The 72,089-nt window shown below is 42.1% G+C and overlaps 1 protein-coding gene across 1 annotated transcript; it reads right to left on the minus strand.

The window, feature by feature from the left end:
- Positions 1-4,584: 4,584 nt before the first annotated feature.
- On the minus strand, positions 4,585-45,200 carry ATP6V1C1 (ATPase H+ transporting V1 subunit C1). The gene is made up of 13 exons (XM_054018924.1): positions 45,039-45,200; positions 34,960-35,136; positions 30,707-30,774; positions 25,656-25,741; positions 23,856-23,950; positions 16,015-16,106; positions 14,896-14,994; positions 12,759-12,827; positions 10,498-10,590; positions 10,318-10,411; positions 8,613-8,710; positions 7,141-7,267; positions 4,585-5,200 (listed from the first exon to the last, which is right to left on the minus strand). Exons 2-13 carry the CDS (start codon positions 35,089-35,091, stop codon positions 5,105-5,107), a joined length of 1,149 nt encoding a protein of 382 aa, XP_053874899.1. The 5' UTR covers positions 35,092-35,136; positions 45,039-45,200; the 3' UTR covers positions 4,585-5,104.
- Between the last annotated feature and the right edge of the window lie 26,889 nt (positions 45,201-72,089).

Genomic DNA, 72,089 nt, shown 5'->3' on the forward strand with positions numbered 1-72,089 from the left:
TCTTTATCACCATTTTACTTAAGTCCTTGGATTCTTTATTGTATGGATTTTTAAATACTTTTGCTGTGCAGTGTCACGAACTATTCTTGCCTTTCCCTAAAATTTTGCCCATTGATATGAAAGTCATCCCATGTTTCAGTTTTCCCCATTAGCTCAGTCACCCATTAGGCTGTTACTAGTTCTTCTTTCTAGAATTCCCATGCAGTTTACAAGCCAGTATATATACTTGGGTCATTAATATGCTGTTTACTTCAAAAAAATTCTGCCTTACTTTGCAGGATGCATGCCAAATGTGCGTTAGGCAATAACTTTCCCCTTCTTACATGTTTTAAACCCAGTTTAAAAGAAGGCCTGCCCATTTTGAACTCAAGGTTGGCTTCCCTAACCTTTCCATGTACAGAAGAGGCCATCTAATTCAACCTCTCTTCTCAACGCAAAAAGCATTCCACTTCTTCGTGTATCCAAAAATCTTCCTCTGCACTATTGGCACATTCATCTGTTGGTCTCCCATACTGGTCTTTTCCTTTCTTTGTTTGTGGTTGAAACTAGAAGTATCCAAGATTGCTTGCATTGACTCTGGAGATCTAGGAGAACAGAACTTAAGACCTTTAGTATTACACAAAAAGAACAGGAGTACTTGTGGCACCCAGAGGCCAACAAATTTATTGCAGCATAAGCTTTCGTGGGCTAAAACCCACTTCATTGGATTCATGCAGTGGAAAATACAGTAGGTATATACACACACACACACACAAAAACCCAGGAACCTATCCTTGCAACAAAGCCCGTTGCCAACTCTGTCCACATATCAATTCAAGGGACACCATCATAGGACCTAACTACATCAGCCACACCATCCCAGGCTCATTCACATGCACATCTACCAATGTGATATATGCCATCATGTGCCAGCAATGCCCCTCTGCCATGTACATTGGCCAAACCAGGCAGACTCTATGTAAAAGAATAAATGGACACAAATCAGACGTCAAGAATTATAACATTCAAAAACCAGTTGGAGAACACTTCAATCTCCCTAGTCACTTGATTACAGACCTAAAAGTCGCAATATTACAACAAAAAAAACTTCAAAAACAGACTCCGAGAGATTGCTGAATTGGAATTCATTTGCAAACTTGACACCATTAAATTAGGCTTGAATAAAGACTGGGAGTGGATGGGTCATTACACAAAGTAAAACTATTTCCCCATGTTTATTCCCCTCCCCCTCCCCCCCCACACACACTGTTCCTCTCACCTTCTTGTCAACTGCTGGAAATGGGCCATTTTGATTACCACTACAAAAAGCCATACCCCTCCCCTTCTCTCCTGCTGGTAATAGCTCACCTTAATTGATCATTTTCCTTACGGTGTGTATGGTAACACCCATTGTTTCATGTTCTCTGTGTGTATTATATACATCTTCCTACTGTATTTTCCACTGCATGAATCCGACGAAGTGTGTTTTAGCCCATGAAAGCTTATGCTCAAATAAATTTGTTAGTCTCTAAGGTGCCACAAGTACTCCTGTTCTTTTTGCGGATACAGACTAACACGGCTGCTACTCTGAAACTTAGTATTACACAGTAATCAACCCACGTTATTTGTTCCCAATATTATTTGGGTAATGATTAGAAGATATTAGCATTTAACATATGCTGCCTATGCAGGATGCTAGGGCAAAGCATAGCACCTGAGATGTCTCAGAGTAGGTTCTTTAACAGTAAAGTTAGTTTACATTAAGATATTACACAGTAAAATTAATTTTGCCTGGACATTCCATACTTAATATATCTTGGGTTCATATGCTACTTATATATTAGCATTCCCGAATTCAAGACCTATGCAATAGTAGGTACAGTACAATAGGGATTTACAAGTTACAAGCCTTAACTTTAAACTACATTGCTTTTGCCAGTTTCTCAACTGTAAAGATTTTTTTAAAAATTGAAAACAGTTTTAAGATAGTAAAAAACTTAGCACTTCAAACACTTTTTATTCTCAATGCCTTCCTAAAATTAAGTTAGTTCTGTTACCAGATATTTGAAGTCTACTTGTTCTGTATGTTGTGGATGTATTTAAGATATGTAACATGGATCTTTAAAGACTGATCTTTTGCTTATCTTTGTGGTCAAGTTCAGAACTCCACATTTCTCCCTGTAACACTTGATGACAAGTATCTAATACAGTGCCCTGCACCAGCCTGTGCAAGTTTCTTTGTAAGCAATACATTTAATTTAATAATCTTTGTTTTCCTTAGCATTACACAGATTTTGAGAAAGAAACAAAATTTGACTAACTTGGATTACCTGCTGTTTAACCTTTCTTTGTTCAAGTGGATAGTAGAGTCTGTATGTTCAAATAAGATTCAATTTTTACTGGAATGCTCTTAATTCCAGGGAATAGAGTTGGAGGCAAGGAAGTCTTTGAGTTCCATAGTCTCTTATCAGGAAAGTCCCAACCCCCTTTGTTCTAACAATGCCAGGCCAGTATACTAATCCTTACTGCTAAACATCTTCATGCCTTTTCCCATGCTACCCCTACGCTCAGAATAGCCCACAAATTCTAAGCTGCAAAGCCACTCTCCTCTCCCCTCCACCCACTGCAATCTTTCCATAAGGATTCACTTCTTCCATACTGCCAGTGAGACAATAGCTATTTAACAGAATTCCTTCCCTTTCCTGCTGATTTGTTACCACCACTTGTTGCATCTTATCTAAAATTAGACTGCAAGCTCTTCAGGGCAGGGATAATCTCTTTACTGGTACTGTAAAGTGCCAAACACTTGTGTGCAATAATATATGAAAGTAGTAATCAAGCCCTGCTCTAGATGTGAGAGGTAGGGCAGGAGATGAGGCAGAAGTCTCCATTTTAACAAGAAACCCTCTGCTTTCCCCTCCACTGCAATACAAATATCTCCTCTCTCATTGCCTTATCTATTCCAAACCTTCAAGTCGCATCTTAACACCTTTCCCCTTTGCCAGTGCATGTTAAGATCAACATGAGAAATAATCACAAAGTCTTCACATCACTAAATGTATATCACATGCTGCCCACTGTCTTGTATTTTATTCATTCTGTAAAGAGTTCAGGGATACAGTACATAACAGGACTATACAAAATGAACTTGTAATCCCAGAACCAGGAGTTAACAGATTTCTTATTTGTGTCCAGCTTGGGTGCCCATAATTCAAGAAGGACATTGATAAACTGAAGTGAGCTCAGAGAAGAGCCAGGAGAATGATTAAAGGATTAGAAAAAATATGCCTTTTAGTGATTGAGCTCTTTGAGTCTATCTGTTCAATTTAACAAAGGGAAGGCTCAGGGATGACTTGATTCCGGTCTACAAGTACCTACATGAAGAACAAATATTTAATAATATGCTTTTCAATCTATCTAGAAAGGTCTAACATGATCCAGTAGCTGAAAGTTGAAGCTAGACAAATTCACACTGGAAATAAGCCATAGGTTTTTAAATGGCAAGAGTAATTAGTCATTGGAACAATTTACCAAGTGATGGATTCTCTATCACTGGCAATTTTTATATCAAGATTGCATGTTTTTCTAAAAGCTCTGCTCTAGGAATTATTTTGGGGGAAGTTCTCTGGTTTGTGCCATACAGGAGTTCAAGGTAGACCACAATAGTCCCTTCCGGGCTTAGAATCTATGAATGATCTTGTTTTGGAGTTTTGCTACTTTAGCTCAGAACTCCTTGGAAGTTCTTATACACAAGCAAGTCATTCCTTTAAATGGGCCAAGAGTTTCAATGAAAGCTGCTGCCATGTCTGCCAGACATATGCCTGCAAAAGTGTTTATACTAAGCAACTAGAGGCCACACAAATGATCTTCCTTGAGCCTTTCAACATTGCTTAGATCCTGATTATATTAAAGGCTGACTGGGGAAAACAATTTCAAAAGACTGCAACACTCCAGAGAGGAATTGATTTACCAAACATTATTTCAAAGCTCAGGACTTGTCCAGATGACTACAATAAGCTTTAGTGTTCTAAATCCAGTACTTGGAATCCATCAGTGTTGAAGCAGTGAGTGGAAGATACAGTTTCAAATACAAATGTCTTGAGAACAGTTACTGGAAATGTTAATAAACTCTTTCCGACAAGTATTAAAAGAATGCTGTCTTTGTGATGGGGATATAGGGTAAGTAGCAGTTCTTTCTCTAGAAGTTTGGGTGCTACATTGTAAGAGTAGCCACCATTGCAAATAAGTGAAAACAGAGTAATACATATACATAAAAGAGTAGAAATACTGAGTAGGCCCAGGGTGTAAGAAGCCTATGTCTCTCTCACTCCTCCAGAGAGTTAGGCCATGTGACTGTCACCTTACGAGTAGTTGTGGCTATATATTCACACATGGAACTTTAAATTATAGGAATAAAATCTGCTCCAGTATTTCTCACAACAATGCAGGTGTTTATTTTAGTTTACCTCGCATCAAATATTTGTGTTAAACTGAAAACTGCATTTCTATACTGTCAGATACAGCATATATCACATCTTTACATTAGCTGTATTAATGTTTGGCAGGAGACTTTTACAGTTCTATGCATCACAAGAAGACAGACCATACATTTGCACAGGTATTTTTATTTTCTCCGACAGTGCTTATGGATTGTAATTTAAAATATTCTGAAAGCACAGACTGTATCAATATCACATACTTTACATCACAATTCAATAACAATGTTAATATCTGTGTATCTACTAAATACAGAGAACAAAATGGCATAAATGTTTACACTATCTTCCTTTGTAAACAAGATCTTTATGAACAATGGTAAATGAAATTAATGCAATCATCTTATGAAAGAGGAATGACCCTTTTCTTTAAATAAATGACTCTGTTTATAAATACTCTCATTCTCTCAATATACATTTACAGACTTGATTGATTAAAAGCAGTAATACCTACACTCTTCTTTAAAAGAAAATGTCAAGAGATGGACCACCATGGGGAAAATTCACCTAAGTAAAGGGAGTAAGAAGCAAGCATAGGATTAACAGAGTTAAAAGTATCATTGTACTTCAACCTCACTTCTGTTTGTTTACACGAACACTATCAGAGGATTGTCAGGATAAGGAAAGGTTTACTTGAAGTCCAGCAAATTGCAATCAATCTTGTAGTACACATATGGGTAGTACTCCTGTTGACTGAGGTTTAAGCCTGGAATATCCATAGTTGCCTGTGAAACAAGGTTTGTATGTTTTGTTTTGTTTTTAAATTACTATACATTTTACAATATAATTGGTCAGTGTCCCATTCAGGAGATTACATGACATAGTCAAACATTAGTCATGCCAGACCTCAAAAACTTTAAAAAAAAATATCAAAAAACTATTTGAATTTTAAACTTTGGGTTATGTTTTGTCTGGTAATGTAAACGTAAGGGAAGAAAAGGATAATGTGCCATCAGGCTTCCCAAAATGGATTAAGGTGGATAGAGAAAAACATCAGAGGGGTAGCTGTGTTAGTCTGAATCTGTAAAAAGCAACAGAGGGTCCTGTGGCACCTTTAAGACTAACAGAAGTATTAGGAGCATAAGCTTTCGTGGGTAAGAACCTCACTTCTTCAGATGCATCTTACCACCGAAAGCTTATGCTCCCAATACTTCCGTTAGTCTTAAAGGTGCCACCCTCTGTTGCTTTTTAGAGAAAAACCATGTTCCTTTAAAAAATATTGGTAGGTTAGCATAAGCAATACATGCCATATTTCATATGAAATGACATTTGGCTTTGTTACCATAGCATCACTATATGGAGCAAAAATGTAGTTATTTGTTTCTTTTTCCCAATTTCATACAATCTTCAGCAAAATCACATGCATTGCTGCTACTCCTCTACAATACTTTGTATTAAAGGATTTTCCTTAACATAGAAACATTTAAGTAATGCAGTATTGTCTGACTATTTTCAAGTGTAGAAATCTAAAGAAGAAACTGAAAAATCAGTGTAAATGAAATTTAGATTTGTTTATTTACATCCCTATTTCATTCAACTTTTGTATTTAATATTTCTGCAAATTTAAAAATTGTACTGACGGAAAGTTTAGCTGATCCAAAAGTCTGAAAATTAGTCTGCAGGATTAAATATAATTTTCCATTCCCTATTAATGATCAACGTTGACTTCTTACATTAAAAGAATTTTTGAAACATTTTCATGACTATTTGGCTGGACTCTACATTTCACCTGCATTTTGCTCTCAAGACATTGGTTTGTTTTAATGTCAACTGCTCATGAACGGTAACGGCTATGGACACTGAAGTTTTATCTAGACACAGAACAAATACAGTATTGGCAGCAGCAGTGCAAGCTTCCCTTGCACTGAGGGCTTCTAGAGGTGGAAAGGATAATTCCGACTTCATGTCCATTTACTCTTTCGCATCTCTACTGAAACGGCCACGTAAAGTATGCTTTGCTTGTTTTTAACAAACAGAAGCAATCCCTCAGACTGGAGATGGCAAATACTATCGCCTGTATTATTTGTGCTTAAAAGTTATGAAATGCCTAGAGATTAATTCTAAACTAAGTTTAAACTTGACTGAAGGCATTTGTTCTCAACCCATTTGACTTAAAGTTCTATTTTCTTCTTACTCTGTGCCCACCATGGTACATTGGCCATGGAAAGGTGCTTTAAAAATTGTACAGTGTATGTTGGACCCCCGGCAGTCCCCAAGAACATAGAAACAGCTCTTCAGGTGACTTGGTTGTAAATGGAGTACTTCCTCCTTTGCAAAAATCCATGCAGAAGGCATCTTGAGAACTTCACTGAATTAATGCCAGTAAGATTAAATGGCCTCTGCACTGGAGGAGAGCAATGAGTTGTACTTAATGGAAAGGGCGAGCTTTAAAAAAAATAAAAATAAAAAAGAGCTCCTGAAACATGTTTTGTGACCTGCCCCAAAGACAATCCATGGAGCATATTTCTTGTTAAACAGCATCCAGAAAAGCCTAGAAGCCTGCATCTCTTTCTCATGGAGCAATTCCTTTTAGAGGATTAACACTGTACAGTGAGGCAGACCATTCCCACTGGGTTTTAAGAAAAGACTAATCAATGTAGGGTTGAATATGGGTGGCATCTGGACACCATAAATACTAGTTATAAAAATTACACAAGTTACTTACATCAATGATAGATGCTGCACTGCTATCAAGGTGTTTGTATAAATCATTCAAAACCTCTCTCAGTTTCTTCATTGTTTTCTTATTGGGTTGAAGGAGCATTGCCTGGAAATTAACTGGCAAACCATACCTGAGGGAGCAAGCAGAAAGCTGTGACAGATGCTAATGAGATTTTTTTAAAGTGGCATCAGAGTTTATTCATTCTTACCTCAGACAGTGCTACACCACTTTTTAGAGAGAAGAGACCTTGCTAAAGGTTTCTGGTTCCTGAGAACCAAACATCTGCTTATTTTTTAATTTAGGGATGACCATATTGTTATTACTGTTTCATGATATTGAGAACCTTGGAAAAGAATTTTATTTCATGTTAAATAAGAAGAGAAATTAATATTTAGACACCTGTTTTTTTATTCCTTCCATGGTCAATACTGAACTCCCATATTCTTCTTACCAAGCTTCATCCCCCACTTTATTTTATTTTTTTTAAGTTTGAAGACTTCAATTAGCTTACTTCTAATTCTTGGGGTAGTAACAAAGTAAATTTCAACATAGGTTGAAAGATCTCATCTGTCTGATTGTGTGGAAAGGCTAGCCCCCCTTCTTGTCAATCCCTTCTCAAAGCCACCTTTTAACTTCTCTAGGTGAATATTCATTTTCATTCTAGTGTCTCATCTTACTTTCCTTACCCACATTGTCTCCCAAAGTAACAAGTCTGCATAGTTGTGGGATGGGCTAGCTGTGGAAGAGACATATAAAATTAACTTATGATTCTATTACCAATCCCTGCCATCCTTTCAACACTGCTCCTTCATTTACCTCATTTTATTCTTTACATTGTTTTGTGACTACAAATGTAGTATCAAGAAGCTTTCAGTAACTATCCAATTTAGAAAGCTGCAAACTTCAATTGAGAACCAGATGTTCCTACGCTAACAATCCACTTTCTTTGCAGAATTCATCCAGTTATTTTAATCAACTTATTAGCTATACTTCTTGTTCACTTATGAACAAGAGAAAAGCAGAGTATGAGAAAATAGTAAAGCCCCATGCTGGGGAAAAAATAAATCTAGTGGTTACTACTATGAGGAGTCTTGGGTTGCTTTGTATGCCTCAAAGTCTGAACAATTTTGAATTAAACTGTGTTTACCTAATAATATGACTGAGTGGTTTGTCTTCTCTGTGTATCCTGAATAGATCACTTTATTTATTGCTGGCATTTCTAAGTCTAGAAAGTTTTCTTCTACAAGCCATTCAATTAAAGCAAACCATTAACAGCCAGTGAGCACCTCTTGTTCGAATATACAGAGAGCCCAAGATGCTTAAAGGAGTAGGGCAAGAGCACCTCCAAGAACACTACAGAATGAGTTGAGCCAGATGGTGCATGGATTAAGATCCTCAGTTATCTATATGTAGTTCCAGATAGGTTTTTTTAAAACCTAGGAAAAACAGTGCAACTCAGCTCCAAATCGGTTTACCTTAGAACAGATTCAACAAAAACTCGTAATGCCTTCACATGAATCCATGCAATGAATGCTTCACTGAAATTCACTTTCAGCCATCGAACCAGAGGTCCCTGTTAGGTATTGAGGGGGGAGGAAAGAGGGGAGAAGAGACAGGAAGTTATTCACAAGCCTCAATAAAGATTCAGCCTTATTAAAAATTGTTTAAACAGATACTCAGGGTTAAAGTGGTATTACCACATACACAGAAAATGTATGGATGGAGGAGTAGGCGCTGGACAGGTAACTCCAAAATGTTTTAGTATAGAGAAAGTACAGTAGGGATCTCATATGAAAACTGCACTTGGGTTGACTGAGACTACACTGAACTTTAAGAACAGCCAAATAACTATTAATGAAGTTCATAATCACTCTGCTACTGTGCTTTTAGCCCATAGAAATCTATTAACTCTGAAAATTAGAACAACAATCCTGGGACATGCCTCATCTGCTTTGCTCCACTCCAACGGTATGAAGCAGCCCTAAACACAGCAAACCATACCGTTAAAATCTTTTGCATAGGGAGATCCCTGGATAGGATAGAGTCCCCACAGAGAATCAATGTCATTCCGCTTAGCTGCTGGTATAGGGGATATGGACAGGGCTCTCTTGTGCACTGGGAATGCCTAGGGCCATAATGGCCCCTTAAGTCTGCTGGCAGCAGGCACAGGTTAGATCGGGGATACTGAGACCTCAGTGGTTCAGGAGCCAAATTAGCAATCAACATTACTCAAAAGAGAAACAGTAGTATGCGTTCAGTGTTTAATTTACTATAGCACTATATATTCATATTTAAAGAGTAATATATATATTATTCGCACAGCAAAATAATTGACCACGTATTATCATTTTATCAACTACAATTGATTAACAGTAAAAGCATCCTGACTGGTTAATATCTTAGATCAAGTAAAAATTAAATCATACAGTGTTTTAATATGTGCTGCAAAGATCCACAGGAGACACATTAAAGAGCCACTTGTGGCTCTCAAGCCTCAGTCTGCGTATCACTGGGTTAGACTGACCCATTACAGAGCAGCCCCAAGATCAGGGGATCACAGAGAGCACCACTTCAACCCCCAGCCTCATTTACTTTAGCCAGAGCTAAGGATCTGGCTGGGTATATTGTACCACTGAAGGAGGACAACTTAATGTGTGGGTTTTTTTTTTTTTTTTCCTCCTCTACTTAAAAGGAGAGAATTGAGTTTTAGCTTTTTGCTTGGACACCACAGTTTTTCTAAATGAATGTTTTTGGACTAGAGACAGTTGTATATTTTATAAAAAAAGACTCTGTAATGCTATGAGCTACCATCTGTAATGTTTTCAGGCAGGCTACAATGCCTTCAACTGGTGTTCAGGACCCACCATATTTCAAGCATGAGTGTAATGGAAACAACTTACATATTATCAAAATCCTTTTGGGACTAAGTTACCATTTGGGTGAGTTTATTCAACATCAAAAAGACATTCAACAGTTTACATGCAAATGAAGCATACCCTTACCTCAAGGATTTGCATCTCTGAGCATTATGTCTCAAACCAAAAGCAGATGTAACAGAGAAAAAACTCTTGTTGTGAGCTTCGTGGTCTGAGGATGATTGCAGCAGTGACCATTTCATACTTAAAATGCTCAGCTATAGTAATTTCTGTCCAAAATAATATTTAGTTTATACCAACTTACAAACTGTTTCTTTTTGTCAGTAGATAGCCTGTTCATTTCTTCTTTGTCTGCTTTCATCTCTTCTTCATTATACTGGAAATCACGGACCATAAACCTACATTTGGAGAGGAACAAAAACCACTGCAAGTGGCTGTGTAGAGTACTCTTAAATAGGAAATCAATCTGAAGAAGTGACCTTACTTGTATTCCCTGGCTTTGTGTCTGAAGTCATCCACTGCCTTCCTGAACAAGGTGACATTACACAGATAACTATCTTGGTCCTCAGAAAGAACACTGTGTAAAGGGGGGATTAAAAAAAAAAAGTGTTACAATTTTCAGGTTAAGAACCTTTACGGGGCTGAAGCATCACAATCAAAATTCTAGTCTGTGGTCACTCAGAACTGGTAAAATCAATTTAGTTGCTTATGAATGGTTCTAGAACAACCCTACCACACCCAGAATACTTAATTTCCAGAGTTTAACTACATTAGAGAAGAGTAATTGAAGCTCACACACTTGCCTTTGTCATCCTTGAGCAAGAGAGGAACTGTTTACATTTCACATTCACATGTTTTCTGGAGTAAAACTGTTAGCTGTGCTAAACCGGATATTTCTCCAATTTAAAGCCATATTTTATTGGAAGTGAACTTGAGCTGATTTCATTTTGATGTTTGCAGTGATGAGAGTTTTCAGCAGTTGCATTTATTTTGGCATCTTTCAGGTGAAAGGAAATAGGTGCAAGTACAGAGGGACAAGAGTTGAGGAGGTAGCAGTGAACGAAGAGTAGGTGATTGGGTGGCATGGAGCTGTGTCAGCCATCTTGGAAAGGGTGCTCTAAAGGAGTCCAGCTAGCATCCCAATACAATGTGGCTTTCTTCACAAAAGTTAATCTTTCTAAAATCCCAAATGCTAAAATGTCTGGAGCGAACAGCTAGAGGGATCTAGCCTGTTCCCCACTGCCAAGAAATCTGTCACTCAACCCACCTGATTTACACCACCCACCCATCCCCAACTCTAAGAGCAAAGTGTGCAAGAATATACCTAATTATCGAAATAATGGACTAGGAAACTACTGGAAAATGATGCCTCAAATAGGAAATGGGGAATTTTACCTCAGTAATTATAATGCACTTGGAACACACGATTTGCCTAGCCATCTCCCTTGCCACATTCAAATCCCTCTAAAAAAATCCTCACTTCCATCTACAAGTAATAAGGGGCAGAAATAGTAACAAAACTGAAAGGACTGGAAGTTAGGAATCAAGACTGCATGCACTCGAGTTATCACATTATATTATTGTTGCCCTTGTTCTCTCCCCCACCACTTCTCTCACATTTGTCTTTGCAAACATTCGTTGTGTTAAATTTACATCACAAGCTCTTGAAGGAAAGGATCATGTTTTTTAAAAAGTATTTACCAGATATCTAGGCACGCTTAAAAAAATCCAGTGTTGCTTAATATGGCTTGCAGACAAAGGAAAATGCATTTGCCATGCCTCCTTCCTGCAGAAATTTTTTTTAAAGTAGTAAAGATCACTGGATTTCCCCCAGCCAATCCTCCAGCATGTTCCCAAATATTCTCCCCAACAACAAACAACAAACACAACAAACAACATCAACAAAATCAACCCAACACCCACACACTCCACTCACATCCAGGATTTGCACTCAAGGATCCATCCTGTTTCTCTGCACCACCCCCAAAACACTACACAATAGTCACCTCCACACCATCACATAGAGTACCCTCTGCCTCCTCTCACACATTTTTTCTAGGTAACGTGCTGACCTCCATGGTTATAGAGTGCCAAAACACACATTACTCATCTCCACACAATACTACACATCTCCATCCTATCTCCTGCCCAGAACCATCTGCATCCCCAATTCTTCATCCTGCATCAGGTTTCTAATGATCTAGCCCTTCTAGTAAGGGCAACACAGTCACCCTGTGGTAGGTTTGTTTTTTTTAAAATAAGACACTGGGGCCCAGGACTAACACAGCACATCTGGCCAAGTTTAATTTTCCTGCTTCAATTCTTCAGTCCATGCCTTATAAACACTGGGACTGACTGACACCTTTGTGAACTATAGAATTTAGAGAGAATCTTAAAGTTTAGAATATTGTATTTGGAGTTAAATTCAGATGAACTTTTTAAGAAGAACGTAGGTAATGACTTTATAATCAATTACTAATCAGCAATTAAAACCCAATTAAAAATAAAAGGTCAGAAAGATTTAGGGTTAAGAGGTACTCTATGAGAGGGATAGCCGTGTTAGTCTGGATCTGTAAAAAGCGACAAACAGTCCTGTGGTACCTTATAGACTAACAGAAGTACTGGAGCATAAGCTTTCGCGGGGGGAAGACACATGACAGAGGTACTCTTGTGCATGACTAAAACCCAATTCAAGCAAATCAAAGATTTACTTCTGAAAAGCTGAATCATAAAAAAGTCACTTACTTGCTGGATCGTGGAACTACCATCTCCGATAACGTTTCATATTGCTTAACCCAGTCATTGTAATTTGACCTACAGAATAAATAGGTTATAATTCAAGTTTAGCGCTACAATAATAAAACCATGGTAAAAATCCAATGGGTCACAAGAGGCATGCAGAGAACACCTAAATATTAAGATACCCACAGGAGTATTTGAAAATTGTTTCTTCCTCTTGCTAGTCAAGTTTCCCTCCTATTGTTGGAGGCAGGGCCGGCTCTAGGAATTTTGCCGCCCCAAGCAAAAACAATTTTGGACGCCCCCCCCTCGTTTTTTCTTACCCCACCCCTGGCCCCGCCTCAACCCCACCCCTTCCCCAAATCCACAGCCCTGCCTCCTCCCCCCAGGCTCTCAAACCTGGGAGGGAGGGTGAGCAGCGGCACGCGAATCAGCTGTTTCGCGCGGCATGGTGCGCAGCGGCAGCAGCAGAGGTGAGCTAGGGCAGCCGGGGCACATTTTTAGGGGCGGCATTCTGGCGCCGGCCATGCTGCCCCTAAAAGTGTGCCGCCCCAAGCACCAGCTTGTTTTGCTGGTGCCTAGAGCCGGCCCTGGTTGGAGGACATCAGAAAGTATATGAAATAGGGAATTTGGTTCGCTGTCCTATTTTTCAGGGCACCAAATATTGCAAAGAAAACACTCTTAAATGAGAACTCAGAGAAATTAAGGAGAAATAGTATCTGATCTTAAAACATATTTTTAAGTTCACATGTATTGTATGAGGTGGGCTTTTTTTTTTTTTTTTTTTTTTTTAAGTGAAAGGCAAAGTTTTTCTTAAATCAGGCACAGCTACACAATGAAGTTAATAATTACATTTTTAACACCTCTCAGAGGATCTCCAAATGTTTGACAGACATTGATCAATGAAGTCTCTGAACACTCCCATGAGATATTTAAACCCCTTTTAGGAGTTGGATAAAAGTAAGTACAGAGATAAAGAACCAGCTTTTCAGAGACATTATGCACCCCAGTAATCAAAATTAATATGATGGATTTGTGAGTATTTTACTCCTGTTTACAGGAATGGAACCCATCCCTACACAACCTGCCTAAAATCAAAACAAGTCAAATGCAGAAGGAAAAGTACAATCCATGAGTCTTTACTTTCACTCCCTTGCTACTGCCACTAGAATAGATCATATTGCCTTTCCTATGGTGTTACGCTTAATTCTTACTGAATAGTGAACTACTGTTTAGTAATGTTGTGCATATATATTGTAAATCAGAAGCCCACCATCTACTCGCCGCCCCAAATGGATAGCCTGGTGACGTAAAGGCAGCCCAACAAAATGCCTGGAGTTTACTCAGTTTTTGATTCAAGAAATATTCAGTCTGCTATTTTCCACCCTGTTCGCTCTAAAAAAAAGATTATTTGGGTTTCTAGGTTAGCACTTTTTGGCAGAGGGGCAGATTTTCAATTTGAAGCTAATACTTCAAAAGTTACCTGACAATTCCTCTTGATCCTCATGCCAGTCAGAGAATTCATTTAGAAGACTTAGTGAGATTACAAGACTACTGAAAGGAATATTCTTTAAATTGCTAGAGGTTGTACATGATTCTAAAGGCAATGCTCAAGCTCTTTGAAAAGGTGGGATAAAGAAGCTAAATAGAACCATAATGTAATGTATTAAAAAAAAGTTTAAGTTAAGTGGTACGAGTGAATACTGAAATTACCAGGCAAATCAGTGACTAGTTCTTTTAGGAAAATTAGGAAAGAAATCCTGGCTTTCATCCAGTATTTTGCTTGGATTTTATTATTTTATATGGACAACTTTTGTAACATTAACAAGGGGCATCACCTTTCCATACAAAACATTAAGGGCATAATTCCAAATTTTCTCCAATGGGATTTGTGGATAGTGCGCACGCCCTATGATAAAGCCATAAGATAGCAACAGTGAGAAAATATCCACACACAGGCTTGTTATGCCATGGGTGAGCATCTAAAAGTTTGGGCTACATTGTTTTCAGTCTCAAAATTGTCTAAAAGCCATACTATAAACAGTCCTTTCCTACCTCTAACAAAACATATTGTATAACTTACATTTTTGCTTGCATTTTGATTATATTTTTATTCTGTATTTGGTACCAGGAGATTACTTACTTTGGTACAACCACCACCAATGTAATTAAGTATTCTGAATCAAGTACAAAGTCCTCTTTCTTTACGATATCAGCCAGACTTCTAGTTAGCAAGCTTCCCCTGTAGAGGAACAAAAACTGCTATAGTAAGTGTACAGTTCAAATCTTAAACTTGGTCTGGATAACTTCTAGTGTTTGGTTAATAACATTTTAGAAAGTACTTCACTTGAGAACTAATTACTAGTATAAAGAGTGCATTTACAAAAACGTCAGTTACAGAAAGAGTAGTAAGACAAGAGTTATCAGTGGTTCCACTGTCACTACTATAGCCTATGTGGCATGGCAGCAGCTGAGGCTTCTGACCCATCCATGTGTGGGGTGTGGGGGTTTGCAATAAAAGTTGCTAAGTCAATCATGGGTTTTTTTAAGTCCCATTTTAAAAAATGACTTAAGAGGCAAAAGTAGAATTGACTTTCAGTGAAACTTAGGAGCCTAAATCACTTCTGAAAAATGTATCCTTAAGGCTTGTATGTAGCCCATAGCCACTGGGCATACCCTCCCATAGTGCATGCCTCCACACTGGAAACACCATAGTCTGGTTATGTTAAGTACCTTTCACACACACAGGCAAAGGACAGAATGTTACCCTCAGTTATTTAAAGTTATTCCAACTCCTTATTTTCATTAAGTTTCATCTTTACCCATCTAAGACATTGGGTCTACACTGCTTAACTAATCTGGGTTTTTGGGGACAAGTCACCTGTACCGTTTGTACTTGAGGAATATATCAAGTTCAATATTAATTGGTTTCTTCAGATAGTAATAATAAAAGGAGAAACTTCCTCAAGAGAAGTTTAGGTAGATATTTAAATTATAAGGAAACCAACAGCAACAGAATCACGTTATTAGTAGCGTTACTCAAGTAGAATACTGTTTGCGTATAACTATCATGAAGTAAAAATCGCTATTTTAGGCCTGTTCACCCCAGTAAACAAGCTAAGTGTTATGACACACCAGAATTCTGAAACATAGGCACCTCTAAAATCTACCAAGCCAAAATGTAGTATATTCACATTACCAACACTTTGCAGTTAAACTGCCATTTTTTTGTGCTCCATTAGCAAGGTCTAAGATCACTTACGCATTCTTTCTTTCCAAGTTCTGAAGGTTGCCTTTCAGATTGTTATATGCTGATGCTCTTGATTTTAAGTCATTGTCAATCTGGGTTACTCCCTTTAAAAAAAACAAGATTCAAAAATCAAATTGTTCACTTTAAGTCTCATAAAAGGGTAAATTTAGCAAACAAATTATTGTTTAAATTGCCTCTAAGAAGAAGTTAGAGATTATTTGTAAGCAGAAATTTGACAAAACTGGAAAAACAAAGCACTGAACAAGTCGTATTGCTACACAATTCTAAAACTGGGAACAAACACATTGCAAACACCTTTAAGAAAATCCAGTGAGTAATGTAGACTGGAACTTGCTGTTTATGAACCACAAGTTCTATGCTGACATGCTGTTTGTTTTCAGAAGTGTCATGAAGAGATGCATATTTTACTCACCTCCCCTTACCAAATAATATTTCATCTGTATTTTCATGTCAACTATCTTTACAAGATATTTAAATTTATTCCAGAAACTTTCAAAGACCCCACAATCTAAACTGTTCATCCATTTTGCTTTGTGCTTCTATAGTGCATTACATGTTTAAAAACACTATACAAAATATAGTCGCAGAAACAGTTTAACACAACTCTTCTGCCATAACACTCATCCATTTAAGTGAAACTGACCAACTGCCAGTAGTGAATAGACTACTTTCTAACACATGATCTTCACTTGTATCATAAAAAAGTGAATTGTGACCACATTTCATCCCCTTCCCAATACATCCCTGTATACTCTTCTATCCACTAATGGCAGTTCAAACATGTTGCCCTGTATTAATATTAGATCCTCCAAGTTTAGTTTCTAGACTTCAAAAGGAGTAGATTTTGAATCTTTAAAGCAGGCTCTCTCTTCACTACTACACATCAAGCTATTTACTAAGTACACTTTTAACTTCCTCCCTCTTGACCTCGATTTCTAAACATATTATTCCTTCTATCAAGCCATTTCTTGGCCAAAGGATGTCACTGAGACCAAGAATTTAGTATGATTCAAAAAGGGAATGGACATTTACATGGATATCCAGACTTACACTAGTTAACAACAGTATTTTAGGAAGCAATATAGAACTTCATGCTTCAGGGTTTAAGCTAGTGTGTGTCAAGAAGAGACATGAATGTGGGCAGATTACACGACTTCTGCCTACTGCATGGTTTCTTATACCTTCCTCTGAAGTATATGGCACTGGACACTGACAAGATACAAGACTAGATGCACTGGGTCTAAATCCAGTATGAAAATTCCTATGTTCCAATTCTAAATATTGTCGTGTTTATACTACACCAGTGTTTTAAACTAAGCAATTTCCTACTTGTACATTTTGAAGGGAAAATGTAGCAAAGTTTGCATCAGAAAGTCACTTGCCAATTTCATTTAGGAAGTTTCAGTCCTGTTTTATATCTTGGCATAGCTTGTTGTTATCTCTGCTGCAGGTCTGTAGCAGTTTGTTATAACTAAAAAGGGGGGAGGGGAGGAAGGCCTGTTTCAGCATGTTTTATGAGAGTTTTCTTCGTTTAGTAAAGAGTGCCATGGGATATTTTGGCTTGTGCTGAAATTGCACTGGGCCACGTCCAATGTAATTATTGCTGGTTAAAAATCAAAGCATTTCAAAATTAAAAATCATACAGCCTGACTTATTTCATTAGCTACAGATAATTGGGTATGTCTTAACTCCTCTTTCTTTCCTCCATGACTATTTTGTCCCCTTATTCGTTCACTGTTTTGGGTCTGATTATTCCCAATTACATTAGCCTAGGTGCTAGTTTCAAATATAAGGCATCTTTGGCATTACAGACAGATTCTCTGCCCAACTCAGAGCCATCTTGTTATAAAGGTTCTATTAAGGATTTATGTCTGTAACTAGAAGTCTAGTCTCTCAGAATTGCCAACTTCCTCCATGGCTACTCAAGCCAAGTATACCTTGTACCTCACCTTTAAGATTTAGAAAGTCATCGTGGACCTTTAATGATCTTTTGAGCTTTTTGTCAAAGAGATGGTAAAATAGATATTCCTTTATCACATGGAATTTAGGAAGGCTCTACATGTTGGCTGCCTGTTAAGCATATGGATTTAAAAATGTTTAGTTCTACAAGTGCCTAAAAAGACTCAGTACAGTGTACCTCTCTAGTCTTATAATTAAACCCAAAACCTTCCTGTACTGCTTCTATCTCAAGTATCTAGGTACATATACATTACACAATAATATATGAATGCCTCATTAATAGGTAGTGCCTTTATTTGGGCCTGTGTTGTTGCCGGAGGGTTTTTCTGTTCTGATCCAAGGCACTGGAACATGCTACCAGCAGCCAAGAGAACAAATAAAAAAAATCACCGATTCTATATACATTTTAAAAACACAATGGAATAACTCTTAAGTGCTATGTCTTTATTTGCATGGTGGTTAAAACAGTACATAGCATAAAAAAAATCTGCTTGTGGTCTTAATCCAACAACTTTCTCTTAAGGTCTGAGACTGAAAACTGAAACCCCAGAAGCCTTTCATTTAATATGGTATGGTTACCAACTTGATTTTAAGAGGACAGCATTACATAAGCCATAAAAATCTGAAAAAGTAGAGGTGGGAAGTTGGTTTGCTTTTTAACAGCTCATGAGAAGTGGTATCTGCAGTTACTAGTGACCTTTGAGCAACATGGCCTTTAAACATAGACCTGCTAAAAACATTCCAAAAACACTTCACTTGGCAGAGCTAATACATACCAGCCAGGGCTTTGTCAAGCCGGGCCTTAAAAACCTCCAAGGAAGGAGATTCCACCACCTCCCTAGGTAACGCATTCCAGTGCTTCACCACCTTCCTAGTGAAATAGTGTTTCCTAATATCCAACCTAGACCTCCCCCACTGCAACTTGAGACCATTGCTCCTTGTTCTGTCATTTGCCACCACTGAGAACAGCTGAGCTCCATCCTCTTTGGAACCCCCCTTCAGATAGTTGAAAGCCGCTATCAACCCCCCACACCCCCCAATCATTCTTCTCTTCTGGAGACTAAACAATCCCAGTTCCCTCAGCTTCTCCTCATAAGTCATGTGCTCCAGACCTTTAATCATTTTTGTTGCCCTCTGCTGGACTCTTTCCAATTTTTCCACATCCTTCTTGTCGTGTGGGGCCCAAAACTGGACACAATACTCCAGCTGAGGCCTCACCAATGTCGAATAAAGGGGAATGATCACGTTCCTCGATCTGCTGGCAATGCCCCTACTTATATAGCCCAAAATGCCATTAGCCTTCTTGGCAACAAGAGCACACTGTTGACTCATATCCAGCTTCTCATCCACTGTGACCCCTAGGTCCTTTTCTGCAGAACTGCTACCTAGCCATTCGGTCCCTAGTCTGTAGCAGTGCATAGGATTCTTCCGTCCTAAGTGCAGGACTCTGCACTTGTCCTTGTTGAACCTCATCAGGTTTTTTTTTTTGGCCCAATCCTCTAATTTGTCTATGTCCCTCTGTATCCGATCCCTACCCTCCAGTATATCTACCATGCCTCCCAGTTTAGTGTCATCTGCAAACTTGCTGAGAGTGCAGTCCACACCATCCTCCAGATCATTAATAAAGATATTAAACAAAACCGGCCCCAGGACAGACCCTTGGGGCACTCCGCTTGAAACCGGCTGCCAACTAGACATGGAGCCATTGATCACTACCCGTTGAGCCCGATGATCTAGCCAGCTTTCTATCCACCTTACAGTCCATTCATCCAGCCCATACTTTGTTAGCTTGGCGGCAAGAATACTGTGGGAGACCTTTGCTAAAGTCAAGGAATAACACATCCACTGCTTTCCCCTCATCCACAGAGCCAGTTATCTCATCATAGAAGGCAATTAGGTTAGTCAGGCATGACTTCCCCTTGGTGAATCCATGCTGACTATTCCTGATCACTTTCCTCTCCTCTAAGTGTTTCATAATTGATTCCTTGAGGACCTGCTCCATGATTTTTCCAGGGACTGAGGTGCAGCTGACTGGCCTGTAGTTCCCCGGATCCTCCTCCTTCCCTTTTTTAAAGATGGGAACTAAATTAGCCTTTTTCCAGTCATCCGGGACCTCCCCCGATCGCCATGAGTTTTCAAAGATGATGGCCAATGGCTCCGCAATCACATTTGCCAACTCCTTTAGCACCCTTGGATGCAGCGCATCCGGCCCCATGGATTTGTGCCCATCCAGTTTTTCTAAATAGTCCCGAATCACTTCTTTCTCCACGGAGGGCTGGTCACCTCCTCCCCATACTGTGCTGCCCAGTCCAGCAGTCTGGGAGCTGACCTTGTTTGTGAAGACAGAGGCAAAAAAAGCATTGAGTACATTAGCTGATTTCACTCTTGCATGCCTGAGCAATATGTTTATACTCTTCCCTGGTCATTTGTCCAATCTTCTACTTCTTGTAAGCTTCTTTTTTGCGTTTAAGGTCAACAAGGATTTCACTGTTAAGCCAAGCTGGTTGCCTGCTATATTTACTATTCTTTCTACACATCGGGATGGTTTCTTCCTGCAACCGTAATAAGGATTCTTTAAAATACAGCCAGGTCTCCTGGACCCCTTTGCCCTTCATGTTATTCTCCCAGGGGATCCTGCCCATCTGTTCCCTGAGGGAATCAAAGTCTGCTTTTCTGAAGTCCAGTGTCCGTATTATATCCAGGCCCCTCCCCTGACTCCTAACCTACCCTGAGATAACAGAACTGAATCCCACAGCAAAATTAATGATTCTTCTGCCATAAAATATCCTTCATTCCCATTCCTCTCTCCCCATTAAAAAAAAATAGAGGTATGCCTCAGAGTCGTACTCACTGATATAAACTTTGTAGATTTTTTTTTTACCTTGACAGCTTCCAAGGTTAGGTTTTATAGTTACTGGCAACAGGTGCGCCGGACCCAGTCCCAGCTCCCAGGATTATGTCTGGGGGACTCAGCTCAGACCCTTTTTCTCCCTACGTGCCAGAGAACGTGAGAGCTTGTAGCCAGCTTCAGTTGCTTATCTCACTGGCTCCCCAGGCCTCGGCTGCTGAGCTGGTCTTCAAGGTGCCTAGTTTACCAGCCTACACTTCTGTTTCCTTTGCTCCCTGGCTGTGGGCTGGACTTGGACTCTTTCTCAAGTCCCTGCTCCATGACTCCATGGGACAGTGAAGGAAACATGCACTGTGATCAAATTAATTCCCTCTTGTGGGGAAAGCTTCAGAGTTTTTTAGGACATTAATATGGTAAACGAGAACAACCAGAGTTATATTTAATGCAAAAGGTATTTTGGAAGTGATATAAAAGCCTCATGCCTCAGAGTTTAAGCTAATCTTTAACTATTAGGAATCAGCAAGAGACTTTCATGTGGTGCAGATGACACCACAACTGCCTACAGTGAGGTTTCATGCATCTGGCGCTGGCCATTCTCAGACAGGAGACTGGCTAGATCAGGGGTGGGCAAACTTTTTGGCCCAAAGGCCACATTGGGGTTGCAAAACTGTATGGAGGGCCGGGTAGAGAAGTCTGTGCCTCCCCAAACAGCCTGGCCCCTGCCCCCTGATTGCCCCCCTCACAACCCCCGACCCATCCAACCCCGCCCCCCGCTCCTTGTTCCATGACCACACCCTTCCAGGACCCCCTGCCCCACCCCCTAGCCAACCCCCCTGCTCCCAGTCTCCTGATTCCCACGCCCCCTATCCACACCCCTGCTCCCTGTCCCCTAACTGCCCCCTGGAATCCCCCGCTCCCCGCCCCCTTACCATGCTGGAGCCAGCCACGCCGCCGCACTGCCCGGTAGGAGCGGTGGGCCAGAGCGCTGGCGGCGCGGCATGCTGAGGCTGCAGGGGTGGGGGGACAGCAGGGGAGGGGCCAGGGGCTAGCCTCCCCGGCTGGGAGCTCAGGGACCAGGGAGGAGATGGTCCCGCGAGCCGTAGTTTGCCCACTTCTGGGCTAGATGTACCATGTTGTGATCTAGTATGGCAATTCATGTGCAGCAAGAGGCAGCTGTAGGCAGGTCCTGGAAGGGTAAGGCAACAGACAGAAAAAAGATGTCTGGCCCTAGGTGCAGCAAAATGGCAAGATTTCATGCCATCTTGACAATTCCCGGGTATGCAGTTGCAGAATTGCAAAGTGCATGGAGCCTGGATTGAGATCAATGTGGCTGGTCACCCCTCAGGGCTATTGTTTCAGGTTCTCTACAGACTCAAACAGATGCCGCTATCAGTTTACATTGTTCATTTCAGGTTCTCCACAACTCTCAACGGCTAGAAACAGGTGGCTTTAAAAAATAAAAATAATCAAAAGTAAGGTTCTAGTACAGAGTTTTTTGGCAAGTAGACAAGAGCTTTAGCAACTTTCAAGGCTGGGAGGGTGGGGGAGAGAAATCACAGAGTACACTACCTTGCTTAGGTCTGCGCTATCTGAAATGCAATTAAATTACACTTATGTTTGTGTAGTTCTCTAAGTGATTTCCATCCTCCCCCTCGGGACAGATAAATTACTATAACTATGATTGTTTCTATAGCTAATTTCCATTGCAGGACCAATGAGGAGAGAAGGTATAGTGGCAAAATCTTGTTACTTGTCCAAGTACTCCATACTCTCTTACTTATTAAACAAAACCAGATTTCAGACAGCGTTCATTTCCTCAAGTATCAGGTCAATAAGACACTCACAAATCTACCAGTGAAGTTACTGTAAAGCTTTTTCCAGAGAGTTTAAATTCTACGAGTGGATGAACATTTTACAGCTACAATTGCCAAAAAAATAAATCTCTTCATTTCTTCTGCTTTCTTCAAGCTGACAAAGAACTCATGACCTTACATAGTTTCACATTTTAACACAAACACACTGCACATATGAAATATTAAGGTCATGCATTTTTTATCAAAGCCAGAAGTCAGCCTTCATTCCTCCAGTAGGACTAAAGTACTGCAGACACAAAATACATGAAAGTTTAATTACCACACCTAGGAACATACATGATTATTGATAAAGAAGTGTTCTTAAGCTATTTATCTAATTTAAGAAATGACAGTTACTACTACATCTTGAACTTAGTCTTCCATAATAATGCATCAAACTAAGTGTCAGTTACAATCTGGATCAGCTACATGATGTATACTGGTATAACAAACTTAGCAAGAAGTTCAAATCAGAGGTTCTTAGAATGCAATCTGTAAATAGCTGGGGCATGCACCATAATTGCAGAGCACATGTCAACCTTCTGGCACTGATCCGTCCTTTTACCTGCAACCTACTTCCAGAGAGTTTTGACCAACTGAACTAAAGAAGGTACTTTTATGTGCCCTTGTGCAGCTGCTTCATGGTTTTCTGGATTTTCTTTTGTGCAAATTCCACCATTAGCCAGTTCAGACACCACACAGGAGAACAGAAACAAACTGTAAAGTACCCTGCAGCTATTACGCAGTGGAAGAAGATACTGAAATCTCTTGTTGCTTTAACACAAGAAACAACAACTAGAGGGGTCATATCTGCCCTGACCTGTGTAATACCACTGAAATCCATGAGATTATACATGGTGAGAGAACAGATTTTGGTTTAGGAAGAAGAAGAGCACAGATACCAAATGAGACATAACCAACCTGCCAAACCCATAGCATAGAAGCAAATTTTGTTTACATATGGTATTAATATTGTATGTTTTGCTGTACCCAAATACTACAGTTGTCACAGAACTGGTGATAGGTGGAGGTGAGGTGACCCTTGAGAAAAATCTCTCGTTTCATAGGTAGTCCAGAGAGGAAACAATTGAGAATCATTGTCAAACTAAGTTCTTGTATCAAGGATGAAAGTAACACAGTATATATGTAGTTTGAATTACATGTCATCTTACCTTTGCAATTATTTCTGAAATATTCTTCAGGGACTGTTTGATTGGATACTTGGCCATATCCCACTGGAACCTTGTTATATAGGTAACCAAGTCAACTAAAAATGTGAAGGAATGAATGTGTTAAGTTTGGTAATAAAGATAATAGATTTTAATACTTTAATTGTTTGCTAAAGTATTGTTTATGATGCCATGGAAGGTACTGAGAAAGACTGTAGACTTTCAAATATATTGGCCCTGTTACTAAGGCTGTGTCTACACTGCCACTTTCAGCGCTAAAACTTTAGTTGTTCAGGGGTGTGAAAAAACACCTCTGAGCGACAAAAAATTTAGTGCTGAAAAGTACCAGCATGCTCCTGGCAATAAAGCTCATTTGGGGTGAGGTTCTGTTTTTTTTAAATCACCAGGAGAGCTCTCCCCCGGCGATAAAGCATGACTACATTGCCCATGTCACAGCGCTGCCATGGCCACGCTGTAACATGGGCAGTGTAGACATTAACCCTTAGACTTATGGTATTAGAATTTCTGAAGCTAAAAAGTTATAGGTGCATTAGTTAGGATTCTTGCCTTCAGATACTGACTTCTGTAGACCCTTAAAATTGAAGAAATGTTAACCTGGAGAACATGCCAGTCATGTCTCTTGAGAAGCAACAAAGTGATGAAGACAAAAATACTATGTCTGCGTACCACCTATAGCAGGGGTGGCCCATCTGCAGCTCACGACCCACATGCAGCTCTTTTACAGTTAGTGTGGCTCACTGAGCCCCTCACACCCCTCCCCCATTCTCCGTCTGCCAGACTGGGGTGGGGGGCTTGGGGCTTCCGCCCAGTGGCAAGGTGGTGGGACTAGGGGCTTCTGCCCTGCTGGGAAGGTACCTGCTGGGGCTCCAGAAGGAGCAGGGCTGAAGCCCTGAGCCCCGGCAGGCACGCCCAGCTCTCAAACCTCTGAAGATTATTGTATGCGGCTTGGAAGGTCAGTACGTTTGGCCACCCCAACCTATGGCATTCAAGTCTTGATTTGCACAAAGCTGTTTTTGAATTTCAAAGTTAATTTGGCTCTCAGACAGAACAGCAGCTTCATGCATAGGTGCTGGGCGCAGTTTATATATAGATATGTATGTATTAGATTTCTTTTTTTGTTGAACACTACTTCAACAGTTATTTTAACTGAATTTTTGTCTCTCTCTTTTATATCAATACCAAGCAATAGTAAACTGAGTTTGAATTTGTCAGCATTCTGTCGCCAAGTAATCTGACATGAGGGATCAGTGCTGCGTTCCACCATAGCCAATCTTCTGTTTCTAAGAGACAACTAGCTTGATAAAATGTCACTTGACAACTTGGGGGTAGGCAGAGATTCTCAGCTAGCTTATTTGAAGAACTTAGTAGGTAAAATTTGGACACCCTTTTATATGAACATAATTTATTGATGGAGTATTGGATCCCAAACAAAATCTTAAAAAAAAAAAAAAAAAAGTATAAAAGTAAAGAAAAAAATTGGACTTTAAACTGGTGGAGGTATAAAACCACAGTGCCCAAAAGGAACCCAAGGCTTTTCTTGGACGTGGACATTTACCATACAGATCTGTACCTATATTTTCTACCCACAATTGGAGGTATCATCCCCTCCAATATAAGTGATTTATGCAAGATCAATATAAGCGACTTAAGCAAGAGACAGATAAAAGCATTTTCATGTTTAAACTAAGTTCTCAGTCTGATTCTTTATATGATCTGTTAAGTCGGTAGGAAAACAAAGCAAAAAATCCTGAAACACTGGAGAAAATAAAGTTAACGCTTTACCTCCATTAGCCAATAGATTTTCCTGAACTTTATCTTTACTGTCTTCCAGAACATCAGCCATATATTGGGCCACCTTCTTGACCACTCTGGAGAACCAAGATAGAGCAACAAAACATGAACTGCTTTGAAGATGAAGAAACCACTGTCATCTTATAAGAGAATCTGTTACATTAGTTCCACTGAGTCAAAGACAATTTGGCCCAATCTTTTTTTAATACTGTTTTCCAAACAGTTTCAGATCAATTACATCAAACTTAATTTTTAAGTTGCGTTCCTGGAAGCCTCACCTTACAGAATTTTTGCACTTGCGGGAAGCCATCTCCCCAACAGCTGCAGACATATCGGTTTTGTTTTTTAGGCTTTCCTAGATGCTTGTCATTGTGGTGTGACTATCTTCCAGAGTTCCAGGGTATTAGATGCCCAAATCCTATTTATATTCAGTGGGATTTGGGTGCCTGTCTCCCTTAGGCTCTTCTGAAAAATCCCAGCCCAGTTCTCAAAACACCCTGTGAGGTCGGGAGCATGATTATCCCTATTTAACACAAAGGAAACTGAGACACAGACTGATTAAAGCCATGTCTACTATGCTACTGTAACTCTGTAGCATAGACGCAGGTTACAGTGACAGAAGGGGTTTTTCTATTGCTATCAGAACTCCACCTCCCTGAGCAGATCTATGGCGCTAAGGGGTGTGGCTTTTTATACACCTAAGCACTGTATATATGCCGACCTAAGTATTAAGTGTAGACCAAAGTATTACGTGAGTTACCAAAGACACAAAGACAGACTGTGGATGAGCCAGCAAGAGAACCCAAATCTCCTGATTAATAGTCCAGTGCCTTAAACACAAGGCCATCCTTCCTGTCTAGGAAAGTAGAATGCTATTTTAACAGTATTTCAATAATTTACATGTACAAACCTAAAAGATTACTTGCTTTCTGTTTGAAAGCTTTATAACAAAGTTATCCCATTGTTCATCACTTCGCCTTCCCTCCCTCTAATACTCAGACAGTTAAGAATATGTCCAACTTTTAACTGACAATTTTAGACTTGGATAAGACAATGGTCATCTCTACTGACTGCCTTACTATGTCTGTATTAGTAAGACACACACTGGTTTAGCAAGGACACTGAACATAATGCTCTGAAAGGAAAAGGAGTTGTGCTTATTTAGCTCTTCGTTTTAAAAAGCAGTTATGTTGCCCAGGCTACAGATACTTTCCCCACACAAACCTCCTCATGTAAGGCTATACCTAGCAGTTTGTAAAATAAGCTACCACAAGCAACTGACTGCAGATTTGCTAAGGAAAATGTCAGCACCACTACTAGTCGGTCATTTGATTGGCTGAGCTTGAAGGCCTTACTCAAGGACATCTGTTTTTCATGCAGAAACTTTTGAATGGCACATCCAATCAATTCCAAAATTTCAGTGAATGTTCTAGGCATCAGTGGCCAGAATCTTACTGATTTGGGAAAAAATTAAAAAGCCAAAAAGGGAAAAGTGGGGGGACATAAGAATGGCCATACAGGGTCAGACCAATGGTCCATCTAGCCCAGTATCCTGTCTTCTAACAGTGGCCAATGCCAGATGCCCAAGAACAGAACAGGTAATCAATCATCATCATCAAGTGATCCATCCTGTTACCCATTCCCAGCTTCTGGCACATGGAGCTCCTGCCACCCGATTAACATAAAAAGCAACAGAGGGTCCTGTGGCACCTTTAAGACTAACAGATGCATCTGAAGAAGTGAGGTTCTTACCCATGAAAGCTTATGCTCCCAATACTTCTCTTAGTCTTAAAGGTGCCACAGGACCCTCTGTTGCTTTTTACAGATTCAGACTAACACGGCTACCCCTCTGATACTGATTAACATAGTCACAGCTTTAAGCACCTCTACAATTGTCCACAGATCAAGCAGGTTGATGGCATTCATTAATGCCTTCCATCATAACTATAACTCATCTCATCTCTGCTTATTCTCTCAACAGTTTAACTTGTTGGCACTCTGAATAACCCATCTTCCAGACAGAAAGAATAATGCTGAATAATGTCGATGCCAGGGGTGGAGGCATGGTGCTTCAGGAGACGCTTGGTGTCGAGTTCCATGCCAGTCAACTCGGTGCCATGGAGGAGGCATGTCTTTGTTTGTGCCTTGACTCAGTCTCCTTCGCTCAGACCTCAGTGGTGCCAGAGGTGTCCTGAGCGACATAGATGCTCACCCAAGCATGTCGGCATCCAGGGCAGAGACCTGGCAGAAGACCGCTTTTGTTTTCGAGGTGCTCTATGGAGAAGTCTGAGCCCTCTTTTTTGGTCTTTCAGAGGGTATGTCTCCTTTCCCCATTTGGAGGAGTCCGCAGAGAGGCAATCTGCTTGTCCAACTCTGGTTGGAGGGATTTCTCCATTAAAATCATTTTAGCTGGAGATCCCTGTCGCATTGGTCTCTGGCTTTCAAATTACTGCAGTGGGGGCATTTTGGGGGGATATGCCCCTCATCCAGGCAGCATACACACAACAAGTGCCTGTCTGAAACGGGCATACCTTCACATAGGGCCGCAGCCTTTGAAGCCTGGAGAACCAGGCATCTTAACAGGTAACCGTCCCCTGAGGGGAGGTAGTTAATGAAATAAAACTTTTTCCCCCCCGATAAACTAACACTAACTAACTTTCTATCTATCTAATTAAACTATTTTTCTAATGGTTTTAGGGAATCAGAATCATATGATTCTAAGAGTGCTAACACTGCCCCAGAGCTCCGTCTTCAGCCGAGGACATCTGAGAAGGAACTGGAGAGCTCAGGTCATGCACGCGCTACATGCGGCACCAATGGCATGTGCAAGACGCCTACTGTGCACATGCAACCCGTGTGGACACTGCTACTGTAAATCCCTGATCAATGGCGCCGGGACGCACCAACACCTGAAGTTGAGCACCCACAGTGACAGCACTCAAAGAATTATAGCATTTAATGGAAAGAGATCCTCTAATCTCTTTCTTTTCTCCCCCACCTAAAGAAAGATCAAACTCTTGCCCTTGAAGAGAATGAGTCTTTTTTGGAATCAGTAAACTCCATACCAGACAACCCTGTAGAAAGTGAAGATGCATTCCTGTTGAAGCAATGGCCATACAGCAAGATTAATTTCTTTGTAATCCTATATACTTTACCTCAGAGTTAACTAAGAAGGTATTAACTACTCCTGGGGGAATTCTGCACCACTGTGTGCATGCAGAAACATTCTCCCCCTCCCCCATGCAGATTCCCCATGCCTCCCCCCACTAGTGCTCACTCACCCCTCCCCAGCAGCATGGAAACATCTGTTAGGGCACCCAGAGCAGCCATAGGAGAGAAGTCACCGTACCGGGGGGGGGGGGGGAAGAGGAGGAGGAATCTGGGGATGCCCTGGCCACCCAGAGATGTTAGTTTGGGGGGGTGGGGCAGGGAAGAAACAAGGACAATGGAGACAGAACTCCCCCTCCCCTGCACGGAGAAGCCAGGGCTGGGTCAGATCAACCCCCAGAAACCTCCCACACACACACTGCAGGAGGGGCTTGGCGGAGGGGTCTGGGTGCAGGGGGTAAGACTCAGTGTAGAGAAGCGGAGGTCCAGAGGCACTGGTGTCAGATGGATGGGAGAGCAGCTCCCCATACAGTGACTCTTTCCCCCACTTCCTGGCCCCATCGCGCCTCAGACATTGGGGGAGGGGTCACTGTATGGGGAGCTGCTCCTCCTGTCCACCCAACCCCTGTACATCTGGACCCCCACCCACACCAAACCCTCTCCCCCCCCTCCCCCATCTCCCCAATGAGAAGTTATGAAGTTTTGCTGTGTGTGTTAGTTACTGAAATATGTTGTGAGGTTGGGAACACCCACAACCAGCCTTTCAGGTGCAACATTGGAGAAGCCAGACATGCTGATGGCCCATTAAAGGGAATCCACGCTCCCAAGGACTGTCCCAAGAACCGTATACAATGGAGACTTCTCAGAGATAGCATGTAGACAATGGAGACTGCTTGACCCACGTCATAGCAAAGGATCTTTCCAGCAAGCTGGAAGAAGCTATAAAAGGAGGGGAAGGGATATCATCACTTGGCCTCACGCTCCCCCCCCAACTCAACATCTGGAAACATGTCTGGTGGACAAATACTTTGAACTGGGGAAATGGTCCTGGGCTGGAGGAGAATTCCAGCCTGTGTACAGAAGATCTGTAACCTGCTTATACTATCAGGGTGAGACACTGCTTGATTCAAATCTTGTTTAATTTATAGAACTTACATTGTGTGCTTAATTTAATTTTCTTTGGTAACCATCTCTATCCTTTATTCCTACCACTTATAACGGCTTAAAAATCTATCTTCCCGTAGTTAATAAACCTGTTTCATAGTTTACCTAAAACAGTGTGTTGTGCTTGAAGTGCTGGGAGAACCTCTGCTCAGCGTACAAAAGCTAGTGCCGGTCTTCTCCACATTGAGGGAGTGGTGGACGGGGTAATAAACTTACACTGGTCAGGCTTCTGACAAGGGCAGAACGGTACATCCCTGGGGTCCTAGGCTGAGGAGCTGGGGGAATTGGCTGGAGCCTCTCTATTGTTAGTTCATGAGTGGCTGGGAGAAGCATTTATGTAACTCAGCTGGGTGTGTCCCTGTGTGGATGTCACAGAGACAGTATCTGGAGAGGTCTGTAGCTTGTCATAGCATAACAGTGTGAGACGGAGCCCAGGCTGGTAAGCCAGGGGACTCAGCAGTACTCCAGTTCCAGTTGCACCACAGGAAAACCCATCATACTCACCATCACTTCCTATGATTCTTAAGCCAAGATCTGAACACATTTCTCCTGAATCTGGCAGCACGCAGCACTACCACAAAGAACCATTTTTTTTATTAATGAAAGTAATCTTAAGCATGTTTAGATCTCTGTTTTTATAAAAAGTATGGGTACTATTAAAAAATGTTTAGGTCAATCTGCTGAAAGGTTGACTATGGAGTTTGACATTATGAAGGTTGACATGAAGCCTGAACATCAATATACAATATATACATATATAGTTATATTACCCCTCCACAAATGCGTCCAACTTAGCCAACTCATCTGACAAACCAACTAAAATATCGAGTGTGCCAACCTAGAAGAGAAAAAAGAATGAAAGTTTATTAATGGATTTTAGGTTCAAGTCAAGTCTTAGAGACCAAGCACTTAACTGCTAAACAAAAAAAGCTTTACACCGGGGATCGGCAACCTTTGGCACGCAGCCCGTTAGGGAAATCCACTGGCAGACTGGGCCGGTTTGTTTACCTGCAGCGTCCACAGGTTCGGCCAATCGCAGCTCCCCCTGACTGCGGTTCGCCGTTCCAGGCCAATGGGGGCTGCGGGAAGTGGCAGCCAGTACATCCCTCGGCCCATGCCGCTCTCCGCAGCCCCCATTGGCCTAGAACGGCGAACTGCAGTCAGGGGGAGCCACGATCGGCCAAACCTGCGGACGCTGCAGGTAAACAAACCGGCCCGGCCCACCAGTGGATTTCCCTGATGGGCCGCGTGCCAAAGGATGTCGATCCCTGCTTTACACAGTCCATACAAACCCACACCTTAAGGATTCAAAGCAGTACAAGATATCTGAATTTGAGGATTACCACAGACTTTAATAGTAGTCACACAGATCAACATTTAAACATTAATTGCTTCCTGAAACTGTACTGTCTTAGCCTTAACTTAATGTAGCTTGCTACAACAGGTAGCATTCTCCCCATTCAAAATCCCTTGATACTGTCATGGATATTGAAAAGTCAATTGTTATTTATCCCAAGTGATTTGCTGCAGTCTTTTTGAGTTCTGTATGTAGAAGTTGCCAGTCTGAACCAGACCTGATATTCATCTAGTCCAGCATCCCACCTCTGAGGGTGGCTAGTACCAGATGCTTCAATGGAAGCTATAAGAACACTGAAGTAGGCAGATGTGGGATAATTTGCCACCCATATTAGGTCTCACTCTTATCTAATAATTAGAGATTGGTTTAAGCCCTGAAGCATGAAGTTTAACATCCCTTCCAAGATTTGTTGCTATTAATTATAACAACTCTGGATGCTCTTGTTATTCATATAAGTGTCCAGAGTACAGTAATGAAGTGTAGTTTTTTAGCATTCGTTCTTACTTCTGCCACCCTCCAAAAGCACTCATCTTCCTTTCCTTTTTATATACAAGATATTTGCAGCTACTTCTGCACATTTATTTTCAGGAGACTAAAACTTAATCATTTTAGATTCAAATATTGTATAATAGGTTTCAAGTGTGGCTTATACCAAATATTTTGGGAGCTAGTTATTTGATGTTTAAGTCACAGGAAGGTCTTGAAACCTCACAGATGGTTAGGCTTCCTCAAATATACAGATTGAAGGAGTCGGGTTATTTTTTGTAAACATGTAAAATAAGATTTTTCTGAGCTCTCTTGACATGTCCTGGTACATGTTGTTCAAATAAAGAAAAAAATGTTTTACAAAAGAACGAGCACTAAGTCTACAACCTTTAAAAGCCACATTTAAATGCAGCAATTGTGTTACACTGAAAATTAAATAAAGGTGCATTACAAATTTTTATGTAGACACAATCGTTAACCTAAGCTGTTGAAGACTCCAAATCTAACAGATTTTTATGTATATGTGAGTACATAGAACAGAAATGTGCCTCAGGTTGCAGTTTAGAATACAATCCCTGTACCCTCTTCTTGCCTTGAGGGCTAGGAAGGGAAAGAGGATGTTCCACATTCTAATCCCTGGTAGTGGCTTACTTACAGGTTCATATACAGCCAAAAATCCTAAAGTGAATGATTTATGAGATATTGGCCTCAATGGGGAGAAATCTCAAGAACATCTTGTGATATTCTGATGCCATCCAAACCTTGACCTAAAGCTCCCTCTGCACTTGAATACAGCCTGTTTGTCCATACAATGTTTAGGCTGGAAGAACACTTTTGGCCATATAGTGTACACAGGAATTAGAAGCTGAAGGTTTGGGTCACAAGTGTTCTACACAGGCACAGCACAAAACAGTCTTGACTCCATGAGGAAAGTCTTAGTTCAGCCAGATCAGAGAGAAAGGAAAAAGGTAGGAAATACCTGCTTAGGTCCCCAATGAGGGGTACAATAGTAAAACCACAGGGAGCTGTCCTAGGAAGTATTGGTCTCACCACTGCAGACAGACAATTATTAGATTCTGTGCCAGAGCCACAGATGCATTAAGCTTGCGCTTGACACAAGCTAAGAGAAGGAGGGAAAGAAAGGGAAGATAGTTTTAATCTACCTTCTACTCTCAGGATGCTGGGGCTGAATTACCAGCATAATAGAGCATTTCCAGGGGTTCTTTAAATTATACCAGCTGGAAACAGCTCCTAAGAACCGCACCACCAGCTGAGAATAAACTGGAGCATTGTGCCCTCTGGCTGTCACTCCCAACGATAGCGACAGGTAGCAGGTGGAAGGGATCAAGGACCTCGCCTCCTATTTAGGATTCAGAGTAGCAGCCGTGTTAGTCTCTAAGGTGCCACAAGTACTCCTGTTCCTATTTAGGAATCATTCAAGTGACAGGCAGATTTTTCCTCCCTTCTTCCTTTTCTCCTTTGGTAGATTTTTCTTCTTTCAAAAGTTGATTTGGACTTATAATTTCTTATTGTTCCTGAGACCAGGATGTGCTTTTTCCTATTTAATGCACTGGCTCCCAACTGCGATTGACAGGAAGAAGTAAATCCAATTCAAGAGAAGCTGCTTTCCAGATTTCCTTCTGCTTGCAATATTATCCACTGTCTCCTATTTTTTACTCCTGGGGGAATTCTGCATCATTGCACACATGCAGAAGGCGTGTCCCTTCCAGAGGTTTTTTTTCCTATGCAGAATACAGATTCTGCTGGAGAGGTGTTGCTATTACACCTTTTTTCCACCAGGGGCTGCTGTGGCACCAAAAGAGAGGGAAGTCAGCTAGCAGAGAAGATGCGTTCCTCACAGCAGGGCCAGGTGATGAAGCATGGGATGGACAGAGTGGGGCACACAGGGCTGCTGGGGGTGGAAGGGGGGAAGAGACAGACAGACTGGGGCACAGGCTCAGGAGCTAGTGGGGTGATAGCATTGAGCCAGGGGCTGAAATGGGAGGGGGGGGCTGCAGGAACACATACCCCTGTTCCCATATTTCCCTGACTGAATGGGAGAGGTGAGGGGTCAGACAGGGTCTGCATGGGGGAGGCTTCCCAACTCCCTAACAATCCTTCCCCTCCTATCCACCCCACCATCCCCAAAAAATACCAATCTTGTTCCATACTTCTCCCACTCACATCCAACAACCCTCCAGATTCACTCTCAGGCTCCTTCCCAACAATTACTTTCCCCTCCCTCAGCTCCACCGTTATCCCTGGCCGCCCCAAACCTTTGCTCTGATTCGGAGGTAAATACATTTCTGTATTGTAGTGTAAATGAATTACTCAACGTTCTGTATTAATATGCCTAGTAAGGAATCTATTTGTCCTGAATATTTTTTTTTCTGTATTGTTAGAAATACTTGCTGACAGGTATTTTGAAATAGATTACCAAAATAATTGAAACTGGTGTGATTGTTTTGTTTTATTTTGACAAAATTCAGAATTTTGCTGAATTTTAAAATATTGTGTGCAGAATTTTTTTGGCACAGAATTCCCCCAGAATTAATTTTTCCATGCAATACCTTGGCAAGATACACTGAAGCAGCACCATCTGCACTGAAGGAGGAAGTGCTGTGTCTGGATATAGGTTCTGTCTCTGACAAAGATTCTGATTTTAATCAAGCCATTTTATGGTATCTCATGTGAAAAAGGAGAAACAGACAATTCAGAAGTGGACCATAGAAAACCCTACCACAGACAGCTCATATTACAAATCTTAGTTGATCAAAATACATTTACATCTTCTCCTCCATTTAACTACTAACTCATGGTTTCAACATTCTTTATTTCTTCTGCAGCAGTTGCCAGATCTAGAAGAATACTGTGACTGCGGTTTATTGCATCTTCAAGCCTTGCAGAGTAAATAGAACCCAGAACTCAGGATATGTTAAGTAGAAGAATTGATTTTTTAGTTATTTTCTTTAAGTGAATTTATTTCTAATGTTCAGGTCTACATAAACTTCTAATAATCTGTAATTTTCTTCATTAAAATTAAAGTTCCACAGTTCAAACCACCAATAGCTAACTAACCAACCAGAAACATAAGTTCACTGAGTTTTTGTAGCAGAAGAATCCTGAATTAGATAAAGAAAATATGAACATTTTAGGAAATATGATAGAGTATTTACATACCTTTAAGTCAGGGATATTGAACTTTGAATTGGTGGATAGATTATTATTTTTTGTAGTTGCAGCATGTAGTTTCTCCCATGTCTGTTGACATGTTTTCTCCCCAGGAGCAGAAATAAGCCAGAACTCTGTCATTTTTGTCACTTTACACTTAATATTTCTGAAGATAGAGGCGAGACACTAGGGGAAAAAAGGATCTATACTTAGCCACAGATTAGTGTCCCTCAAAGTAGTAACTTTAAAAAAAGTCTACAGTGTTCTCAGAATATAGTTCGCAAAAAGAAGAACAGGAGTACTTGTGGCACCTTAGAGACTAACAAATTTATTAGAGCATAAGCTTTCGTGGACTACAGCCCACTTCTTCGGATGAAGTGGGCTGTAGTCCACGAAAGCTTATGCTCTAATAAATTTGTTAGTCTCTAAGGTGCCACAAGTACTCCTGTTCTTCTTTTTGCGGATACAGACTAACACGGCTGTTACTCTGAAACTTGTCAGAATATAGTTCAACACACTGCAAAAAGACTGCTAAAATACCCGTAATGTTGTTACTTTTTTTTCCCCATGACTTGCCAATTTACTTTTAAAATTACCAGCCCTGCAAACTCAACCTAGAAACTGCAAGTTAAGTTGGGTTCTTTCAACTATATAAATTCTCCAACAGGACATAATTTACAAGTCTACTGAAGATGCACAAGCGACAACAGAATTCAGCTCAAACCCCCATAGCCATATTTACTCTGCAGTGCCAATATAAAGAAGGATTTTTTTTTAAAAGCCTAGACAGCAAGCAAATACATCTGAATATATAAGGAGAGCAAATTGGCTCATAAAGGTGGTGTACATTTTATCTGACCACTTTTTAGCGTAGAATCACACTTGAAGAGCTATTGCTTGCCAATGAAGTAATTTTTTGACATTTACTGCTCTGAAGTTAAGAGGATTTTCCAAGTGGATAACATGAAAAGGGAATTTGTTACACATAATCTAATAGTCCTGAATCTCTGATCTCATCATGGTACTTTACAAAACTATACACATAATAGACAATTGTTCATTACAACAATGCAAGTACTGAAAGAAAATTACAGTGAGACAAGTAAACTTTTCAAAAAAGATCAAAGAGGAAGTATTTAGGCACTGTTCTAGACATGAAAAAACAGAACCAAGCCTTAAAAAAAAATCAAGGCTAACCCATCATTAAGTGTACTTCGTTCATTTGAGAATTATGGTTTAGTTCGGTTAATTCCTAATATTTTTTCTATAGTATATTTTGAAAAGTTGTGAAGTTTTAATGAGACCTCACTAAAGCACTTGAAATCTTTGCTGAGAAAGGGGGCCAGATCTTTAAGAATCAAAGTGTAGGGGTTAGCAAAGCTCTACTGTACTTTAAAACACATGTATCCCCTTGACTGTATGGCTTCCAAATTAATGCAAGTCTCTTCCAATTAGAAGATAAACAGGATGAGGCTTATATTACTAAACTTTGTCTGTCCACACAGATGATATCCTCAAATTACAACTGCCAGTTTATTTCCTCCCTTTATAATATGCCCTTTCACCACCACCAAGATGCCTCTTGTAAAGGAAGCTACTTAATGCAATAACAGAATGTGGCACATGACTGCAAATATTTTATGCCCATGAGTGTGAAATGTCTATGCAGGGGAAGGAGGGTGTGTAATTTTTTGGTACATAAAGCCTAGACATCTACATGAAAAAATGCTAGCTATATTATCTCACATCATTTGACTTCCATAGAATTTGATCTGCTGAATGTCCCATGTTTCTGGAGAAAATGAGACTTACGTCCTTCCCTTCTCATGACTTAGAAGCATTCTTTCCCTTGATATATGACAAAAATCCAGTGGCACCTTTCCAGGTGCAACACTAGACTCCTCCTCTACTACCCTTACGCTTAGCCCTGGTTTACCAGGGGGGCGGGGAGAAAAGAGAGGAAAATCGATCTAAGTTACGCAACTTCAGCTACGTGAATAACGTAGCTGAAGTCGACGTACTTAGATCAACTTACCGTGGTGTCTTCACCGCAATGAGTCAACTGCTGCTGCTCCCCTATCGACTCTGCCTGCATCTCTCGCACAGAGGGCTCATGGGTCGATTTATCACGTCTAGACTAGACGCAATAAATCGATCCCCACTGGATTGATCGCTGCCTGCCAATCCGGTGAGTAGCGTAGACATACCCTAAGTTTCTATATACACACTTACAAAGCAAAGTATTGATGTTGCTTGGTGCATGCGTTGTGGGTTCCCTACTCCAGCTACCTTTTACATCATTTGTATGTTTTCAGATTAAACTAGTGGCAGAATGGCTTTGATTTATTGTATAGCACTCAAGCCTTTTTACAGCTAACATTTGCTCACAATCTCTCCTGAGTGGAAACTCACAACCAGCTTTTGGTTCTGCCACTGCATGAGATGGAGGGAGCTCCACTCTTCCTCTGCCTCCTAACCCTATCCACAGGAAAAGACAAGAGTTCAGTTTAGAGACAAACATCCTGACATCTGAAATGCTAAAGTCACTTGTGTTATTTTTCCATTTGCCACACTTAGGGTTTGACTAGAATTCGAAAGTACTAAAACTTATTTTTAAAATGGACTTTGTGGGAAGATGGAGGAACTAAAAAACAGGCCTCACTGCAGAATGAGGAAGTAGTTCTTCTGAGAGCAGAACAGTGTAAGCAAATATCCTAGCAAAACCAAATCTGACTCATTCACTCCAGTAAGTGGAACATTATATGTTTCCACTTAGATCTGAAAGGTTCCTCGTGCATGTGTTATAAAGTATTTCCAAAAAGATGTCTCAGATATGATCAGTCAAGAGAACAGTTATATTTTCATGGTGGCATGGCCTCACATTCTTTGCATTACAGATAATGATGTTATGAAAGGTAGCTTCTCTAAACAGAACATGCAGTAATCATTAATAAATTCTTTTAAATGCTTAAAACTTTTTTCTAAAGAAAACAGTAAATACAGACTGACTTCAAAATGTCAAGTTTTAGGAATTTTTACAGATAGTACAGAATACCTTTGAAAACTATTTTAACATACCAACATTTAGTCTATACCTTTTTACGCCATAAACTATTGAATAGAAGGACTTGTAACAAATCTTTAATTCAGCTGGTGCAACAAAAACTACAGGAGGCTGCCTTGTAGCCTTATATTGTTATATTCAATTCCTCTTTCTGATGGCCAAGATTAGTTTTGACTTACACTATGTTTACACTAAAAACACTACAGTGGTACAACTGCAGCTGTGCCACTGTAATATTTTACTATAGATATTTACTATAGCAATGGAAGGGGGTCTTCCATCACTGTTGTAAAATCCAGCTCCCCCAGGGGCAGTAGCTAGGCTAATGGAAGAATTCTTCTATCAACCTAGCATCATCTACACTACGGTGTAGGTTGACTTAACTACATCTCTCAGGGTTGTGAATTTTCCACACCCCTGAGCGACACTGCTGAGTCGACCTCACTTTCTAGTGTAGTTCAGCCCTAATAATACTTTCATAACTAGCAAGAGAAAAAGGATGTGGCTACGTCAGTTGCTCAAATCAGGATCCTAACAAACAACTCTTTAATTTCCTTGTAGACTGCAGTAACAGTTGCATTTAAACTGTCACCACTCAGGGTTTGAAAAATTAACTTGCCACCTTGCCCTGTGAAGGAAGCTTTCCCAGGGAAAGCCCATCAACATCTGCATTTTTAAAAATAGTTTGTTTCTAGTCCTTTGATAGTAAGATATCCTTTCAAACATGGAATGTAAGCCAATGCAGTGCTGTCATCTGAAATGTGCATACAGAGCTCCAGTGCCTCTGCTACTGCTCAAAGCAGACCCAAGCTGCAGTAGAGTGAAAACTGGTAATTCAGAATATTGTAGGCAACAATGAGAGTGAAAAGAATCTGATCAGTTTTATTCTACCACTACTGCTTGGGAAATCATGGAGCTATGCACTGGGAAGCAGACTGAGGGTTTGTCTTCACATGCAGCAGCACAGGTGCACTTTAAGTGAAGACACTACTACACCAATGGTAGAGCTTCTCCTGTTGGTGTAGTTAATCCACCTCCCTGAGAGGTGATAGCTATGTTGATGGTAGAAGCTGTCTACATGAGGAGGTTAGGTCAGTATAACTATGTCACTCAGGGGTGTGAAAAATCCACACACGTGATTTAGTTATACCGATATAGGTCTATAATGTAGACCTGGCCTGAAAAACAAAGGCTGGCGGAGGGGCTGAGTAGTAGAGAAATACTCCATCACTATCCTCAGAGAAGACCCACACACGTTCATTAGCAGCCAAGTGTGTTTACCCTAGTCAGGGAATATAAATCAAGCATTCCTTCTCTTTTTCAGTAGCCAGAAGAGAACAGCACCACTTCAAGTTTCTCAGGCACCTATTAGCTGGAGGTTTATATGAAACTGAAGCCCTCAAGCAGGGTAGGAATTCCAGTACCCTTCCATTTCTCATCAGTTGCAAGAAGAGGCTGGCTTCTTACCTGGGAATTGCCCCACACAGTTCCATCAGCCTTTGACTAGTAGTATAGCTATTGTATACATCATATAAAGATATGCAATAATCTATTTTAGGAAAGAAAATATGGCAGAACAAAAGGAGGAGATATGAGTTTTAAATAAAAATGAGGAGTCCGGTGGCACCTTAAAGGCTACAGATTTATTTGGGCATAAGCTTTCATGGGTAAAAAACTCACTTCTTCAGATCCATGCATCCAATGGACTCCTCATTATTTTTGTGGATACAGACTAACACAGCTACCCCGCGGATACTGAGTTTTGAGTGACTTTTTCTTCAAAATACATCAATAGAGTTGCAATTAAACAGTAAGCCACTGTTTTGTTCCTTTAAATTGCATGGGACTGTTGGCTCAGATACATCTCCCGCCACTGCAAACTGTTAGATTTTGTCTTTAGGCTAATACGTGTTGGGTAATTTTGAAGTCCTGGCATCACAAATAGTCTCCGCTGATATTAGTCCAAGCATTGTGATAGCTGAGACTAATATCTGTCAGTTTCTAGGGAAAGTGGTCTCAAATATGGGCGCAAATATAGATATATGATTTTGCAGACAATTACTTTTAAATACTGGAAAACAATTATATAAACAATTACCAACTTTCATCCATGTAAACAAAACCAGAATCATCAGTCTTTTACACCAATGTTGGCAGCAGTCATAACAAAGATTAGTACAATCCTGATTTCAAATGCTAGCACATAGTATTTCAAAGATACTTGTAAATTTTGCTGCTAATACAACAGAGTAGAATGAAAAAAAGTGCAAGCAGTCGCACAGAAAAAAGAAAACTGGACAGCTTACGAATTAGCAAAAGAAGCAGAGTATATAAATCAAAGTTCCTTGCAGACTTATTACCCCTAATTTCTTATTCTGACAGTTTTAAATTCTATAGTACAATAACTGAGCTCTTATTTTCCTGTCCAATGAACTGGCCAATTCTATCAAAAAAGTCTGAAAAACCCCTCTTCATTTAATTACATAGTAACAAGTAGTTAGACATAAATTCAGCTGTTCAGATTTAGTGTTGCAAGTCAGAGAAAAAAATAAGCCCTTTTACAGAAAGGCCAAATTCCTTACTGTATCCTGTTTAGAGTCATAGAATTCATATTTTAAAATCTTGCTTCAGAAATACTTTGACTGTAAATATAAGTTGCCTACAAGGACAGTCAACTTTTTTTCCTGCAAAGAGGTTTACCCAATGCTGTCAAAAAAACACCTAAGATTAAAACTACTACAATTGAAATAAATAGGTTTATACACTGCACGATAACACCCAGAGACTTCAGGCAAGATTGGGTCCCACTGTGCGAGGTACTATGCAAATAAATATAAGGACACCATCCCTGATCTGTAGAATCTGCAATCTAAGAGGGTGCAATGATTACTACATTTTTATTGCAAGTCATTTTCAAGTTGTGTCAGATTAAGGTTCGAAGTATAATTTACAAGTATTACAAGAAACTACTGCAACAATATTCAAAAACTCAACAAAACTGAAGACAATAAGAGCAGCTTAATTGTACATTTTAAAAGTGCCTCTCAAAAGTTTTCAGAGCATGTTTCTAACAACTGAAAGATTAGAAAAAGATCTGTCAAAATAGTTTGCATTCCACATCTGACAGCTCTTTGTGTCCCAAGTTTGACTCAGTTTCCCTTATTTGCGAGGTTTCACAACAACTGGGGCTTGGCAGGTGAACAACTTTGAGGAGAAAGAACTGACAGGGCAGTAGGGGCCAAGTGTTGTACTGAAGACTACTTTTATTTTCACTCATTTTAAGAAAAGCCGATTATGTTATGAAAGACTGTCAAAGGACCATAGTATTTGAATCCCCTTGGGTAATATTCTTTATAGAATTTGGGGTCCAATGAACACTGGTACTGCTAGCGATTTCTCCGCATTGCAATTATTTCTGATATACATTCATAAGAAATCAGAGGCATCCATATTATGTAATGGAATTCTGCCTGCAATAGGGAAATACATCAATTTCTTCCAAGTCATTGATTTCACAGTGAAATAAATTAATTATAACAATTTGGTAGATATAGACTTAAGCAACAAGCCAAATAAAAGGCAAATTTTCTCATTTGCTAGTATAGTTGACACAGAGTAAATAACTCTGAAGTTTCTACTTGCTTGTGGAAAACTAGACACCACTATTAATTTTGAAAAATAGATACCAAATATAGTAGATGCACATAGTTCGGTCAAGTTGTTTGATTCCTCCGAAGGCTGATTTTTTCCCGTTGATGTTGTCATTTTGTTTCAAGACATTCTGTTACACTGAATGAGCAGAAACAATGACCTGAATCCTGTTGCATATGAGCAGACCCAAGTGCTTAGGCAGAGACCCAGTGAAATCATTAACGGCAACCACTCCACAATATATTGCAGGAGTGGGACATAGTGAAATGCCACTATGAAAAATTAATCAACTTTTACAAGAAGGTTTGGGAAACTAAGGCTACGTCTATACTTGATACCTTACAGCAACGTAGCTGTACCACAGCAGCTGCACCACTGTAAGATTTCCCACGTAACCACTCTATGGCGACAGGAGAGAGCTCTCATGTCGACATAATTAAAACCACCCTCAAGAGTGGCGGTAGCCACGTCAGCGGGAGAACGTCTCTTGCTGACATAGTACAGTCCACACCAGCACTGCTGTCAGTGTAACTTATATCACTCAGGGGGCTGCACCCAGGAGCGACATAAATTATACGAACAAAAGTGCAAGTGTAGACATAACCTAGAGCGTCACTGCTAAAAACAAGATGGAACAGATTGTTTAGCATAAATAGTCATCACATATTTCAAGGGACCATTCAAGAGGCCCATTGACAATCCCTCCAGTCATAGGGAAGAAAAGTGAGGGGGAAGATGGATTGTTAGTGGGTTCCAGATTGTTGTAATAAGCCATAAATCCAGTGTTTCTATTCAGTCCATGATTTTTAGTGTCTAGCCAAGTTATGAATTTAAGCTCCCAGGCTCATCTTTTGAAGGCGTGCTTAGGTTTCCTTTCAGGATGAGGACTGATAGAGTGATCTATAGATGCAACAATACAGCTGTGCCGCAGTAAGGTCCATAGTTAGATATAGTCTTCGTTTCCCAGACCTGAAGAAAAGCTCTGTGTAAACTCAAAAGCTAGTCTCTCTCAGCAGCAGAAGTTAGTCCAATAAAAAGATATTACCTCACCCACCTTATCTCTCTAATATCCTTGGACCAACACAGCTACAACATTGCATAAAGTATTATTAGTCATTTAATGTTAAAGGGCATAGGATGCTGCAGGCTTGTAGATTATTAGTTACATGATTGATCAACTGAAGTCTTATATTTCACATAGATCATTTTGCTCCAATTATTTTACAAGAAAATAGGATGTTTTAGCTGGTCTTCATGTGGAAAATTTTAAAAATCTTTCCACTATCAGAATACAGGATACTGGGCTACATGGACCACTAGTCAGACTCAGTGGGGCTACTCTTATAAAATGATGCATTATTTAACACTTCAGTACTACCAATTGAGAATGTCTATTCTTGTTTATAATAAAAAGGCTCAGTAGAGTTTTAATGGAATACATTTACAACTTAGTTTTCATTTTAGTGTCATTGATTAAGCAGCACATTACACTGAATTTTCCTTCATACTCCTTTATAAACATGCCTGTAAGGGGATTTCAAGATAAGACTTAGGATATTAGCAACTGCTAAATTACAAAAGCTGTCACAGAAATACACGTTTCCTGGTTTTCAAAATACAAGTTTATATATAATATATACACCTAAAAATTATATTAACTCTGACTGAACTAATAGGAAAAAAAGCTATTTTTGGCATCACAATAATTGGATTCTGAAATATGCTTAAAACAACTAGAATAGGTACAAGCGGTGGAACTTAATGTACAAGACCTCTTAGAAACATGGAAGTTAAGCCTCAAAGGATTTTTCATCAGGTGATGTTTACTAATGTTTTGGAACATGCCTGCTGCCACATCTATATAGCTCTTTCTTCATTACTATGCATATTTTCATGAAAGTACTCATGCGGTATCAAGTTAAGAATAGACAGTAAGGAAGATGCATGTCCGTAGAGCCAGATTTCATGCAATATTCCATGGATAAGCACAAGCATCCCTAAACAGAAGTTAGAAAGTTCACTGGTAGACTGGTGAGTAACTATAATAATGCCAAAACAGGATCTTAATTAGTATGCATTTTATATTGCATTTTCCTAGAGTGATTCAGAGTTTTTTTACATTCAGCTCTCATCTTTACTAAGGTTACTGCAAGGTTTCCAATACCTCAGAGTGGAACTGTGTTGTGTATATTTCTTCATTATTGTCTCCAAAAATCCCTTCTGGTATGTATTGCTTTGCTATTACTGTCCCTACATTTCATAAAGGGAAGTCTACCATAGCAAGGGAGTGATATTTGTACTGGGAAGAATTTGAGGAAATGTAAGCTTTGTACAAACACACTGGGGGGAAAAGGACACATTTACTTTATACATCATAAGACTGTATCACAAGAAGTAGACTACAGTGCTCCATTCGACTGAGCATTCAGGGCCAATCACTACAGAATCTCAATTATTTCCAGGTTTTCACAAAAACTTCACTTAAATTTACAAGACATGCTAAAGTTTTTATCTTCAACCCTTGACAACTCAGATCAGACGAAGTCTGAGTCCTTGAACCAGTTGCTAGAAGCAGCAATTTTCAGCATATAACCCTGCACACATACAGCTTCTGCATTTACAACTGACTGACTCAGGAAGGATAGATGGGGTCCTGTAATGATCCTTGATAACTGAAACCTTTGGTGGCCTAGAGCCTAGGAGAGACTGTTATTATCTGACTAAACAAAATTTGAAGAGAGATGTTAAATGTCTCATTAAACAATAAAATACTTTAGGACCAGAAATCACTAATTCTAGAGCTTGATTTCCCATGGGCCCCATAGAGCCCAAGTTTACTGACCAGAAGGCCTCTTTACACAGCTTTGGGGAGCGGGGTTGTTTTTTGCACTTTAGCAACTAGGGCAAAGCTTTTTTGATTTAACATTGGGTCAATTATGTGTTAGCCAACATAGTTTTTAAAAGGATGCATAAGAAAAAAAAGAGATACATTGGCAGCACACACCCTGCACCCAATTTCAGCATCAGCCTCAACCCCTATTCAGCGGGAGGCCAGAGCTACCCGGTGGAGTCTCTTTTCCCCACCGCCCCCAATCCACTGAGTGAGAGGCCAGAGACCAGGCCCGCCCTGGGGAGTCTCTCTGTTACCCCTCCCGCAATCCAATGAGTGAGGGGCCGGGCCGGGCCCGCCCGGGCACGTCTCATGCGCTGAGGGGTGACCCGCTCCCAGCCCTGACACCGCAGTGGCCCTCTCTCGAGGGGACCTGTTAGCTCCGTTCACCCGGCCCGAGTCTCACCCCCCCACACACCGGGCTGGGCCCTTCCACGCTGCTGCTGCTTAGGGACCGCGTCTCCCCGCGCTCTCCGCACTCACCGGTGTCCCCGGAGCGGCCGGGCATGCGCAGGGAGGGAGACAGGGGACGGGACGGATCCCGCTGGCGCGCCCGGTGGGTATTTACCCGTCACTGCTCCATCCCCCGTGACACCAGCGCCCGCCGCCCCCAGCAGCAGATAGTGAGTCACGTGAGGTGCCAGTCAGCTGATCCCTGCGGTAGCTTCACCCAGGAGAACCGGAAGAGGAAGGGGTGGGGCGCAGACCGGAAAGGGCTGTTGATTGGTGGGCTGGAGGGAGAGTGGGCGGGGAAGAGGTGAGGAGCTGAGAAGGGTAGGGAGCGCGGAATGTGAAAGCGGGGAGATGGCGGGGGCGGGGCTGATGCCCGCGCGGGGAGGCCGCACAGTACAGTCGCTCATAGGGGCCGAGCAGCACCATCAGCAGCGACCTGGGCCGCGCGTGTTGTGAGGGGCGCCGCCCTCTCCAGGTATCGCTGTGGAGCGGCCTGCCCGAGGGGGGAGAGACACAGTCTGGGCCGCTGTGAGCCTTCCAGTGAGGTATTAGGGGCTGGTTCCAAACGGCCTGGCCGGTCTGTCCGCCCGCTAGGAGGCTCGGTGAGTTGTCCACGCTTTGCCCCCCCCGCCGACAGGGCACCTCATGCGACAGTCTCATCTCATCCCCGTCCTTGCAGAAAGGCTTGTAGTAGATGGGCAGGACACGGTGAGAGCTTGCATGAAACACGCGCCCTTGGCTCCACAACTAGGCCTTATATCTATAGAGGAAGGAGCTCAGGCGCTCAGTCACCAGAGCAGTCACGTCTGCCCTTTCCTCCCTACTAAATCCAGTAACGATCTTCTTGGAGACATAAAAAACAATAGATTAAAGAAAAGAAAGAGGCCTGACAAAGGTAAGGAAAGGCCCCATGAAGGGGCCCTTCAAATCAAATGGACCATTAGGATTATTTATAGCTCTAGTATAGCCTGCATATAAGAAACTAAACTGAATAAAATATAGAGACAAAAAGAGGTCCAATAAACGATTTTAGTTCACCCACCTTGTCTCTCTAATATCCTGAGACTGACACAGCTACAACTGCACTGAATAAAATAGTCAGTTGCTGACAGGTTCTATGCCCTGGGTGTTTGGCCTGAAGTTAGTGGTCAGTTACATGTGTGGAAAAAATTATCAGTCCTACAAAACAAGGCTTAAAATCCCAACTAATGAGCTTTGAGTGGAACAAGTACAAATGCAGTACACTGGGTGGGAGCGTGTAGTCTGCCCTCTATTATTTGCTGTTCACTTGGTTTTGTGAGATAGCAAGACTTTTAAATTTACAACAGCCTTTAAGTGTAGAGTATTTTGTGCTTTAGCATTTTAAGACTCTCCCAACTCTGATTTTTTTTTTTAAAGGATTGGGGGGAGGGGAGTGGATTTTGCTTTATAACAATTACCCTTTCAGCCTGTTAATTTGCCTTGCTCAAAGTGTTTCAATACTATGAACATGGCATGAGCATGGCATAGAAGTTAGATAGATTTATTGTCCCTTTAACCTGTCTGTTGTGCCTATTCCAGAGTCCTTTAAAGAGCTACTGCAGTAGCAAGAAGAGAAAATAGGGAGCCTTAGCTCAGGGTTTCCTTGTTTTGCTGGTCTAAAGGGGGACCTTTTATTCTTAGAGTGTAGTATTAATTTAAAAAAAAAAAGAAAGAGGAAAAAAGCACTCCTCCAAGATAATCTCCAGATCTAGACACATCATAAACATGATCATCAGACTAGAAGAGAATTTAATGAATAGAGCTGGCTGAAAATTTGCTGTTGAAAAAATTTTAACAGGAAATACTTTGACAGCAAAAATTTTTTGGAAAAAAATGAGAAAAAACCAATCCACCCCCACCACCCCCCCGCCCAACCCACAGAATGTTAGTTGAAGTTTTTCATTAAAATAACCCAACAGTTGCCATTTCAAAAATGTTTGAAGTTTTTAAATTTTTGGTAGGATGAAAAAGAGCCATTTATCTCACTGTCACCCCATCCCCTTTTGGCCAGTGCAGGAAAACAAGTCAAAGAAAAAATGGATATTTTAACCATTAAAACCAATTTTTAAAATTGTGATTTTTTTCTAATAAACTACAAGTGTTTAAACAAAATGAATTACCTGAAATATTTATTTTTTTCAACCGGCTGTAACAGCAAACATAAAAATCATTCCCCTAACCTGGATAGATTATTACCTCATCCAGTCAGATCAGCACTTGGGCTCCAAGCTCAAAAATCCACTGTCTGCCCTTATAAGATTATGGGTCAAGCTAAATTCTAGAGCATTCTTGAGGAAACCTATCCAAACAGTGGGCCAAAGATGCCTTGTTTACACTTGGAAAATAGATCATGCTAAATGTCATATACTGTTTTGTTCTTACTAGACAATTATATTAATGTTTAAAAAAATGTGTGGTTGTGGTTTTAACTACAATTGACTAAAGCTTTTTAAAAGCAACTTTGTCTTTCTACACTAGGAACTAAATCTTGGTTAATATCCTATATAATGTTAGAAAACATGTTTTAGTATTTTTCTCATGTAGATATAGAGTTCATAATGTTGGGAAATTTAATGATAATACACTGAGCAAAGCCACTAATACACACTTAGCATCAGAGGGTCCTGTGGCACCTTTGAGACTAACAGTATTTAGGTGCCACAGGATCCTCTGTTGCTTTTTACAGATTCAGACTAACACGGTTACCCCTCTGGTAACTAATACACACTTGTGCCTAAATGTACCCTCCCCATGCTGGTTCTCTGATGACCTGCAGTGAATTTCCTTCTCTCCCACTTCATTCAAGTGCTGGTGATAGGCAGAAGATTAAGTCTGCCACAGCTGTAGACTAGTAGACTTCAGAGACTAAGAGCTCATTTTTCTGCCGTGCCATTGTAACTGCTAAGGCAGGACTAGATGAACTTTTCCAAACTGTGAATCATTCCATTGATCTGTATTGTCTCCACATTATCCCAGAAGCCAGTACTTCATATTGACAGTTCTTCCACAGTCTGTTTCACAGAGACGATGACCTGAATCCAGGATGCTGATTCCAGCCAACAGGAACAGTTTGCAGAACCAAAACCCACCCTTCCCCCCCTCCCTTTTTAATTTTCACCTGGGCACAAGGTAGGGCAGCAACTGTAGCTGAAATCAGTATAGTGGGCCAAAGCAGCCCCTTGCATCTGCAGGATAGGAGAGGCATGAATGTGGTGTAAAGCCAGTATTGGTTCCACCATCTCAGTTCCAGTGCATGGATGAATACAACCCAATGACTCTCACAGGAAGTCCTGCCCTTGATGTTCACACTCTTAAATACTTACAAATCTACCATCCTGTGGTTTCTTTTAGGCAAGGTAAAAATATAAAAATCTTTATCTGTTTCTTGATACAGTAAGTCAGTTCCTCCAACCCCTTGATCATTTTGTTGCTCTCTGCCTCTCCTCCAGTTTATTAAGATATTTCTGGAATTGAGATGCCTAGACCTGTTTATAATTAATACTCTAAGAATGGTCTTGCTGGTGCAATTTTACTATGCAGTGGGATCTTATTCCATATGCAAAGATTTTAAGTGTATATAATTGTTTCTATCATATAAAAACCAAGTTGTGAGTCCTATCAAGCCCAATACCATCCTAAAAATGAATATTTTCTCTTTTCTAAGAGCTTGTCTATGTTAAAAATGCATGAGTCACATTTTTATGGTTGAGTTATTAACCCTTGATCAGTTAGGTTTCCAGTAAAAAATCTAATAAAACTTAGCAGCAGGATCAGGTGCTGCTATAAACAGTCTTTTGACGACATGGCACAATACACCATATATCAACACAAACTATCAAATGCAAGCCATTACATGTCTTGTTTATGGAACAAGATTAGATACGCTTTACATGACCCATAGCACCAAGTTTTCGGGCGGAAACCCAGTATTCACCTTTATAAATACACCCATCAGTTAGCAAATGATACAATATGGGAGGTACTTAGGGAGGAATAACAAGTTTGCCTAACCTGTATGCAAGATGGATTTGATTGAAATCATTAGTCAGGAAGACTCGATTTAATCATGGATTTCTACATAAAAGTGCATTCTTGTTGGTTGTTATAACCTTAGTACATATTCTTCACAACTCAGAGATAAATGTAGGTTTCATTTTTAGAAGGTACACCCTATACATTTTTAAAGTGATTTATTTTAAAAACTTTTCAGATTAGTTTTCCAGCTATATCAGAAAATGAATGATTGTTTGGTTATTTCATTTACCAAAGGTAATTGAAGCAAATATTTATGAAGTCATTGGGAGGTGAACTATCTCTAATTCAACAGGTTAATCATTAATATTTGGAGGATTTTCTTGCCTTGCTGTAATGGGAGGAGAACGTCACCAGACAGACATTACATTTTTTATTTAACTAAAACAACAATGTTATGTAGTCTGGATTTTTTTCTTCAACAGCAAACATATAATATTTTAACAAAACAAGCATATGAATTTTTGAATTTAGTTAAACATTCACGTTTTTTTAAATCAGATTTGTTTTTGTTAAAATGGTTTTTAACTAAAATAGTTAAATGAAACATTTAAAAAAAAAAAAAAACAACCCACAAAAATTAAATTGACTATGTCAGCCAGGTCAACATGAGAAACTTCAAATATTGGCTTCTGCAGCAAGTCGTCTTCACCTTCATTTTCCTGTTTGTTCATAATCTGGAAAAGAAAAACAAGCTTTCCAGCTTTTTCAGGTCCCAAACGATTTCTCAATTTGGAATGAATTAGTCCAAAGGAAGAAAGTATTCTTTCTACACCAACAGAAGAAGCTACTGCTGTTAATAGTGAGATTATCACTTCAACAGTCTCTGAATCCAAGTGCCTACGTGACTCCCACCTGTTCACTGGTGTGACTTTCTTTAAAACATCATCAGTAAACATAAAGTTCTTGAATGATTCACCCTTAACTCTGAAGTTTATTATAATTGGCATTATGGAGGGATGATGGCAATGGCATGGACATCCAGCAAACTTCTCCTCTTCAGTAGTTAAGGTTTGACCCTGGTACCGAATATTGAGAATATTTGCAAGAAAATGAGCTGGAGATAGAGCTTGTCCCATACGATTTTTAAATGCTTGTAATTTAACTCTGTCATTGCATATTTCTCTTTTTAAGATCTCACTCAGTTCCTTCCAAATTTCAACAACATCAGCAATAGAAAAAAATGGTTACTCACTTCTTGTAACTGTTGTTCTTCATGTTGTTCATGTCCATTCCAATCAGGTGTGTGCGCGCGCACGTGCACGGTGGCTGGAAGATTTTTCCCCAAGCAGCATCTCTCAGGTCAGCCTGGGCACCCCCGTGGAGTCACGCCTTCATGGCGCTCAATATAAAGCCCTGCCGACCCGCCACCTCTTCATTTTCTTCTTGCCGGCTACTCCGACAGAGGGATAGGAGGGTGAGTATTGGAATGGACCTGAACAACACATCTTGAAGAACAACAGTTACGAGAAGTGAGTAACCATTTTTTCTTCTTCGAGTGCTTGTTCATGTCCATTCCAATCAGGTGACTCCCAAGCCAAGTTCAGGAGGTGGGGTCAGAGCTGTCTACTGATTGGAATATTGCTCGTCCGAAGGCCGCACCGTCTCTGGCCTGCTAGGTGATCGCATAATGTGTGGCGAAAGTGTGTATGGAGGACCACATCGCTGCTCTGCAGATTTCCTGGATGGGAACCTGAGCCAGAAACACTGTAGATGAAGCCTGCGCCCTGGTAGAGTGTGCAGTGATGGGAGGTGCGGGAATACTTGCCAGATTGTAGCACTCACGGATACAGAACACGATCCATGACGAGATGTGTTGGGATGAAACCGTCTGACAGTTCATCCTGTCCACCACTGCCGTGAACAACTGGACCAATTTTCTGATTTTTTTTTCTCTCGATGTAAAAGGCCAGTGGCCTGCAGACATCCAGAGATTGGAGACTCTGCTCCCTGCTGCTGGAATGAGTTTAGGGTAGAAAACTGGGAGGGAGATGTCCTGGTTGATGTGAAACTGCGAGACAACCTTCAGGAGGAAAGCAGGGTGAGGCCTGAGCTGACCCTTGTCCTTACAGAACACGGTGTAGAGAGGGTCTGATGTCAAGGCCGTGAGCTCAGACACCCTCCTGACTGAGGTTATTGCTATCAGGAATGTGACCTTGTAGGAGAAGTAGAGCAGGGAGCATGTTGCTACAGGCTCAAAAGGGGGCCCCATGAGCCTAGAAAGGACCAAGTTGAGGTCCCAGGCACGGACCAGCTGACAGATGTGAAGGTATAACCTGTCAAGCCCCTTTAGGAATCAGTTGATCATGGGGTTAGCAAATACCAAGCGGCCCTGCACGCCTGGGTGGAAGGCCGAGATGGCGGCTAAGTGCACTCATATATAAGACAACGAGAGACCCTCCTGCTTCAAGATGGAGGAGGTAGTCCAGAATGTGCGGCACTGAAAGTAGCGTCGGGGGCGAATGGCGCTGCACTGACCAGATTGAAAATCTCTTCCACTTGGCAAGGTACGTGGCTCTTGTAGAGGTTTCCTACTGCCAAGGAGGACCTGTCTAACCTGGTCTGAACAGGAAAGCTCCAACGGATTTAACCATGGAGCTTCCACGCCGTGAGATGGAGTGACTGAAGGTTCGGGTGCTGGAGACATCCGTGATCTTGTGTGAGAAGGTCCAGGGAGAGTGGCAAGGTAATTGGGGCTCCCACAGACATGTCTAGGAGGGATGTTGACGGGGCCAGGCCAGTGCTGTCAGTATGACCTGAGCTCGATCCCTGCAGATCTTGAGCAGCACCTTGTAAACGAGCGGTATGGGTGGAAAGGCAAATAGGAGAGAACCTCCCCAATGGAGGAGGAATGCATCCGCGCTGGAGCCCAGGCTGTGATTTTGGAAGGAACAGAACTGCTGGCACATCCTGTTCCGTCGCGTGGTGAAGGTCTATCGGGGGAAACCCTCACCTCTGGAAGATTGAAATTGCGATGTCTGGGTGATGGGACCACTTATGGCTGTGGAACGACCTGCTGAAGTGGTCCACCAGCTCGTTCTGAACCCCGGGGAAGTACGACTCCTGCAGGTGAATTGAATGTTCTACACAGAAGTCCCACTGCATGAGGGCTTCTTGGCATAGGGGAGAGAAACGTGCACCCCTTCTCCCCCGTTTGTTGATATAAAACAGGTAGGCAACCTATGGCACACGTGCCGAAGGTGACACACGAGCTGATTTTCAGTGGCACTCACACTGCCGCTTACACTGCCCGGGTCCTGGCCACCAGTCCGGGGGGCTCTGCATTTTAATTTTAAAACCTTATTTACTTTACATACAACAATAGTTTAATTATAGATTATAGACTTATAGAAAGAGACCTAGAAACATTAAAATGTATTACTGGCACGCAAAACCTTAAATTAGAGTGAATAAATGAAGACTCGGCATACCACTTCTGAAAGGTTGCTGACCCCGATATAGAACATTGCTGTTTTTTGTCCGTCATGATTGATCCACATTATCCAGTTAGTTAAGGACAGAATGTCTGACATGGTAGGTGCGCTGCTTTCAGCTTTCTGACATTGATGTGGAGATGCAGATCTGATTGCAAACAGAGGCCTTGAGTTCTGTGATCTCCCAGATGAGCTCCCCACCCAGGTCTGTTGTGTCCATCACCAATGACAGAGATGGCTGTGGCAAAGGGGACCCCTGAGCACACCCCTGAGTGTCGATTCACAACCTGAGGGAGTTGAGGACCAGGTGAGGCAGGGTGACGAGCCTGTCCAAACTGTCCCGGGGTGGGCGATACACTGACATGAGCCATGACTGGAGCAGTCGAAGCCTGAGTCTGGCATGCTGCACCACGAGGTACAGGTAGCCATGTGTCCGAGGAGTTTTAAGCAGTTTCTCACTGTACTGGTGGGGGACTGCATGAGGCCTCAGATTATGTCATTGGGGGCCTGAAACCTTGCCTGTGGCAGGTATGCCCTGGCTTGGGTCGAGTCCTGTACTGCCCCTATGAACTCCCTCTGGACAGGAGACAGAGTCGATTTTGCTTCATTTAGGAGTAGACCCAGATGCTTAAAAGTGGCTCTGATAAATGTGACCTGAGTTTCCACTTGGGTCCTGGAGCGGCCTTTGATCAGCCAGTCATTGAAATATGGAAACACCTGTACCTGGTGCCTCCGCAAGAATGCACTCGGTGAATACTCGAGGTGCTGCTGACAGGCCAAATGGGAGGACAGTAAATTGGTAGTGGGTACCATTCATCACAAACCTGAGGTACTTCCTGTGGGGCTGAGTGATTGCAGTGTGAAAATACGCATCCTTCAAGTCGAGGACAGCATACCAATCTGCTGGATCTAGTGAGGGGATGATGGAGGCCAAGGAGACCATGCAGAACTTGAGTTTCTTTACGAACTTGTTGAGTTCTCGCAGGTCCAGGATAGAGGTGGCTGAGGCCACAGAAGACGCAGCGGAATGGTGCCCTTGCGTCCCTCCCTGTCCTTGGTGAAAGGCCCATGGGGTCCAGAAGGCCACTGTGGTTGGTTCTGGCACTGCGGAGGCCACCCTGGGGCTCCCTCCTGTCTCTCCCGGACCTCGATCCGCAGCTCCTGCTTCTTCTGGAGCGATAGGAGTCGGACTCTGACTCCGAGGTCTCTGAGACTGAAGATCACGGAGGAACCAAGCCTCTAGGTGCCTCGAGCATTCAGAGTTCGGGGAGCGGGTAGGTTCTCTGTCCGAGAGGGCCGGTGCTAAGGGACATGGAGAGGGGGAGCACCTGGACATCATAGCCGGCTTCCCTCTTGACTGCACCGAGGGGCAGGGTGGGTCCGCCAGTGTTGGAGGTTCTTCCTTCCTTGGGGGATAGAATGACGCCCTAAGGTACAGGAGGTCCCGAGCGGCTTGGTAAGCTTCTGGCATCGAAGGGAGCCATGGCTGCTGTGTAGGGACCCGGACCGGTGACTGAGCGGGAGCCCCCGGACTCAACTGCCTCGCCTGGGCAGGAATCAACACGGCCCCAGTAGGGGATCTGGAGCTGTGGCTCGCCTGGGGTCTCACTTTTCTGGATTTAGCTGAAGGTGAGCGGCTGTCCAGCTTCTTTTTCTTCTGAGGCACTGGCAAGTGGGATCAGTGCCTCCTCTCAGCCGGGCCTTGTGAGGTGCTGAGCATCCTGGGACAACTCCTTTCTCGGCGCCGAGCTTGATGACGGTGCCAGGGCGCTCCATGTCGAGGATGAAGCGTTAGGCACCAGGTCGGAGTGAGGGCACAGGGCTGCCTCCATGAGGATCACCTTAAGCCGTTGTTCCCTTTCTTTAAGAGGTCTAGAGCGGAACTTGTGGCAGATCTTACAGCAGTCATTTTGGTGGCCCTCCCCTAGGTAAACACAAAGAGTGTGGATTGCTCTTTTAAACCCTGGAAACCACAGCACACCATGGCTCCGGGGAGGCAGAATTGGGGGGAACCCTCAACAGCTCTATACTAAGAACTCTAATACTAAGAACGGATACTTCGGTAACTATATACAGTAACTATAGAACGCGCTTGCTAAGCAAGGGCTAAGGGAAGTTCCAGCCAACCGTCACTGGCGGTAAGAAGGAACTGAAGGGGTGGCAGGTTGGCAGGGCTCTATATTGAGCGTCATGAAGACACGACTCCAGGAGGCGCCCAGGCCGGCCCAACCGATACTGCTAGGGGAAAACTCTTCCAGCCACCGTGCATGCACACACACCTGATTGGAATGGACATGAACAAGCACTCGAGAAGAACAGCTATTTCCCTGCATTTTGTTCAAGGCTACAGTCAGAAAGACCTCAAGACTTCTGGAATATGCTGCTCAGACAGTTTCACTTTTGTTTCTACTGCCTGTCCCTCCCTTCTCACATTTATCTCCAGACTTCTTATTCCGCCCCCAACAATCTTCTATTCATTGAACTTTTTGGAACTTTGCACTTTTAGAGAGAGGTAAGGGATTGACTCTGTGTACACAAATTTGCACAGGGACAATAGGGTTGAGGTCTATTATTTCTCACCTCTATATATTATTTATTTATTTAAAAACATTTTTGCTGTTAACAAGCATGTTATCTCTGGAGATACAAATCCACAGTTTGAGAACTGCAAAACTAAGCATCTCTGATGGTATCTTCTAGACTGAGCACTGAGTCCCATTGAGTAGATACAAAGAAAGATTAACCTAAATAATCTATACAGAAGCCCCTGGCACCCCATAAGATTGGGTCCCTAATCCATGAACTATTAGAACTCATTTACAAAACTTTTCTTAAACATTACATGAATATATTATCTCATACTATAGAATTAGAATTTATAATCGCTCTTCCATGATGAGATATCTTTGAGCTATAATGTAATTAAAACCATCTTTAGATAGGTTTTTTCCTCAAAAAGCATTTTATAAAAAAAAATCTGATTTAAATAAAAAAAATTTTTTTTAAATCATTGATTTTTATCCACCCTGGTTTTTTGATATTGAATTGGTATGTTACGGTAGGAGTTTAATGTACTTATTTACTAATGTTTACAAACAATTCTGAGGATAAAAGGCATAATAAAGGGTTAAGTATTATAACTTCTAATTCAGGGCACCTGATATGAGCACTTTGACTAAGGATGAGGTGCCTCATCTCTTTGCATTGCAAGTGGTACCTTTGAACCCACAGGCACTGACTTCCCCTCTTTCCCGTGGGTGCTTGACCCCCCCGCCCTTCCCAGCCCTGCCCACACTCCACCCCTTCCATGAAGCCCCGCCCCTTCCTACCCCTGTCCCACTCCCATTCCATCCCCTTCCCCAAAGTCCCCGCCCCAACTCCTTCCCCAAATCCCCGCCTCTTCACCGCTGCCTCCCCTGAGCGTGCCATGTTCCCGCTCCTCCCTCCCACCCCCCCACCCCCGAGAGTGCTAACGCTGCCAAACAGCTGTTTGGTGGCGGCTGGGCGGGAAGCACTGGGAGGTAGGTGGATGAGCGGGGACGCAGCTTGCTCAGGGGAGGAGGAGGAGCAGGTGGGTCGGGGGTGAGGGGAGCTTGGCTACTGGTGGGTGCAGAGCACCCACTAATTTTTCCCTGTGGGTGCTCCAACCCCGGAGCACCCACAGAGTCAGCACCTATTCCTAGATGCTGCTAGATACTATAGAAATAACACAGCTTACTGTTGAGTGTGCTTACAGATGTATCTTTAATAACAAGAGGTTCTGGATCAAACAAAGCTATATACCGTATAACCAATCTAGAAAGATTTTCCTTTATTCAAAGAAAACTTTTTAGTAGTTGACCTTACTGTCCTACTTTTCCATCCTTGTCTCATTTAAATTCCTCTTTTTCAGCCCACACATCTAAAGCCATACCAAATACCCTTTCCACCTCATAGACTTAGATTCCAAGGCCAGAAGGGACCACTGTGACCAGCTAGCCTGACTTCCTGCCTAATGCAGACCATAGAACTTCCCCAAAATAATTCCTAGAGCAGATCTTTTGGAAAAATATCGAATCTTGATTAAAAATCCTCAGTGATGGAGAATCCACCATGATCTTTGGCAAATTGCTCCAAAATTCATTACCCTCACTGATAAAAATTTACACCTTATTTCTATTCTGAATTTGTCTAGCTTCAGCTTTCAGCCATTAGATCATGTTATACCTTTCGCTGCTAGATTGAACAGCCCATTAATATTTGTTCTCGATGTAGGTATCTAAAGACTATAATCCAGTAACCCACTAACTTCCTCTGGGTTAAAAGGAATAGATTGAGCTCTTTTGAGTCTATAAATAAAGCATTCTTTAATCATTCTTGTGGCTCTTCTATGAATGCTCTCCAATTTTTCAACATCCTTTTGAATTGTAGACAGCAGAACTGGCCACAGTATTTCAGCAGCCATTACACCAGTGCCAAATACAGAGGTAAAATAATCTCTCTACTACTCAAGATTCTCATGAATGCATCCAAGGATCACATTAGCCCTTTTGGCCATAGGGTTGCAGTGGGAGCTCATGTTCAGCTGCTTATCCGCAACAACCTCCAAATCTTTTTCAGAGTCACTGCTTCCCAGGATAGAGTTCCCCATCATGTAACTATGACCTACATACTTTGTCCATAGGTGTATACATTTACATTTAGCCATATTAAAAACACACATTACAGAAGGATAGGGTCACAGAAAAAGTAACAAAAATGAAACCCTCCAAACTTGTACTTTATTTTGGGCCTCTCAGGGCCCAATCCTGCAAGGTGCTGAGTGCCCTGACCTGCCAGAAGTTCAAGATTCTCACTCAATACCTTTGACATTCCTCAGCACGGAGAGCTCAAAGCAGCACAGCAGTCATTCCCTCCCGCCCCCTTCCCCCAGCAGCAGTCTGCCTGCTTCTGTGTTCCTAGTGCAAGGAAGAACAGGAGCATTCCAATGATCTGCTCTTTGTTCCCCAAAGGAAGCAGCATGCTGAGCTGTCAGATATTTCCCTGAGCTTTGAAAGGGGAGGGGCACATGCCTGGAGGGCAGCAGAGATCAAAACAGTGAGCAGCAGAGCGGTCAGGGCAGGCATTGTGGGATACTGGCGGAAGCCAGTTCTGTCGACAAAACAAACAGCAGTGTCTAAAGTGACACTTTGTCGCTTTAACTTTGCCGCAAAAGGCTTTATGCCTCTCGCTGAGGTTTTATTTTGTTGACAAAACAGCGGAGTTTTGCCACCAAAAGTAGCTTTGTAGTGTGTACACCTCTCCTGTTTTGTTGTCGCAAAAGGCAGCTTTTGCTGACAAAACTTTGAAGTGTAGACAAGGCCTCATGCTAGTGAAATAAATAGGAGTTTTTCCATTGACTTTAATGGGAACAGATTCAGAGTTCCTCCTGAAAAAACTTAAGCAATTAATAATTAATAAAGTGAATGAGAGATGGACCTTGGTGATTAAAAGATAGTAATGTATATGCAAAAAGAACAGGAGTACTTGTGGCACCTTAGAGACTAACAAATTTATTAGAGCATAAGCTTTCGTGGACTACAGCCCACTTCTTCGGATGCATATCATATGGTGTCACAGTTCAGGGACAACTGCACTTGTATTTCTCCCTCATGGTCCAGCAAGGGTACCTACTCTAAACTCCCAGCTACTCAGTCATCACCTCTCTTGGGCAAAAACCAATGTGTTTCTTCCTCTCAAGGAGGATATTTCCAGACTGCATAGTATCTCTACACTGTGAATTCCCTAACAAAGTCTGATTATCTAAGCAGGCCTGCTTTACTTTCCACCTCAGATGGTACACAGTGTTATTGCCACAGGTATAAGTTACTACACAACTCTTTCTAAGCAAGCGCATTAATTCCTAAGGTAAAAACATTACAGAGAAAACATGTTAAAAACAATAAAAGAACCTGCACACACGCTAATAAGCTTACTAGTGATTATCCCCTGACTCCAACAAAGGATCTGGCCTGTGAATAGCCCTTCAAACCCCACCCAGGGTTTTTCTGTAGTCACAAATTCCTAACAGCTATTAGCTCAGCATAAGCACCCTCAAGAATGAGAGTCGCGCCTTTATCTAGTTAGGGTCTTTGAAGAGATCCAGAATAGGTAATCACCTAGACAATGGGTTTCTCCTCAAGGTGGGGCACCAAAAGGATGGATCTGGAGATGGGTCGTTTGCATTCCCCTCCTCCCAAATATTTCCTACAATACAATGAGCTCCTAAAATACTTTAACTTAATTCAATAAGCTTTGTCCAGGATATTACAGGAAATTGCCATCTCTGTCACATATGATACACTAGCTTATTCTGCCAACGTAAATACTTTTACAAAGTATTTCATTTCTATATACTTAGACACTATCATAAAAGCTCTGATATTGTGCAATATCTCAGCCTTCCCCAGCTTGCCTCCAAGGCAGAGTTCATTGGCAGCCTGATGCTCCCACCTCATTGCCTATTTAATTGTTCATTTTCCTGTCTGGCAATGAACTCAGACACATTAAAAATGAATTCAGACACACAAAAATATTCTCTGAGGGATCATGGAAAGTTGTTTCCCTCTTCTTAGGTGTGTGTGTTATGCAGGCAATGGGAGATAAGTTGAAAAAAGGTTACTAAAAATCTAGGCAAGACACTGCATCCTTTCAGTACAGTAGGGACCAGCAAACTTACACTTACTCACAGGATACCATCTCAGCATACACTTTCTCTTAACCATCATTAAAGCATTAGAATCCTCTTATTCCACCTCACTGCTGACAATATGCTTTGTAATAAAAGTCCTATGCCCTGCTACTGACAACCTACAGGACATTGTCTCCTGAAGGTACACATGCATCTCTTTCTTTTCCTCACACACGAGGGGGTAGAAAACATAGATCTCCTCATATCACAGCCATGCCGGCTCTGTCAAGACACCTCAGAGTAATCCACAGATCTCACAAACATACTTCTACCAAGCAGATGCTAACTACTGCCTCCACCAGCCAGCGCAGCATCACCTGACATGGACCACACACACTTTACCTGGTGTGCATGCAGATAATAAATGCTTAGACTGCTCTTCTATCCCAGCTCATTATTATTAATAATAATACCTAGCTCTTATATCCATACATGTCCTTGTGCTTTGTAAAGGAGGTCAGTATCCTTATCCCTATTTTACAGGAGGGGACACGGCAGCATAGAGAGGTGAAGTGATTTGCCCAAGGTAACCCACATACTAGTGGCAGGGCAAGAAATTGAACCCAGGATTCCTGAGTGAGAGTCCAATGTCCTGTCCACAGACAATACTGCCAGAAAGAGTGGGTTCTAGAGTTAGGAAAGGCACTCTTCCTTCCTCCTCCACTCCCCCCTGTGCCTCCCAATGCAAAAAGTTAACCTTTCAATTAAAATGCAACACTGGTATAGAAAACTCCATAAGTTTTCTGTAACACAGCTGCAGTATGAATAATAGTCTCTACCATGCTAGGACTGCATTTAAAGTGGTGGCCTTGACAATGTCCTTTCAGTACTGCAGGATCATCCTGAGTAGGAAGAGAGTGCACAGGAAGACCCCTAAAAGCAACAGGGAGTAGAAATGTGAATTTTAGCTTTTGATCTTACAAAGTTTACATTTTAAATAAGTCAACCAAGAGCGTTCAGATTTAGATGAATGGAATAAGTGTGAAGGTGCTGGGCAGTTCCACCTGTTGTTGCTACAGTAGATGCTATAGTGTAGGCCTAACAGATATGACAAGACAGTAGTGTCTTGGCGCTTAATACCTTTCATCTGGGAATCTGAAAGGACTTTACACACAATTAAGCCTTGCAGAAACCCTGTTCAGCAGGAACAGTGAGTTTTATACCCATATCGCAGATTAAGACCTTGTTTACACTGCAGAAATTGTCCCCCACCCAAATGAGGGATCTAGTAAATTACCATATTACACATGGGTAAACTAGGGTGGCCAGGTGCCCGGTTTTCAACCAGAAAATCTGGTCAAAAAGGAGACCTGATCTACTGACCAGACACCCAAAATCCAGTTACTCTGAGGTGGATAGGCAGGGAGACTCCGGGTCATCACCTGCTCCAGTCCCCACTCAGCCAGGGGGCAAAATTGTTCATCCTTCATCAGACAGCTGCAGTTCCCAGCCCTGGCTCTGCAGGCAAGTCTCTCACAGGGTGGGAGGGGAAAAGCAGCGAGCGAGGAGGAGGGTGGGGGAAGAGGAATGAAGTGTGGGCAGCGCCTCAGGGGAAGAGTTGGGGCAGGGGCGGGGACTTGGGGAAAAGGGGGGCAGGGGAGGTTCCGACACTCCTGCTGGAGTGTCCGGTTTTTAAATATTACCAAGTTAGCAACCCTAGGATAAACTAAGGCCTTGTTTACACTGCAGAAATTGCACCCAGTTTTACTAAGGGTATGTCTACACTATGAGATTAGGTCGATTTTATAGAAGTCGATTTTTAGAAATCATAGATTCATAGATTCATAGATTATAGGACTGGAAGGGACCTCGAGAGGTCATCGAGTCCAGTCCCCTGCCCGGATGGCAGGACCAAATACTGTCTAGACCATCCCTGATAGACATTTATCTAACCTACTCTTAAATATCTCCAGAGACGGAGATTCCACAACCTCCCTAGGCAATTTGTTCCAGTGTTTAACCACCCTGACAGTTAGGAACTTTTTCCTAATGTCCAACCTAGACCTCCCTTGCTGCAGTTTAAACCCATTGTTTCTGGTTCTATCCTTAGAGGCTAAGGTGAACAAGTTCTCTCCCTCCTCCTTATGACACCCTATTAGATACCTGAAAACTGCTATCATGTCCCCTCTCAGTCTTCTCTTTTCCAAACTAAACAAACCCAGTTCTTTCAGCCTTCCTTCATAGGTCATGTTCTCAAGACCTTTAATCATTCTTGTTGCTCTTCTTTGGACCCTTTCCAATTTCTCCACATCTTTTTTAAAATGCGGCGCCCAGAACTGGACACAATACTCCAGCTGAGGCCTAACCAGAGCAGAGTAGAGCGGAAGAAGGACTTCTCGTGTCTTGCTCACAACACACCTGTTAATGCATCCCAGAATCATGTTTGCTTTTTTTGCAACAGCATCACACTGTTGACTCATATTTAGCTTGTGGTCCACTATAACCCCTAGATCCCTTTCTGCCGTACTCCTTCCTAGACAGTCTTTTCCCATTCTGTATGTGTGAAATTGATTTTTCCTTCCTAAGTGGAGCACTTTGCATTTGTCTTTGTTAAACTTCATCCTGTTTACCTCAGCCCATTTCTCCAATTTGTCCAGATCATTTTGAATTATGACCCTGTCCTCCAAAGTAGTTGCAATCCCTCCCAGTTTGGTATCATCCGCAAACTTAATAAGCGTACTTTCTATGCCAATATCTAAGTCGTTGATGAAGATATTGAACAGAGCCGGTCCCAAAACAGACCCCTGCGGAACCCCACTCGTTACGCCTTTCCAGCAGGATTGGGAACCATTAATAACAACTCTCTGAGTACGGTTATCCAGCCAGTTATGCACCCACCTGTATAAAATCAATTTTATACAGTCGATTGTGTATGTCCCCACTAAGCGCATTAAGTTGGCGGAGTGCGTCCTCACTACTGTGGCTAGCATCGACCCACGGAGCGGTGCACTGTGGGTAGCTATCCCACCAGGGCCGGTGTAACCACTAGGCGAACTAGGCGGCCGCCTAGGGTGCCAAGTTTTGGAGGCACCAAAAAGCAGTGTCCAGTGTCACGGGAGTCAGCTGAGCAGGGAGCAAGGCCTCCATAACAAACCCATCCCCGCAGCGAGGGGCACCATGCAGGACGGTCAGTGGGAGTCTGAGGCGGAGCAAGGAGGAGACAGCCGGCCGGGTGCAGCAACCAGTGCGGCTGAGGGACGGAGCCATTGGGGGAGGCAGGATGCCGTCCTGAGCTCAGGTGAGCTTCGCCCTCCAACGCGACTCGTCTGGGGTCGGGCGCAGCCGCCTCCTGGGGCAAGCGAAAGTGAAACTAAACCCCGCAGTACAATGGAGGGGAAAGGGCTGGTGCAGGTGCTGCTTCCAAACACCGTCCCCCCCCCAGTGGCACTGTGCCAATGCGGGGAGCCGGCCCTGATCCCCAGGGAGATCCTCACCTGCTCCCTGGGAGAGCCCGGCTCTGCCCTCCTTGCCCTGGGTCCCCCCCCGGAGGGCGAAGTACTCAGAGCCTGGGAATGTTTAGAGACCCTGCGAGCTGGGGGCATTCTCAGCCTCCTCCTTACTCATAGGTTCCCCCAGGCCAGAAAGGACCGTTGTGATCATCTCCTCTGACCCCCTTGTATTAATTCTAATGAACAATGCCACATTATGCAGTATTCATTTTGGAAAGTTTATAATAAGCAATGCTCAGGGGGAGGAGGGGCGCAAGGTGGAAGTTTTGCCTAGGGTGCAAAATATCCTTGCACCGGCCTTGTATCCCACAGTTCCCACAGTCTCCACTGCCCATTTGAATTCTGGGTTAAGCTCCCAATACCTGATGGGGCAAAAACATTGTCGCGGGTGGTTTTGGGTACATGTCATCAGTTTCCCCTCCCTCCGTGAAAGCAACTGCAGACAATCATTTCGCACCTTTTTTCCTGGGTTACCTGTGCAGATGCCATAGCACGGTAAGCATGGAGCCCGCTCAGCTCACCGCTGCTGTTGCGAGCATTGTAAACACCTCACGCATTATACTGCAGTGTGTGCAGAACCTGGCTAAGAGACGGCAGCACAAGGACAATTGTGAGGAGGACATGGACACAGATGTTCCTGAAAGCACGGGATGTGGCAATTGGGACAGCGGTGGGGCTGGTTGATACGGTGGAATGCCTGCACAGATTCTTCTCCCTATACAGCAATCAGATCCAGTGTCTCCTGTTGGCTCCATGCTGGAGGTCATTTGCCATTCTGGGGGGACTGCATGATCACCTGTGCTGCTGAGCTCGCCATGCTGACCAAACAAGAAATGAAATTCAAAAGTTCCCGGGGCTTTTCCTGTGTACCTAGCTAGTGCATCAGAGTTGAAAGTGCTGTCCAGAGCAGTCACATTGGAGCACTCTGGGATAGCTCCCGGAGGCCAATACCGTCAATTGGCGTCCACACTACCCCAAATTTGACCCAGCAAGGTCGATTTTAGCGCTACTCCCCTCACTGGGGAGGAGTACAGAAGTCGATTTTAAGAGCCCTTTAGGTCAACGAAACAGGGTTGCTTGTGTAGATGCATTCATTATAAAATCGACCTAACGCGGCTAAATTCGACCTAACTCTGTAGTGTAGACCAATGCTAAATCATTTTGAAATTGATCTCGTAAATTGCTGGAACTTTTCTGTTATAGACAAGGGTAAGGCACAGAGAGATTAAGGGCCTAATTTTTTAAAGTTATGTAGCACCCACTGATTTCAGTTGGGACTATGAGTGTTTAGCACTTCTGAAAATCTGGCCTAAGGATTTTGCCCAACTGTATATGGTACATGGTATAGTGAACTAGTGGCAGAGAGAATAGAACCCAAGAGTTCTAGCTTCCAATCCCATGCTAGAACCACTAGTCATGCCCATCAAACTGGCAGCCAGGAACCAGCAACAATATATATTTATTTGTAACCTTTTGTTTATATATGTGTTTCCCTTTTTGGATGCTAATTATTCTAGATACTTTTAAATTACTATTGTTTGCCGAATACTCTGGGCATTATGGATAAAAATATAGATATGGCTGTGGTTACAAGTGTGGTCTTATACAAGCTACCTGGGAAATTATGGTTACCTTTTTGAATTTTTCCATACCTTTTGCTGCTGCATTCACAGGATACTGTGGTCATTTACTAAGTCTTCTACTTTGTAGTTGCTGGCAACCATGTAACACTCTTAGGATTTCTGGTGATGTCACAATGACTGGTCTGATGATGACATCTAATTCAAATCCAGATAGTGACTGCACATTATAAGGAGGGGGAGGCTGTCATATACAAAAAGGAAAGCCCAGTGCATCATCCTAAGGGATAGCTTAAGCACGCTAGAGGAATTATGAGGCTCTATTTGAGGCACAATATCTTCTGGACCTTCTTCTGGAGTGATCCAGTTCTGTTGTGCCCCAGCTCTGTTCTGTCTATAATTTACCCAGCATGGACCTCTAGAAAAGTGTAAATGGTCTCATGGGTGTACTGCATATATAGGCCTGCATTTATGAGTGTGGGGTTTTTTTCCCCTAAATAAAATATTTGCTATTATTTCAATTAAGTAATTCTGAAGAGCCAGGTTAAGACTACAGGACTGATGGGAGAGTAAAGACCGATCTCTCATTACTCAGACCAAACCCTGAAAATGGGCCTTTCTGCTCCTCAGCATTTTGAACTGTAATACTAACAGTTCTCTCATGCACTTACAGCTGCAGCAGTGTCATCCCCAAGCTTTCAAAAACAATAAGTCAGTCCCCCTTAAAAAAAGAATCGTGATAGTGTGACAGAATGTAAAAACCACTCACTAGTCAGGAAAGGGTTAAGGAACAGTTATGGGCTAAGGATGGCCTGTCCCTTAGCCCTTACGGAGCATGCTCAGACTGAGGGCAGGAGTTCAAAAGGCAGCCAAGCAGCTCAGTCTAGGCCTGATCAGCCAAGTTCTTTTTATTTGCTTTCTATTTTTTTAGGTTCATGCTTTCAGGTTGTTCTCCACAACCAAAAGGGCTAGAAACCTTTTCATTTAAAGAAAGCAGAGAGTCTCGTGTAATCACTTCACTACAGGAACTACAGCTTTAAGCAAAAGATCAAATATCTCAAGATTCACACAATAAAATTGTGAGAGTTGGCAACACTGCATCTGGCTTACTATATACATGGAGACTCCAAACACTATTGGAGTGTCTTTTAAATAACAAAATATCCACTAATTGGTCATTATGAGTGGTAACTGACCCTACAGATACTCTGGCAGGAACTTCTTAAAGAGTTTAGGGTGTGATCCCACATACATACATTGAAGTCTCATTGAAGGTCATTGGATCAAGCTGTTAATGCTTCATTTAAAAGAGAGGACGTTACTAGCAGGATGTTCTCTGTGACCATGTTTTTACAATGAGATAAAGACATTGTAAAATCCTAGTGTAGACAGGGCAAGCTATACTTTTACCTTGGATTCTCCTCAACCAGCTTCACTGAGGTGGAACTGCACCTTGCCCTGTTTACATTAGGGGTGGGATAGCCAAGGGGCACTTAGGTACATAACTGCCATTTTATGCACCTAGAATCCAACATTTAGGTGCCACTGGCATTTACAAAACCCTTGGTCACCTACTGCCTAACTCTGTAGGCCCTTTTGACTAATATGTATGCTAGCCAGTGTATATATACTATGCTAATAATACTACCCACAATATATATATTTAAGCATTTAAGTATACATATTAAGCATTAGTATAGCAGTTACATAGCCTAGATTGGCCTGTACCTTTCTTATAATTAAGGCTGCAAGTCTGTCATGAAGGTCACAGATTCCATGACTTTCTGTGACTTCTGCAGCAGCTGGTGCTGGCTCAGGGGCTGCCCAAACCAGGCAGTGCGGGAGGATGCTTACCTTGGAGTGGGGGACTTCCTGGCTCCCACTGGCATGGCCCCCCTGCAGCTTCCCTAGGTGGCAGAGGGGTGGGGGGTCTCCATGCTGCCCGCAGGCCCCGTCCCCGCAGCTCCCATTGGCTGCAGTTCCCGGCCAATGGAAGCTGTGGCATCCGGTGCTTGTGGCAGGAGCAGCAAAGCCCCTCCTCCACTGCCTAGGAGCTGCAGGGATGCAGAGCTGGGAAGGAAGCCCCTGCCAGCCCACCTCCCCCAGTACCAGTGGGGGTCACGAGCCGTGCGCTGTGGCCATGCCCCTGTCTCCACCAGTACCAGCAGGGGTCCCAGGCCACATGCCATGGCCATGCTCCCCCTCCCCCAGCACCTGTGGCACCCCAGACCGCCTCCCGCCACAGAACACCCAGGTGTTTTAAGTAAAAGTCTTGGACAGGTCACGGCCCATTAATTTTTGTTTACGGCCTGTGACCTGTCAATGACTTTTACTAAAAATACCTGTGACTAAAATGTAGCCTTACTTATAGTCCTATACACTTATACTAAGTATCCCATAGCACCTTACATTAGCTGAAGTAATCCTTAGCTTGAGTAGATAGGAAAACTGTCAGTATCAGGACATATGATTATTTCTTCATGACAACAGGAAAGGAGTTACTCACACAAACCTAGGAGGTGCCTTCATGAACCTTAATACCTGGAATGCATGTGCTCAGAACAAAAGTAAAGGTGCATCATAACCTGGAATGCATGGGTTCAGAACAAAAGATAAAGGGGGTGCACCACGATACCAGAAACAAACAAGGTGGAAAGCTGATTAATTAATCCAGTTTCAAATGGCACATATAGTAACTTTTTCTAGTAAACAAGTAGAGTATAAAAGGGTGGTTTTAGAGGTGTAACTTCGGGGAGTACACCTTCTGTGTAAGGTGAATATACCATCACTGCACAGGACTGCTCTTTGGAGACTGGTATTACATAGAACCTTTTTCCTGTACCATCTTAAGAAACGTGACTGACATAGGTTATTTGGTCTCAAATATATTTCATAACAACATAATGAACCAAAGTGTGGTCAAGCAATTGACTGCAATTTATCAACAGCCCCTAAAGTCCCTTGGCACCTAAGTTGCCACTCTTAAGTCCCCAAGGCACATATATTTTGGTGGCTTGTTACACCAAAGGCCTGACACTGCCCCACAGCTCAGACCCTAACTTGCACCTAAACCTCCTCAGGAATCACAACTAGGCATTCCCATCCATCTTGCCTTCAGGGCCCAAGCCAATAAGCATGTTAAGAGCATTCCTAAATCCACACAAAAATTAGCAAAGATGGTGAATTTGTAACCTTTAGCCCTGTGGTTAGAGCACTCACCCAGAATGTGGGCAACCCAGCTTTAAATCTCCCCTCTGCCTGATGTGAAGCAAGCACTTGAACATAGGCTCCCACCTCAATGCCCTCACCACTGGGCTACAGACTATTCTGACACAAGTCTCTCTCAGTTTCTCCTGTGGAGCTGTTCCACTATGTATTCTCAAATACACTGGGCCAGAGAGAGTGAGATTTTGCCCCACCTCATAATCTCTATTAGTTAGATGTTGGATTAAATCCTGAATCATGAGGTTTTAAACCTCTTTCAAAGATATTAGCATTAACTATTACAGCTCTGGATATTTTTGTTAAATGTCCAATCCCTTTTTGAATCTTGCTAAATTTTTGACCTCAATGACATCCTGTGGCAATTCATTCCACTGTTCAATTATGCATTGTGTGAGAGAATATTTCCTTTTATCAATTTTGAATTTGCCACCTCTTAATTCCAGTGAGTGACTCCTTTTTCATGTGTTCTGAGACAGGGAGAACAGAAGTTCTCAATCTGCCTTCTCTATACCAACATTTTTATATCCGTTTAGCATGTCGCTTTTCATCTCCTTTCTAAGGTAAGTAATCCCAATCTTTTCAAACCCTGGTCATGTGAGTGTTTTTTCATGCCCCTGGTCATTTTTATCACCCTTCTTTGGATCCCTTCTAACTGTGCAATTGCACAAGTATTAAACAGTGGAAGTTTTACAGTAAAAGGTGTGAGAATGGTTGGGGATAGTGCACAGGGATAAACAGAGGAGGGTGTGAAGGGTTGATATTTGGCTGACAAGATCTAGACCTTATAGCAGAGGTAGGTTTTAAGTTATTTTTTAAAGAGAACAGATAAGGTGTGCTAGCTGTTTCAAATAGATGGGTAAGCAGCAAAAGAGAGCAATGTAAAAAGAGGCCAGAATAAGCCAATTATGGGGAATTACTGGGGCTACTGAGAGAGAGGTGACCTGGCCGGGAATGGTTTTGAAGATGTGAATTAGTGTATAGGAGAGGGGAGATATGATAGTGTTTGTGTGGCAGTGTGCTGTAGCATTCTGAAAGCTTTATAAATGGGAGTTTGCGGGGGTGGCGGGGAGAGTGTGCGGTGTTTTGCAGTTGTTTGGGTTTGTTCGCGGTGTTTTGCAGTTGTTTTGGTTTCTTTTTCCTTGACAGAAGTTTAGGCAAGAAGGCTATGATAGTTACAGAGGCAGCAGTGGTAGTGACCCAACCAATGGAAGAGACAATGAAGATAACTGGATATGGAAGCTGTGGGATGTACATGATCCTAGAGTGGGTACTTGAAAAGAGCTTCGTTTGTATGAAGCGCCGCCTGATAGAGCTGATGAAAGAGAAGATCCGAGGCTCGGAGATGCAGGTGGAAACTATGGTTGAATTTTGAGGGGGTTCGAGCAGATGACGGAGCAAAGGCAAGAGGAGGCTGAAGGGAAAAGTCAAGACTTGCAGATGCAAACTGGACTGAAGAACTTGGAGGGGATACTGCTGGGTGAGGAAAGTGGTCAGTGACTACAAGAACTAGGCAGAGGAAAAGACCGGCTAGTGAAGGAGAAATAGAGTTCAGGAACAGGTTTGCTGAGTTGGAAAATGAAGTAGTGGCATGGCAGGCTGTAACTGAAGGAGGGAGGGCAAGGAAGAAGATAAGAATGGCTATTCCTGGAAGAAGAGGGGAAGAATCAATGGAGATACCAGAGTTCAGAGCCCCAGGAAGATACAGGATGACTTGCAGAAGATTGCAAGGGAGAATAAAAGACAAAAGGACTTGCAGCGAGAAAGCACAGGAGGAAGGCTGGAGAATCACACCATCACCAGGAAAAGGTAGGTTTACATGGCTGGGGACTCCCTACTAAGAAGAACAGACAGGCATGTCACCAGAGCTGATCCGGAGAACAGAAGGGTCTGCTGTCTGTTGGGAGGTAAGATATGGGATGTGGACCTGAGGCTGAAGAGGATCCTAATGGGAGCAGGAAAGAATCCACTAATTGTCCTTCACAAATGATACAGCTAGATTCTCCCTAGAATGTATCAAGGGAGACTATGCCAGGCTGGGGAAGATGCTTAAGGAAATGGAGGCTCAGGTGATCTTTAGTGGGATTCTATTTGTCCCTAGAGGAGAAGAATGAAGGTGAGACAAGATTATGATGCTCAACAGATGGTTCAGGCAGTGGTGCTAGAAGGAGGGCTTTGGGATTTTTGACCACTGTAAGGCATTCATGGACAGAGGACTTTCTCATGGGATGGCTTGACTTGAGTAGGGCGGGAAATAGAATTCTGGGATGGAAGTTGGCACAACTCCTTAAAAGAGCTTTAAACTAGGAACTCATTGGAAACTGTTTGGAGATGCTCATGTAATCTTGATTTTAATATTGAGAGGGAAGAAAATCAAGTAAGAAAGGATACAGCAATGAAAATAGTAACGGTAGTGGATAGAAGAATGGACATTAAGAGGAAGGATAGTGCTGATACCAGTCAGGGCATGTCTACACTTGCACACTAAATTGGCTCTGCTGCAATTGATACAGCGGCATTGATTTAGCAGGGCTGGTGAAGATGTGATAAGTCAATGGCAGAGCGCTCTCCCGTCGACTTCAGAACTCCACCTCCCAGAGAGGCGGAAGGTAAGTTGTCGGAAGAGCATCTCCCACCAACATAGCACGGTGTAGACACTGCGTTAGTTCGATGTCAGCTACGTTGCTCAGGTCGGTGGGTGATTTTTTCACACCCTTGAGCAATGTAACTTACATCGACTTAAGCGGCAGTGTAGACTAGGTCTAAGATGGGTAATATTGCCAGTAGAATGACTATACCCAATTGGGCGAGAAATGTGGGCGAAGCCAAGCAGCAACAATCAAGATGTTTGTACACCAATGCAAGGAGCCTGGGTAACAAAATGGAGGAACTAGAACAACTGGTGCAGGAAGTGAAACTAGATATTATAGGGATAACAGAAACATGGTGGAATAGTAGTCATGACTGGAGTACAGGGATTGAAGGGTATGTGCTGTTTAGGAAAGACAAACAAAGCCAATGGTGTATATTTATGATGAGGTAGGCTGTAAAGAAATTAGAAGTGATAGAATGGATATGACAGAGTCTATTTGGGCCAAAATCATTTTGGGGAAGAAAGCTACTAGAGGGTTCTCCTGATATAGTGCTTGGGGTGTGCTACAGACCACCAGGATCCGGTTTGGATATGGACAGAGACCACTTTAATGTTTTAATGAAATAAATAATACTGGGAATTCTGTGATAATTGGAGACTAAGTAACTTCCCAGATATAGATTGGAGGACAAATGCTACTGTAGGGCCCTGATTTTCCTGGATGTGATAGCTGACAGATTTCTTCACCAAATAGTCACTGAACCAACATGAGGTAATGCCATTTTAGATTTAGTGTTGGTGAGTAGTGAGGACCTCATAGAAGAAATGGTTGTTGAGGACAACCTTGGTTTGAATGATCATGAGCTAATTCGGTTTAAACTAAATGGAAGAATAAATGAAAAAAATGAGGGTCCTTGATTTCAAAAGAAATAACTTAAAAAAATTAAGGGAATTATTTAGGGAAGTGGACTGGACTGAAAAACTCAAGGATCTGAATGTGGAGGAGACTTGGACTTGCTTTAAGTCAAAGTTGCAGAAGCTATCAGAAGCCTGCATCCCAAGGAAGTGGAAAAAATTCGTATGGCAGGGTTGCAGACCAAGCTGGATAAATAAGCATCTCAAACAGGTGATTACAAGAAAGCAGAAAGCCTACAAGTAATGGAAGATGGGATGGATCAACAAGGAACACTACCTCTTGGAGGTCAGAAAGTGTAGGGATAATGTGAGAACTGCCAAAAGCCAAGCAGAGTTGGACCTTGCAAAGGGAATTAAAACCAGTAGTAAAAGATTCTATAGCCATATAAATAAAAAGAAAACAAGGAAAGAAGAAGTGGGACCGCTAAGCACTGATGCTGGGGTGGAGAGTAGAGATTATCTAGGCCTGGCCCAACACCTAAACCAGGGGTTCTCAAACTGGGGATCGGGACCCCTCAAGGGGTTGCAAGGTTATTACATGGGGTGGAGGGGTCGCGAGCTGTCAGCCTCCACCCGAAACCCTGCTTTGCATCCAGCATTTATAATGGTGTTAAATACATTAAAAAGTTTATAAGTGGGGGGATGTACTCAGAGGCTTGCTATGTGAAAGGGGTCACTAGTACAAAAGTTTGAGACCCACTGACCTAAACAAATACTTTGCCTCAGTTTCTAATGAGGCTAATGCCGAGCTTAGGGGGTAGTGGCAGGGTGACTAATGGGAATCAGGATATGGAGGTAGAAATTACCACATCCGAGGTGAAGTCAAACTCAAACAGTTTAAAGGAATAAATTGGGTGGGGAGGGGGCAGATAATCTCCATCCAGGAATATTAAAGGAACTGGCACAGAAATTGCAAGTCCAATGGCAAGGATTTTTAATGAATCTGTGAACTCGGGGGTTGTTCCTATTGTTAAAAAGGGGGGGGAATTATGAAAGTTAGTTTTGCTTTGTTTGGGTTTTTTTTAACTTGTAAGCTAAGCACATGTGATGTGGAAGTCACAGAGAGGCAGACATGGAACCCCCAGTGCCACTTTTTGCTGTATAATCACATGCTGACACCCTTGAA

This window comes from Malaclemys terrapin, chromosome 2, assembly GCF_027887155.1.
Source record: "Malaclemys terrapin pileata isolate rMalTer1 chromosome 2, rMalTer1.hap1, whole genome shotgun sequence".
Lineage (NCBI taxonomy): Eukaryota > Metazoa > Chordata > Testudines > Emydidae > Malaclemys > Malaclemys terrapin.

What these genes read in the sequence shown, in the direction of transcription:
- ATP6V1C1 (XM_054018924.1), bottom strand. Translation starts at nt 35,091, where the DNA reads ATGACAGAGTTCTGGCTTATTTCTGCTCCTGGGGAGAAAACATGTCAA. An exon ending in TTGGTGGTGGTTGTACCAAA is followed by an intron (nt 12,828 to 14,895) that starts GTAAGTAATCTC and finishes TTTATTCTGTAG; the next exon opens with GTCAAATTACAATGACTGGG. An exon ending in CACAAAGCCAGGGAATACAA is followed by an intron (nt 10,412 to 10,497) that starts GTAAGGTCACTT and finishes CTCCAAATGTAG; the next exon opens with GTTTATGGTCCGTGATTTCC.